This window comes from Diabrotica undecimpunctata, chromosome 11, assembly GCF_040954645.1.
Source record: "Diabrotica undecimpunctata isolate CICGRU chromosome 11, icDiaUnde3, whole genome shotgun sequence".
Lineage (NCBI taxonomy): Eukaryota > Metazoa > Arthropoda > Insecta > Coleoptera > Chrysomelidae > Diabrotica > Diabrotica undecimpunctata.
The window spans coordinates 13,871,251-13,943,339 of NC_092813.1; positions in this window are offsets into that span (position 1 = coordinate 13,871,251).

The following is a 72,089-nucleotide window of genomic DNA, read 5'->3' on the forward strand; positions in this document are numbered from 1 at the left end:
ACAAACCATAGTGTTTTGCCACGAAGTTGTTTTATTTCCTTTTGAATAAATCCATGTTTCATCCAAAAAACAAGTTCTCATGGATGCACACTTTCCAGGTTTTCAAAGTACTTACGAAAGAATTTTGCTCTTAAAGGACCCATATTGGTTCGTTCAAATAATGATCTTCGATTGTCATCCTTTTTATGTTTAAATCTTATATCTCTGACTATAATGCTCAAGGATGTTTTTCCCATAGTAACAACTTCTTTTTCCTCTAATTCACATTTCAAACTTTGTAGACTAACATGCTTTTCTAAAAAAAAAACTAGTAATAATAGTGAAACTTTATTTTAGAAGTATTAATTTTGATATGAAACATCTATTGGCTGTGGTATAAACCAGATCGTTTTTATTTTCTACAAAATCAACTTATACTTATTTTGAAGGTACATATTGTACTTAGTGTTTCGTATTGCCATTTTAGTTCCTTCAGGCAGATCAGTTGTCTTCCTTTTATGACGACGTCTACTTTTGCCTGAACTTGAAAGGACAGGATTGCTTTCTTTTCGTTTTTTAATTGTACATACTGTACGCCGTGATATTTTCAAGGCAGCAGCTACCCTCTTAAATTAAAAACAATTTTATGATAGGTAAATTATTAAACAACATACAATTCATTACAATACCTCTTGAACACAGGCCAAAGATGCCAATAAGGGTCCTCCGTTCCTTTTTTCTAACTCAAAATATTTATTTAAATTCAGCACGGGTTGCTGGGATTGAGAATTTAATGTATTTCGAGGCATATTCTAAAAATAAAAACCTTGAACAAATATTCTGTGTGATATTTGTTTGATATTTATGACAACTAATAATGTTTTATATCCATCCGTTAGACAGAGTTTTAGCCAGATTCAAAAATGATAGGTCAAATTAAAGGTAAGAAAATTTAACTGCAAAATTTATACTTACATCAAGGAATCCAACACTAAGTGAACAGTTAGTCGTTATAACAACTTTTTTGAGAAAATGTATAAACTCAAGGCACGAAAATGTAATGGAAAATTAAACAATATGAATATAATTTTTGTAAACACCACAACGCTGTGAAGTTGACAATAAGCAGGTTCAATGATGAGAATTTATCACGGACTGTTGTTATATACTGTCTTTGTCTGATGTATTATTAAATGTTCAACAAGTGGCTTAATCTCAATATTTTATATATTTTATTTTTATTTACAAAATTGCTTCAACCACTAGGGGTTATTAGCATGGTACAATAAATTACATAAATGTTAATATGTTACACTATATTTTGTGAAGTAGTCTTGCATTTTGTAAAAAGTTTATAGTTTTGTCATTATTGAAGCCGTTTAAGCACTCTTTAAATGAAGTGGGTAATCCAGATTGAAGTCGTTCTAGGGTGTACAAAGGGCAGTCCACTAGCACATGGTCCACTGAAGTTACACAATCACAACTGTAGCACATGGGAATTTGATCGTTACTTAGAAGGTAATCGTGTGTTAACTTCGTATGGCCTATACGTAATCTAGAGATGCATACTTGGTCTCGTCGCTTGAATGGGAGTTTGTATACAACTACCTCTTGCTTAATGTTTTTCATGGATGTCTCTGAATTGTTCCAGTGTAGTTGCCATTCCTCGCTTATTTTGTTTCTAAAATATTGCTTCAGGTCGCTATAAACGCATTTAGTGAATAATGTTGATTGTGGATTTTCTGCTGCTTCCCTGGCCAACTGATCAGATTTTTCGTTTCCAGTTATATCACAGTGTAAAGGAACCCAAAGGAATTTAACAAATCGGTCGTTTTCTTGATATTTCATTAGTTCTGACTTTATAAGCAATAGAATGGGATGGTTTGTGTATAACTGTTTCATAGAGCTGAGAGCACTTAAATAGTCAGTTATTATCAAAGAGTTTTGTATGTTTTAATTACTTAAAAATGTTATTGCTTGCAAAATAGCAAGAAGTTCTGCGGAAAATACGGTTGATCGTAGGGAAAGTGAAAAGGAGTAGTCTTGATATAACGTTGTAAAAGAAGCCCCTACCCCATTGTCAGATTTATACGCGTCTTTAAAAATGAGGGAATTATGAGAGCAGTTTAATTTCTCTGCTGCTTTCTTTTTAAATATACTACGTGGTGTGTCATATTTGTTATTGATAGTAAGACTTGTATCACAAATAGGCAGCTGTAATCTCCAAGGAGGTTGATAAATAAGGTTAGTTACATTGTATGTCTCAGGAAAATGTATGTTTAAACTATTTTGTAATTTTTAGATCCGGATATAAAACGGGGGACTTAATCTTTGTAAGGTGTTAAATGTCGATGTGAATCTGTCAGCAAACGTGTTTTTAAATGTCGGTATATGTGGATTGGCTGACAATTTAGCAGCATACACAAGGCTGAGGTAGTTTCTTCTTAGTTAAAGGGAAGGTTCACCTGATTCACAATATAAACTTTCAATTGGGCTAGTATGATGAGCTCCCAGTGCTATTCTTATTGCTGTATTGTGTATTGAGTCTAGTAATTTAAGTATTGATGCTTTGGCTGAATTATAAGCAACTGCGCCATAATCTAGTTTAGAACGAATTAGAGTTCTGTAGACAGTTATGAGTGTTTGGAAATCAGCTCCCCATTGCTTCTGAGATATGCTTTTCAATAAATTTAGACCATTTTAAGTTGTTTGTCGAAGACGAAAAATATGATCTTTCCAGATTAACCTCTGATCTAGTTTCAATCCTAGGAAGGTAGTTGATTCAACATAAGTAATAGGTAAGGAGTATAAGGTGAGATTAGGTGGTAGTATAATGTTTTTTGGGCTCTTGCTAAAGAAAATTGCTTTTGTTTTGTTTGGAGATATCTGTAGACCACATCTGTCTGACCAATTTTCTAGTTGATTGATAGCGGTTTGTATATATCTGGTAAGTGTTAGAACATTTTTCCCTTGAGAAAATATGACGAGATCATCAGAATATAAGCGTGCTTTTACTAATGAACTAAAGGATTTAGAGATATCATTAATCGCAATAAGGAACAATACTATGATTAGTGTAGATCCTTGTAGGATACCATTAATTTGTGTTGTTGGCTCTGAACAAATATTATCTACACGAACTTTAAACTCACGAAATATTAGAAAATTTTTTTATAAACTTAAGGATGTTACCTTTGATTGACCATCTGGATAAGTTTTGTAATATGTCGGATCTCCAAATTGTATCATACGCATGGGTTATGTCAAAGAAAACTGCTGAACACTCTTGATTGCATCCAAATGCTTCGTGAATTTCGGATTCTATATCAACTAGATTATCTAAAGTAGACCTTGATTTCCTGAAACCACTTTGAATAGGGGTAAGAAGTTTTTTGTCTTCTAGATAACACAGTAGTCTATTGCTTACTATTTTTTCCAGAATTTAACATATCTAACATGTTAGCGAGATCGGTCGATAAGACTCCTGGTCTGATTTTCTTCTTCCCTGCTTAAGGACTGGAATAATAATTGACTGGTGCCAACTATTAGGAAACACATTTTTTGTCCAGATAAAATTGTAAACTTTTAGAAGGTATTGTTTACCTTCTTCGGGTAATGATTTTAAAAAGGCAACTGGAATGTTATCAGGTCCAGGACTGGTATCTTTTGTACAATTTAATGAATATAGTAACTCATCCATTGAGAGTTCAACGTTAAGAGGAGAATTAGTATGATCTTCTAAATCTATATAAGTGTTCTCTAAATTTTGTTTGTGTATTATGGAATTTGTAGAGATAATGTCATTCCTGGAGTGTCTTTGATACGTATCAGCAAGTATAGCAGTTATTTGTTCTTTCCTCGAGCAAGTAAGATTGTTATGTTCTAGATAATGGATTGTATTGAATGATTTTTTTCCATTCATTTTATTAATCATTTGCCAAACTACGGAAATAGGATTAGATGAATGTAGGGACGAGACATACGCTTTCCATGCTTCTTTTCTGCTTTTCTTCAATATATATCTACAGTAGGCTCGCTTTTGCTTAAATTCGAGTTGGTTTTGGAATGTGGGGAATTTTTTAAATTTGTAAAAAGTTCTTTTTGACTCTCTGATTGCCATCTTACATTCCTGGTTCTACCAAGGGACTGGAGGATGTTTTTTTGGGAAATTTATAAAACCTACAGACAATTCTGCAGCTGTTGTTATAAGCTGAACAAAACTGGAAACTATAGAATTAATATTTGCACGGTCATCACTAGGAAGACTTAGCTCTGATATGGATCGAGATATTAAAGAAGAATATAAAGACCAGTCGGCATTCTTTAGATTCCATTTATTAGACGGAGCGGAAGAGGGAGCTGTATTGTTATTCGTTATTAATATTGGGAAGTGGTCACTTCCATGTAGATGAGATGTGACTTGCCAAGACAGCCCAGGTTGTAAAACTGGGTCACATAAAGTTAAATCAATTGCTGAACCTCCACCTGTACAGATTAAGTTTAGTTATAATTTAGTCACCTAAAATAATTCATGGTTAAGCAATTTGATTAAAAAGGTCTAATAGTTCGCGAGCTGAAGGATCAGTACCAGGAGAAATGTATATATTGCAGATGTTTATTTTTTGAGGTTCTTTCAAAGTTATTGCTGTAGCCTCTAATTGTGTATTTAAATCAATTATTTCTGAATCATATTGGTTATGTACATAAATAGCTGTCCCTCCACTAACCTGGTTTGCATTAAGTCTCTTTTTAATATATGATGTGCAGTTTTTTAGTTTGTAAAATTTCTGCTGTTTAAAGTGTGTCTCTTGTAGGCATATTATGGGCGGTATGAATTTGGACATTAGTAATTTTAATTCTTCTAGACGGGTGTAAAACCCGTTCAGATTCCACTGAATTATGGAGTTGAATTTTTAATTAATAGGTGTATCACTGCAATCTGTAGAGGAATAGTCATCCTGTAGTTTACCAAGTTTCTTCCTTAGTCTTGTACATCGTATTTTCAAGTATCTTTGTGATAGCACTGGGTGAAGTTTTTTTAGGAGATCTATTAACCCTTCGATATCTTCCGTATATGTTTTAGCAATACTAAGCGGATCTGCAGCTCCATGGGTGTTTTCAAGTAAATCTATTATCTCTTCTTGACTTAAACAGCTACTGTTTGACTTATTTTGGAAAAAATCAGCTGTACAGTTAGTAAGATCTTCAGATAAGTTATGGTGGGTTTGGATGTCTGTTTTTGTTCTTTTGTGTTTTTTATTGGGTTTTTTAAAAGGATTTCCACCCTCCGGTTCAGGAGAATTTGTTCTGAATATCACAAGCATTTCTTTTAGGTGTTTGAGCTTCTGTTTGAGTTTCATTTATAGTTTTATTTATTTTACCAGGTTCAGAAGCATTACTTTTAGACGTTTGTACTTTTGTTTGAGTTTCTATTTTAGTTTCATTTATTTTATCCGGTACCGTCTCCATTGTTTGGGACTTATCGAAAGAGGTAGAGTTTTTTGATGTGGGTGAAGCGACGGTTTCAGTAGGTTGTGGATTACTGATTTGTTTGGTAAGTACGGGAGAATGTACTGTAGTTTGAATTGTATTTTGTTGTGAAATAACAGTCTGGTCACATTGTGTTTGAGAAATGTGTGTTGTATTGTGATCGGTGGATTGATTATTATGATTTGGGCATCGAGATCCTAAATGATCAGTTTGTTTACAAATAAAGCATGTTTGTTTTTCTAGTGAGAGAAATATTCGATAGTTCGATTTATCATGGTTAATTAGTATTGAATGAGGGATATTTTCAAGATTTGTAGTGGCTATATATGTAAAACTTCGAAAACTAATGACATGTCTAAAACTAGGATTTGATGTTCCGATCCGTAAAAAATCTATTGGTGTTATTTGATAGATTCCTATCTTTTTGAGTTCATTTTCTATTTCGGTATGTGGTATAGAAGGAGATACATTAGAAATAATTAGTTTTTCGTTTGGAGTAATTAGTTTTCTAGATTGGATACGATGTTGGTTTACTATTATTATCCCATTGTCTGTTTCCAAAAATGTTTGAACAATATTTTCAGTTGAAGTAGATGCATATACGATCATTAACAATTCTGGATATTTCAAGTATATTTTTGGGGTCAAATAAGTTGGCTACAGCATTCAGGTAATCCTCGATTTTTAAATTTGGAACTGTATTTATTACAATTGCTTGTTTTTTGGAAGGAAATATGTTGGTAGGTTCATTTAAAACTGTTGAATATAACTGGTGCAGTAGTATCATTTTTGGGGGTTTCTTGTTGTGAAAAAACATTTGATGATGAAGCTTGGTTCATGTTGATCTACGGAACCTGAGTACGGTCCTCGCACCAATACGAAATCATTGATAATAACTCGATGAAATTAAATAAATTAAATTACTTACAGTTAATGACCAAAAGTATCAACAATAAATAATTATTTGTCAATAATTTACACTTTACTACACTTTTAGCTTTCAATGTTTTTAAACAAAACCACAAAAACTAGGTGCGACTAAGGTAAATAGGTGTTGCTTCGTTGAACACTCGAAGTCAAATCAACATTTTATATTCTGTGAGTAGAAATGAGACAAAATTTAAAAATACTTCCTGAATAATTTCATACATGCGCAAAGATACAGCGAACGAACTGTAACCATGTAACGACCATGCGATCCATATATATGGAATAAATTCATTTTTAGCGTTATTATGTACTATCTGAAAAAGCCTGAAACAGGTCGATTTTTATTCTTAAATTGACAATTTACAGTATGAAAATATCGTCCCCTTCCAGCACCTCCTCTGAATTATAAGCAACCCCTCGAAAATTTTAAATAAAAAAGGGGGTCATGTGGCGCCTTGTTAGAAAGGGATTTTAGTCCTCTGTTCAGCAATATAAAGTTTTTTGAGTTTGTACAATCATAACTGAGACAATTAATTTTTACAATTAAATTAAATGTTCAACTTGACCACCATTATTCACTTCTTGACAATAACCGAGGCGATTTTGGAATTCTCGTACAACATTTTGTATAACCTCGAGGGTTATTTTGTTAGTTTCTATCGTTATCCTAACTTTTAAATCATCAATATTACCGGGTCTATTAAAATATACTTTAGAAATAATCATGCATTTTCGTATCTGTTCTGCTAAATATTAGATAAAAAACTTTGAAGATAATAAAATATTAGTCAAAAAGCCAAATAAACAATTGATATGAATCTAGTAGGCTGCTGTCATTTAGGTATTTAAAGTTACTAAAAGACGTCAGTATAATATTTGTGCGCGTATTAAATTTAATTATGGCCCATTTATCCGAGACTCAAAGAATAGACATTTTAATTATGATTGGTTTTGGTAATAAAACAAGAACTCAAAAGGAGGTTTGTGAAATGTTTAATAATAAATATGGTAAACAAGTTTCGCAGTCTACAGTTAGGAAAATTGAAAAGAAGTTTCGTTATACTGGACAGTAAAAAATATTGAAAAACCAGGTAGAAATGTTAAATTTACTAATGAAAAAAGTTAGATGTACTTCTAGGGATTGAGAAAAATCCGCATAAGACAACTCGAAAGCTGGCCTCCGTCAATGATGTAAGTAAATCATCTATTTTGAGAGTTTTGCATAAAGAAAAATACCACCATTACAAAGTTCAGTTGGTTAAGGAGTTAAATAAAGATGATCCCGATAGAAGGCGTGAATTCTGTGAAATGATGATGGACAGACTGAACGCAGATTTGCAGTTCATAAACAAAATAATTTTTTCTGATGAAGCGACGTTTCATTTAAACGGAATGGTTAACAAACTCAGAGAAAATCCTCACTTGGTGTGTGAGACTCACGTAATATCCTAAAAAAAATTAACATTTGGGCTGGTATCATTAACAATAAAATTATTGGTCCTTATTTTTTTGAGGGCACAGTTGATGGTGAGGTTTATCTAGATTTTTTTATTAACTTTTTAGTGCCTGCATTACTAAGATTTTTTCCAATCACAAAAACGGACATTCACAGTTCCAGATGCTATGAACCTTGGACTGTGGAAGTTGAATCAATCTTCACCTGTTGGCTGGCTAACCAGTCACAATGAAGATATTATAATATATGATATTTTGGATTGACCTCGCTTGCTTTGTTCATTGGTTTTCTAAACCAATCTCTGGGGGGGAAATGGAGATCTTAACCACCTTTTTCTTTCATTTTTGACTTTTTAATAACAAGTTGTCACCCAAATTTATCATATTCTTCAAATGTACCGCTTTATTGCACTAGAGGTTGGTAGTCCATTGTCTTGTCACGTTGTTGGCGTGGGTGTTACACCTGTTATGCGTACATACATCGTACAGACAAACCGACGAATCCATAACCGTATTTACGAACATTCTATATCTGTCAAACATTTCGATACTACTTTAGCCCTAGCCCAACATCATATTCAAACAGGCCACAAAATAGATTTCGAAAAAGCAAAAACCATCGCTCCCATCTGCTCCTTAAAATCGAGAATCATTCGTGAAGCTATCGAAATCGAAAAACGGCCCAACAGCTTGAACACGCGCGATGACGCAAAACGATTGCCAGCAACATGGCGACCCCTGCTTCAGCGACCTCCGCCCACACCGCTCAGGTCACGTCAGTTCAGACCACGTCAGCGCATACCGTTCACGCGCATACAGCGAGTATAAAAGCAGCCACACAGGGTAAGACCGGTTGTCACTCGACACTGAGGAGTAGGCAGATTGAGACCTCAGTGCCGAGAGACAGTTCTTGCAATACAGAACACGATACTGGTACGTCTCGAGTGAGGGGAGTAGGCAGATTGAGACCTCGAACTCGAACCGAACCGTATCACTCTTGATAATGGCTCCAAAATGGGTGCTGAAACGTCGAGTAATAAATTCTCAACGCGGTTCATACCCGAACACTAAGTAATGTAAAAGATAAAATCTTTTAGCAAAAGCCACTATCGCTTTATTAAATTAAATGGCCAAATATATGGCCTAGGAGGACAAATTCGTTAAACTTCCCGTGCTCGAATCGGTATCAATAAAGTATTATGATCATTTCGGCCTATCCCAGCCTCATCAGACACTTGGGCTGATACAAATTCAAACTCGGAAAGTCCAAAGAATGTCTCCTAAAACTTTACTACAACAGTAGTTAGCTTACAAAGGCGCCACCTGCTTTGGCGGCCGTAAACGAAAACGATATAATAATATTGTTTGCTGTACTCTCTGCTATGCAAAATGTGTAAAAGATAAAATCTTTTAGCGAAAGCCGCTATCGCTTTATTAAATTAAATGGCCAAATATATGGCCTAGGAGGACCAATTATACAAATAGGAGGATAAAAGATTTTATCTTTTACACATTTCGCATAGCACAGAGGATACAGAAAACGATATTATCATATCGTTTTCGTTTACGGCCGCCAAAGCAGGTGGCGCCTTTGTAAGCTAACTACTGTTGTAGTAAAGTTTTAGGAGACATTCTTTGGACTTTCCGAGTTTGAATTTGTATCAGCCCAAGTGTCTGATGAGGCTGGGATGGGGCGAAATGATCATAACACTTTATTGATACCGATTCGAGCACGGGAAGTTTAACGAATTTGTCCTCCTAGGCCATACATTTGGCCATATATATATATATATATATATATATATATATATATATATATATATATATATATATATATATATATATATATATATATATATAGAACAAAAAAGTTAAGCGTAAATTTATGCCACACATGTAGCATATGTGGCGCCCTCTATTAGTTACATAAAAGTAAGTATAAAATTATAATTTATCCTATTTTCCATTTAACTGTAAATTTTTTTCCAAAAATAATTACAAACGTAAAAGTTATAGCGAAAAATAAAATTTTAAATTTCCACTTTAACACCCTGTATCTTTCTTAATATCAACATTTTATTAAAGCAATTTGGCTTTAATCGTAATATTTTAAAGTGTAGAATCTACTGTTTCTTTTTGTACAATAACTTAAGGACTACCCTATATATATATATATATATATATATATATATATATATATATATATATATATATATATATATATATATATATATATATGTATATATATATATGTATATATATATGTATATATATATCTATATATATATATATATATATATATATATATATATATATATATATATATATATATATATATGTATATATATATATGTATATATATATGTATATATATATCTATATATATATATATATATATATATATATATATATATATATATATATATATATATATATATATATATATATATATATATATATATATATTGTCATACTTTTTCTTTCCCAACCAAAGAAAAATAAATAAAATATCCATCGGAATAAAATTTTAAGAAATCATTATAAACAAAAATGTATATATTAATTTAAGATAAGATTTAGTGTAGATAAGAATAGAAATTTGTTTGGCAAACGACCTGTTTCCGTTGCAAACAAAATTATGAAAAAACCTTTGTTTAGAATTAGAAGACATTTTACCTGCAGGTTAATAATCTTTTCATTGTTTGTATAGTCGAGTATTAAATGACCATATTTTAATCTTTTGAAATATGTATAAATGATGTATTGAAAAAAACCAATTTTAAAGTAAGCTATTTAGTTTTCTCTGAATCCGAAATTAGGCTTTTCCAATATCATAGTAAACACAATTTAAGCTTTTTGATTGGACGGTCGTTTTTAAATGGGAATTTGGTGAGTCGATCATGAGAGAGGAGAAGTTAGTCATATTTTGGTCATCGAAAGGAAACAGTCGGGTGTCTCAAGATAAGGTGTGGTTCGTGAGTTTGGATACCGGCGTAACGAAAAGAAGTGAATAGTTTGAACGAGATACAAACAAGTATAAACAAGTAGATTAAAAGAGGTCCTTGTATCTACCGTGGGCATTTTATAAAGTATATGTGAAAGTATTCTTACGGCATCAAGTTGACAAAAGGAGGTCCTGGTGTCATAAATAAGTAGCGGAGTTTGGAGAAGTGAATCAGGTGTTTTTTGTGTAGTCTGAAGGAGGTTTGCAGAGACGTAAAGAAGGAGCCGAGGTGCCAAAGAGGGGAGATCACATCTTTGAGGAGACTGGACTTTCCTGGGTATGTTCCAACATACAACTCAAGAAGAAAATAAACTGTAAGTGTTTGTACAATTGAAATTTTATATCTGTGAAGGATCGTTTCGACATCAGGGCATTATCATTCAAATTTAAGAACTGAGGTTTTGTTGGGCTAATCAAAAGTTTAAAGTTTTGTGGTTTTCTTTTTTCAAGTAAAGAAAAATTTAAGTAAAATTGGTTTTTCACGTAATATAAATATATGTAGCTTTATAATCTTATTATCATAATAATTTGATTTATTTTCTTGTATGCTGATTGATAAGATAACGACAGAATTTAATAATTGTTTTATTCGTTCATATAAAATAAAGAAACGTAAATCTTTGTAATATAATATATTTGTATTATTATCCTTTTTTTCTCCTCCCCGATAAAAGACAACTAGAAAAACTTTTGAATCCATCGAACACAGGTAATATAAGGATTATTTTACTTTTGATAACAGATAAGTTATAATTTTTTTATTGGCTCAATAAACTAAGTTTGAACTCAAAATAAACAGTCATAATAAATGGCCCCCAACGTGTAAGGCGTAGAAAGTATTTCTAGTTAAAATTTAAACGGATAGAGAAAGAAAGCAGATTGATTGAAAATTTATTTGCCGATGGTTAAAGTTTATAATATTTGCTTTTATGACATTACATTTCAAATTTCTCTAGGTACAAATTTTTACATGATATAATTTATGATATTTGATTGATTTTTACAACTGACAAAAGTTTTAAAATTTTATTGCATTTATTTGAATTTATTGCATTTGGGATAAGAGGAAAAGTTTTCGTCTTTGCAACATTACTCGAATTTCATATTTGGCGGGGATATTATTGCACAAATTTCAAAGCTTCACATTTGGCGGGGATAAATAATCTAACGAACATGTCGACCACAAAGAGTCAAAGCAAAACGCAAGAAAGGAAAGAGGATAAGATAGAAGAGGAAACAAGTATTGATGAAGGATCGGATAATGAAGGAAATGCGACAATATTGGAGGAAAGAAAAGAAACAGGGATGCTGGAAAAATTATTAGCAATGATGCAAATACAGACACAAACAATGAATGAAACATCAAAGAAAATGGATAGAAATCAACAAGAAACATCACAAAAAATGGATGAAACAAAACAAACAATGGAAGAAAACCAACGGGAAACAAGGCTAGCAATAGAACTAAATAAAAGAAATATAGAGCAGCGTTTGGAAAACTATGAACAAAAATTAGAAGAAATTAATAGAAAAATGGAAAAGCGTTTGGACAAATATGAAAACGAGGTAAAAGTCTGTTTAGAAAAAGTCAGAGAAGAAACAGAGAGGAAACTGGAGATGCAGAGAGAAGAAATAGAAACTAAAATGAAAGATATTAAGACTGTACAGAAAAAGGAATTAGAACAGTTAGAAACAAAATTTGAAATGGCTTTACAAGAAGACAAGAAAGAAATAGAAAAACAAATTGAGGATATCAGAAAACAACGAGAGATGGGAGACAGGAGAGAAGTACTCATCCAAAGTCCGGGTGACATAAAAATACAGTTTGGCGGGGACGTAAAAAATTTACACCCAGTAATTTTCATTAACAATTTAAAAAAGAAAGTACGACATATCGGTAATTTCGAAACAGCAAAGGAAACGATAAGGAACCATCTTAAAGATGAGGCAAGTTTATTGTTTGATAGCAAAGAAGAAGAATTGCAAAATTGGCAAACATTTGAACAAAAATTTCTGAATTATTTCTGGGGGAAAATACAACAGATAGAGATAAACAAGGAATTACAAAATGGGAGATACCAGGATAGATAGGTATATCAGAAAAAGTATATGCCCTACAACTATACAACAATGCAAGACACTTACATTACAACTATTCGTCCGAACAGCTAGTGGAACTAATAGCCAGACATTTTGAAGATACCTTAGAAGATCACATAACTCTACAAAACTACAAAGACATTGACAGTTTATGTCAATTCTTACAAATACGAGAAGCAAAATTAAGAGAAAGAAAAATGAGGAGAACGCAAGAAAATTATAGACAACGAGAAAATCAAGACTATAGAGATAGAGGACAAAACTTTAGGAGAGAGTACACAAGAAGAGAATTTGTCCCGACGAGGGAAAACGAAAGTAGAGACAACGGAAGAGTAAATTATGAACAAAGAAATCGGCAATGGAACGAAAACAGATATCGGGAAAACCAGAATAGAAACAACAATCGCACATATCAGGAAAACCGAAATAATAATAGAACGAATGAACCGGAAAATCGCAGAAACCGATACGGGTCCGAGAGACCAAGAGAAAATAGAAGAGCGGTCAACAACACACACATAGAGGAATGTGAGGATGGGAGACAAAGCGACAGAAGTAGAAGCGAACAAGAACAGCAAGCGTCCTTTTCACGAAGGCGCTCACTAAAGACAAAGAAACAAACAGGAATTTTTTGTCACCCAAAGGAATTTATTAAATTGGCAGAAAATAAGGACAAAACAAGTGGAGCAAATCTGAAATTTATAGATGGTTTTATGGTGATGATGGTTTTAGACACCGATTAAAATTATGATTGATACTGGATCGGAAATGACACTGATCAACAGAAAACTAATAGAGGAAGTTAATTTAACGAATTTGATCTACAAAATACCACGGGTAAATTTGGTGGGTGCAAATAAACGGACATTGGCAACGATAAATGAGGGAATACGAGTAAAAGTACGATTGGATAAGAAAATTTATGCACTACAATGTGTTGTGATGCCAAACATGTCGCATGATATGATCGTAGGAGTGGATGAATTGACAGAAAAACATGTGGTGATAGATTTCAAAAATAAAACGATGAAAATCACAGAGGAAAAAGAAGAAGAACAGGACAGTCAGGAAAATGAACATGGGAAAAAGAAAAATGATTTAGACAAAGAACAAACAGTGGAAATGAATTTGGCAACGAAGCGAGGACAAAGAAGAAAAGGAAGAAAACTTAAGAAAAGGATAAAGGAAGTCACTACCGGAGATTCCTCAAAAGAAGGGATAAGCCCCGAAGAAGAAAAAGAAATAGTGTCAACAAAGGAAAATGAAAAGGATATGATTGAAACAGTGGTATTTAAGGAAGAGATTGATGAAAAAGAGGAGAAAAAATGTGCGATAAATATGTGTCAAGAATGTGAGGAAAAAGAAAGAAAATTGATATGTGGAGAAGAAAAAGAAAATGAGGTGAGTCTGATGTTAAAAGAACACGAAACTTTAATAAATGAGGAAAACAGAGTGGCAAAAAAGCACCAACATTCCTTTGAGGTTAAAAACTTGGGAAACTTTCAATCGAAGACGTACCCGATCCCATATAAATATCGACAACAGGAGGTGAAAGGAGAAATTAACAAAATGTTAGAAGATCAAATCATAGAGAGATGTGACTCGCCGTACATCAACCCAATCGTGATTGTGAAAAAAAGCAGTGGAGAATTGAGGCTCTGTTTGGATGCCCGGAATATAGATCAACACACGGTATCTCAATTTGAATCACCCCTCAACATCGAAGCTATTTTTGGGAGAATTACGGGAACACACATGTTTTCTAAAATAGATTTGAAACATAGTTTTTGGTTAATACCGTTAGCAGAAAGATGTAGAAATTACACCGCTTTCTCAATCGATGGTATTGTATACCGATTTAAAGTAGTACCGTTTGGATTACAAAGTGCGTGTGCAGCATTGGTAAGAGCTCTCCATACAATATTAAATAAATATGAAGATTTCATAGTGCACTACATCGACGACTTACTCATTTATTCACCAGATACATCAAGTCATTTGGAACACATAAAGATTATTTTGGGAGAATTGGACAAGGCCGGATTAAAACTGAATATTGAAAAATGTCAATTTTTTCAAAAAGAAGTGATATATTTGGGATTTAAATTGGACACACAAACAGTTAGTTTAGCCGAGGACCGGGTAAAACTCATAGATGAATACCCAAGACCAACGAATTTAAAAACATTGAGAGGTTTTCTCGGGACGATCAACTATTTTAAAAAACTAATTCCTGATTTAAGCCAGAAGGAAATTCCTCTGATCAAATTATTGAAGAAGGGTGTTAAATGGAATTGGAAAGAAGAACAAGAGAAAGCTTTTCAAATTTTAAAAGACGAATTCTCGAAAGGAACGAAAATATATCACCCCATGTACAATTTGCCTTTCATACTACGAACTGATGCATCCATACAAAAATTTGCGGGAGTTTTGTCGCAAATACAAAACAATCAAGAAGTGCCGATTTGTTTCATTTCCCGGGTGACAAAAACACACGAAAGAAAATACAGTGTGACTGAACTAGAGTTTGCTAGCGTACTTTTTTGTGTAAATAAGTTAAGATTTTATCTGTTGGGAGCAAAATTCACAATCGAAACTGATCATGCAGCTTTGGTACATATAATGAAAAATCGTCTGGTTAACAATCGTATACATAGAGGTATTTTGTTACTACAGGAGTATGACTTTGAGTTTCGATATATAAAAGGAAAAGACAACATTATAGCCGACGCTCTCACAAGGGATGAAGACTCGGGGAAAAAGGAAGCAATTGCTTTTCATGTAGGATTGAACATTTTGACACAAGAGGAAGGGGTATTTTCGTTAAACGAAATTAGAACAAATCAAGAAGACCTGGAAGAAAGAGAAAAAAGAAGAGCGGAGAGGGAAAACGGTATATTTTTCAAACGAATGGATGGAAAGGAACTATACGTGATAACACAGACATTGGCAGAAAGGATCATACAGAAATTACACGAAGACAATGGACATATCGGTAGCAGAAAAGTCTGGCTGGTTTTTCGAGAAAATTATATTTGCCGACAAGATTACCGCATCGCAAAAGAAATTACACAAAAGTGCCAGATCTGTCAAAAATATAAAATTAGAAATTTCAAAAATGAAAACGTTACAAAAAATATTATATCCCGGAACAAATTAGATATTGTAGCAATAGATATGTTAAGCGATCTAATTATGACGACGAAGAGGAATAAACATGTTTTAGTCATGGTAGATGTGTTTTCCAAATACGTAAAATTATACAGTTGCCGTACCACGAAAGGGGAAGAAATAATGAGAAAAATCGACAATTTTATAGCCACCGTAGGAACACCAAGAAGGATTCTTCTAGACAATGCAACATATTTTAGAAATGATCGTTTCAAGGGACAACTTCGAGAGCGGGGAATAGAGACAAATTTTGTTAGCATCAGACATCCACAGAGTAATCCTTCGGAACGTTTTATACAGGAAGTGACGAAGTTTCTACGGATTACAACAGAGGGTCAACATCGACGATGGGATAGGAAAGTCGCCGAAGTAGAAACGTATCTAAATACCATCCCGAGCACTGTAACGAAAGAGACCCCAGAATATATAATGAAGGGTATAATGCCACTAAGACCATGGGAAGAGAGAGAACAAAAGGAATACACACAGATAATGGAAAATGTGCAGAGTAGATTGCGGAGAGCAAACGAAAAATATATCCAGAGGCAAGACCAAAATAGAAAAAGAAGACCAGTTACTTTCAAAAAAGGTGAGAAGGTTATGGTGAGAGCATTGCGCGTGTCCAACATACCTAGCAACGTGTGCGGAAAGTTAATGCCTGTTTTTGAGGGTCCGTACATAGTAAACAATGAGAATGGGATAAATAGTTATGAGTTGAAGCACATAGAATCAGACAAGATTAGGGGAATTTATAATATCAACGATGTTTACAAATATTATGAATAAAATGCTGGTATTGTTTTTGCATAGAGAAAAATCCCTGCATAATTCAGTAATTTTTATCATATGCAAAGGCGGGGATTTGTCATACTTTTTTTTTCCCAACCAAAGAAAAATAAATAAAATATCCATCGGAATAAAATTTTAAGAAATCATTATAAACAAAAATGTATATATTAATTTAAGATAAGATTTAGTGTAGATAAGAATAGAAATTTGTTTGGCAAACGACCTGTTTCCGTTGCAAACAAAATTATCAAAAAACCTTTGTTTAGAATTAGAAGACATTTTACCTGCAAGTTAATAATCTTTTCATTGTTTGTATAGTCGAGTATTAAATGACCATATTTTAATCTTTTGAAATATGTATAAATGATGTATTGAAAAAAACCAATTTTAAAGTAAGCTATTTAATTTTCTCTGAAACCGAAATTAGGCTTTTCCAATATCATAGTAAACACAATTTAAGCTTTTTGATTGGACGGTCGTTTTTAAATGGGAATTTGGTGAGTCGATCATGAGAGAGGAGAAGTTAGTCATATTTTGGTCATCGAAAGGAAACAGTCGGGTGTCTCAAGATAAGGTGTGGTTCGTGAGTTTGGATACCGGCGTAACGAAAAGAAGTGAATAGTTTGAACGAGATACAAACAAGTATAAACAAGTAGATTAAAAGAGGTCCTTGTATCTACCGTGGGCATTTTATAAAGTATATGTGAAAGTATTCTTACGGCATCAAGTTGACAAAAGGAGGTCCTGGTGTCATAAATAAGTAGCGGAGTTTGGAGAAGTGAATCAGGTGTTTTTTGTGTAGTCTGAAGGAGGTTTGCAGAGACGTAAAGAAGGAGCCGAGGTGCCAAAGAGGGGAGATCACATCTTTGAGGAGACTGGACTTTTCTGGGTATGTTCCAACATACAACTCAAGAAGAAAATAAACTGTAAGTGTTTGTACAATTGAAATTTTATATCTCTGAAGGATCGTTTCGACATCAGGGCATTAGCATTCAAATTTAAGAACTGAGGTTTTGTTGGGCTAATCAAAAGTTTAAAGTTTTGTGGTTTTCTTTTTTCAAGTAAAGAAAAATTTAAGTAAAATTGGTTTTTCACGTAATATAAATATATGTAGCTTTAAAATCTTATTATCATAATAATTTGATTTATTTTCTTGTATGCTGATTGATAAGATAACGACAGAATTTAATAATTGTTTTATTCGTTCATATAAAATAAAGAAACGTAAATCTTTGTAATATAATATATTTGTATTATTATCCTTTTTTTCTCTATCCCGATAAAAGACAACTAGAAAAACTTTTGAATCCTTCGAACACAGGTAATATAAGGATTATTTTACTTTTGATAACAGATAAGTTATAATTTTTTTATTGGCTCAATAAACTAAGTTTGAACTCAAAATAAACAATCATAATAATATATATATATAGAAAAGAAATTTAATCTTTGCAGATAAGTTAAATAGTAAACTCTTAAATATTGGGGAAATCTGCAAGAAAGACTCTAATGAGTATCAATTGTTTCGCCGAACGCCTTCGCCAAAGAGAATTAATTTGGCTTCTTCAGGGCTGAAAGAAGATTATAATTAGCTACCTACCATATATTATCTATTAAAACATTATTGATCTTACCGTAACTTAGAATTGTACAGTTAGAATATTAAAAAACTTTGCTAGTAACATAGTGGTGTTTTTTGTTACTATGTAAAAAAAAAGTTTTTTATAAGGTTTGAAATGTATGGTAGCTTTGAACTTAACACACAAAGGTTTACCCAAGGTTAATCGAAAAACCCAATGTAACTACATTTAAAAGGAGGTAATTCTTTGAATTGTCGGCAATAACTAAATGTTTGATTTTTAGAAAGTTTAAAAGTGAGGTTCTGTTTTAGCCAGAACGCATGCGCTGACAAATTCAAGTAGTTCTTATGAATCTTTATGTCGTTAAGGTTCATTGGTAAAAACGAATGAAATTAAATCCCAGTATAGAGAAATATTATTTTGATTTTCTTTTTTTAATTATATTCTATTGTTCATGTATTATTATATCTTATTGAGATGTATCTAAGAAAAGCAAGGGAATGTTATCTTTTTTAGTTAAAGAAAATTAATTATAAAGGTAGGTTAGTTATTAATGAATATTACAATTTAAAGAATTACCTTCTTTTAAATGTAGTTATATTGGGTTTTTCGATTAACCTTGGGTAAACCTTTGCGTGTTAAGTTTAAAGCTACCATACATTTCAAACCTTAAAAAAACACTTTTTTTGCACATAGTAAGAAAAAACACCACTATGTTACTAGCAAAGTTTTTTAATATTCTGACCCTACAATTCTAAGTTACGGTAAGATCAATAATGTTTTAATAGATAATATATGGTAGCTAATTATAATTTATTCTCTTTCAGCCCTGAAGAAGCCAAATTAATTCTTTTTGGCGAAAACGTTCGGCGAAATAATTGATACTCATTAGAGTCTTTTTTGCAGATTTCCGCAATATTTAAGAGTTTACTATATATATATATATATATATATATATATATATATATATATATATATATATATATATATATATATATATATATATATATATATAGATATATGTATATATATATATATATATATATATATATATATATATATATATATATATATATATATATATATATACGGTGTATACGGTGGTGTATATACAGCGATACGTAGAATACTGTTGCCGAGAGGGGGCGTTTGGGCCTGCAGGACCCATCGCCGGCTCTGCGGACTTCTTCCTGTCCTCGGAATTAGACCGGGTGTTGACCATCTTTGCTTGTCACTGATAAAATGGTTTAATACTTCTACTGGTATAAAATAACGGTTACCGTGACAAGTATCTGTTATAGGTAACAGTTCCAAGGAGCAGTTACAAAATAACAGATCAAAAATAGAAAACAGAACAGGTAAAATAGTCTAAGTATACCTTGACTTACGGAAGGAATAACTTAGTAAACAAGAAAAATAAAATGGTATAAAAGTACAATGCAAAGAAAATGTTTCTAAGTGTTTCTTGACTTACGGAAGAAACAACTTAGAATGAAAAGTAAAATACACAAGATAAAAGAATAGAAAAATGCAGAAATATTCCTAAGTGTTTCTTGTCTTACGGAAGAAACAACTTAGGACAGAAATACAGATAAATGAAATATGTAAATATGAAACAAGGTATGGAAATATTTCTAAGTGTTTCTTGACTTACGGAAGAAACAACTTAGAGTGAAAACAAACAAGAGAATCAAATATGGAAAAATAAGAATACAAATACTTATAAGTGTTTCTTGACTTACGGAAGAAACGACTTACAAATACGAAAAATCAAATACAGAAAAGATGTGGAAATATTGCTAAGTGTTTCTTGACTTACGGAAGAAACAACTTAGCATAAAATAGAAAATGAAAGAGACAAATGTATTAAGTATTTTCTTAACTTAAGGAAGAAAATATCTTAGATAAAATATCGGAAATAATAATGCAACAATGATTATGAAAATATTTCTAAGTGTTCTTTTGACTTACCGGAGAAGAACTGCTTAGACGCACAATTAAAATAACAAGTCAAATATTCAGAGAAATATTTCTAAGAGTTCTTTGACTTACCGGAAAAAACTACTTAGACAAAGTACAAATCAAAATATAAAATAGAAAAAGCAAGATAAATATTTCTAAGTGTTCTTAACTTACGGAAGAACAACTTAGACACAAAATACAAGAAAAATAAACAATCAAAATAATCAAATAAAATATCAAACAATCAGTACATGAACAAATATAGATCAATGTATTATTCTAACCTGAAAAGGTCTAAATATACAATAATGCTAAAATAAAATGGTATATAAAAAAATCAGAAATAAAACAATAACTTAGTAGGAACAATAATAGCACCGACTAGGTCTACAGTAGAAGAGGCAAGCTCGACTGACCGATGAGAGAAAATCTACCTGCTTTTATGTAAAACAAATCCTTTGTTTTACGTAGCGAAAGTGGAATTTCCCTGCATCGAATCAATTAGAATTTGGATTTGGCCAACCTTGGAATTCCCAAGTATTTTAACCGATATCCAAATTCCTTGATGCGTCGAGGACATCCCCCCTCCTCTGAAAGACCTAACGGTGCTAAGAAAATTTATTAAAACAATAGAAAAATACAATTTAAGAATAAAAAAAAATACAATAATAAAATTTTTACCCTAAAAGAATATAATGTAAAAGACTTAGGATAAAAAAAAACTAAGATATTGTACTTAAGATATTTGAACTTAATTGTATATGGTCCAGTAGGCCCAGGTGGTCCAGGTGGTCCAGGTGTGCCGGGTGGCTCATCTGCTTCCGTCAGGGCTACTTTATTCACCCTGAGGAGGTCCTACGACGTCGTGAAGATATAAGGCTACTCAATTCACTTTGATATCTCCACGTGTCGTAATGGGACCTTATCCTTGTTCATCTTTGGCGGTCGGCTGCGCTGTGGTTCCTTCATCCCGTCCGTCCGGAGGGGTCAGGGTCCTATGGTCAGCATCGTCCACCATCGTGAACTCTTGGAGGAGATTCTCTTCAATCTCGCTCCTGGGTACGTCTTCGGAGGTTTGCTGCTCGCGTGTCCGAAGTCGTTTCTTTCTCTTGTGTGTCCGGTGACTTCTCCGGATTTCCTCTCGGAGTGGTATGTCGACCGGACCGTCGAGGATGGAGTCGGTGTCCTCCTCCTCGTCGCCGTGCTCCATTGTCTCTATCAATAGAAGGCATTCGGCGTCTGGCATGTCATCTGCTGTCAGGCTAGGTTCTTCCTCCTCGTCGACGTCCTCCATCGTCTCTAGTAATTGAACGCCGTAGGCTTCTTCTTCTTCTTCGGGTGTGCCTGTACTGATGTCCGCTGTTTCGGTTTCTTCAGTGGTCGGCTGACGTGGACGGTTGTCTAATATTTCATTGTCCTCTTGGGTTGACTGCTCTGCTTGTTAGGATGGGGTTTGATGGAATTCCAGCTGTTGTGGTTTGGCTTGCCTTTCTGCTGGGGTCACCCAGTAGATGGTGGTTCGGCAGGCAGTACCAGCGTGTAGACATTTTCGGGGTATGTCTACATTAGCCTCTTCCTGCTCCAACCAAGGCATCCCTAACACAACGTCGTGGTTCAAATCATCCATAACCATGCAGTTTACAGTCGTGTCCAGAGTGTCAATGTTCATATTGACTGCGGCAGTCCCTAGGGTGCGGGATGTGCTGCCCGTGCATGCCAGCTGAACCAGTCCTGGTCCTCGTTGCAGGTCCCGTCTCTGGATCAACCTCTGGTGAACGAAGTTCCCGGAGGCACCGGTGTCGACCAAAATCTTCACTTGCTGCCCGTTGATCCTTCCATAGAGTTGGGGGAGGCCTGCTGTCGAGGGTTGTACCTAAATAGGATTCAGTTGGGGCACCATCTTCACAACAGGGTGCAGTTGGCGCCCCGATTGGCGTTTTCCTGGTTCTGTGGGGTTGGAGGTGGTGGTTGGTCCATTGATGGCATCCTGTACTGTCCGCTGGGGTTCCTCCATTGGTCTATCGCCTCAGGGTGTCGTGGAGCGTTATCCTGACGTAGGCGACGGTACAGCTGTTGTTGCTGCTGCTGCTGCTGGGGTTTGCCGATCCGGCGGATGTCACATTCCATGCCCTGGGCGATTGTCAGAAGGTCTTCCTCGGTTCTGGGGATGTTCGCTCTCAGGCAGATCGCGATGTCGGGTCTCAGTAAGTTCGCTATCGTTATACACCTCTGGTCCTCGGGGGTATGTGGCATGAGACGTCTGAATAAGGCAGATTTCTGGTTAATGAACTCCTCCGTGGATTCGTCTCTACGTTGATATTCTCCATGAAGCTTCGACGTCAGGGTTGAAATTGCGGCAGGGTCATTGTATCTCCTTAGTAGACGGTCTCGAAATGTGGTGTATGGCAGGTCCGTGTATGAGAATTTCTGAGCCCATATCTTCGCATCGCCGTGGAGGGAATTGTCTATGAGGTAGTCGATCCATTGGTCCTCGTCTACCTTATGTTTGATTAAGAAATTCTCAGCTTTTGTCGAAAAGCTGAGCGGATTCTCGGTGTCCCGGCCTGAGAATTGAGGGGGTTTCGTGTAATTTATCCTGGACTTCGGTGTCCCAGGCTGAGGTATCTGGGGTGCAGTGCCTTGAGTTGTGGATAGGGCCGCCATCGCTTGCATCAAGGCAGAGATAAAGTCAGCTGTAGCAGGCTGGCTCGAAGACGGTCCTGGGGTCGTGAGTTCGGGTTTTGTTTGTTGGGTGCCATGTTGCCGAGAGGGGGCGTTTGGGCCTGCAGGACCCATCGCCGGCTCTGCGGACTTCTTCCTGTCCTCGGAATTAGACCGGGTGTTGACCATCTTTGCTTGTCACTGATAAAATGGTTTAATACTTCTACTGGTATAAAATAACGGTTACCGTGACAAGTATCTGTTATAGGTAACAGTTCCAAGGAGCAGTTACAAAATACCAGATCAAAAATAGAAAACAGAACAGGTAAAATAGTCTAAGTATACCTTGACTTACGGAAGGAATAACTTAGTAAACAAGAAAAATAAAATGGTATAAATGTACAATGCAAAGAAAATGTTTCTAAGTGTTTCTTGACTTACGGAAGAAACAACTTAGAATGAAAAGTAAAATACACAAGATAAAAGAATAGAAAAATGCAGAAATATTCCTAAGTGTTTCTTGTCTTACGGAAGAAACAACTTAGGACAGAAATACAGATAAATGAAATATGTAAATATGAAACAAGGTATGGAAATATTTCTAAGTGTTTCTTGACTTACGGAAGAAACAACTTAGAGTGAAAACAAACAAGAGAATCAAATATGGAAAAATAAGAATACAAATACTTATAAGTGTGTCTTGACTTACGGAAGAAACGACTTACAAATACGAAAAATCAAATACAGAAAAGATGTGAAAATATTCCTAAGTGTTTCTTGTCTTACGGAAGAAACAACTTAGGACAGAAATACAGATAAATGAAATATGTAAATATGAAACAAGGTATGGAAATATTTCTAAGTGTTTCTTGACTTACGGAAGAAACAACTTAGAGTGAAAACAAACAAGAGAATCAAATATGGAAAAATAAGAATACAAATACTTATAAGTGTTTCTTGACTTACGGAAGAAACGACTTACAAATACGAAAAATCAAATACAGAAAAGATGTGGAAATATTGCTAAGTGTTTCTTGACTTACGGAAGAAACAACTTAGCATAAAATAGAAAATGAAAGAGACAAATGTATTAAGTATTTTCTTAACTTAAGGAAGAAAATATCTTAGATAAAATATCGGAAATAATAATGCAACAATGATTATGAAAATATTTCTAAGTGTTCTTTTGACTTACCGGAGAAGAACGGCTTAGACGCACAATTAAAATAACAAGTCAAATATTCAGAGAAATATTTCTAAGAGTTCTTTGACTTACCGGAAAAAACTACTTAGACAAAGTACAAATCAAAATATAAAATAGAAAAAGCAAGATAAATATTTCTAAGTGTTCTTAACTTACGGAAGAACAACTTAGACACAAAATACAAGAAAAATAAACAATCAAAATAATCAAATAAAATATCAAACAATCAGTACATGAACAAATATAGATCAATGTATTATTCTAACCTGAAAAGGTCTAAATATACAATAATGCTAAAATAAAATGGTATATAAAAAAATCAGAAATAAAACAATAACTTAGTAGGAACAATAATAGCACCGACTAGGTCTACAGTAGAAGAGGCAAGCTCGACTGACCGATGAGAGAAAATCTACCTGCTTTTATGTAAAACAAATCCTTTGTTTTACGTAGCGAAAGTGGAATTTCCCTGCATCGAATCAATTAGAAATTTGGATTTGGCCAACCTTGGAATTCCCAAATATTTTAACCGATATCCAAATTCCTTGATGCGTCGAGGACAATACAAGTAGAAAAAGTTTACTCACAAATTTGTACCAGATCAGCTACCGTCAGACACAATTACTTCAATAACTCACAACTTATTCTTTATCACTTACTACCCTTGGATACCACCTCGAAAACCAACCATTCACTTTAAGAAACTGGAACTAACTCCTCTCTCATCTCCTCTATCCATTCATCTAACCTCTCATTATACGCACCCATCACCACTTTCCAAATTCTCGGCCAATCAGAAATTTGCATACCACTTCCACATAAAATCAGAAATACCTACAAACTTTCCTAATTCATATTATTTCTACAAGGACACTTAATTTCTACTGGGTATTTACATATTCCGAACAAACATTTATTTATTAACTATTTTTATTGTCGTTTTCATGGCACAAATCCGGCTTACGGAACACTTTATGGCTTATGGGGAAAAACCATCGTTAACTTCAATTCATTGTTATATTTGTACAAAAGATTATTTATGACTAAGATTACCTTTGGTTAATTCCAGGCAGCTCGGAGTATTTTTTTATTTTCTATAATCTCTGAAATATTGATTTCATCGTACATTTAATATTTTTACTCTTCAATTTTGAATACCACAACAACTCCCCGCCATTTGATTCGCCGAAAACTTCTTTATCATTTTTTTTTATAAAATGACAAAAGTTTTTCAAGGGTCAAATTATTACAATATGTCATTGAAATCTACTCATACCGATACTATTGATACTATTGATACCGATAAATGTGAATGTTACAAATCCTACCGCCAAATTCGCAACAACACTTTGATCCCATTTTAGGATCGTACAGCAAACTGATCTGATCTAAGTTCTCTTTAGTTTCATTCGCTACCGAATCCAGTTTAGCTGATCCTGAAAAAGCTTTCCTGTATGTTTTTTGTGAGTTTTTGTACCCGATATTTTTTTCGGTATGCACAGATGAAATAGGTATTTAAGATCCTTGTTTTTGCAAGTTTTCTACATCAAAGCTTGATCTTAAATTCGAAAAAATAAATTTACTGGCTATAACATAAGATTATAATTCCACAATTTTTCGTTTTTGTTCTCCCAAAAGTTTTAACAATCTGTCAACTTTCATGTTTAAACTTCCTTCTATAAATGTAAATTTATTTAGGCGATCCATAAGTCTTTTTTTGTCATCAGTTTTCATTTCCAGCAACATCTGCAAATTTGTCTTTTCCAATTTTACAGCTTCCAACTCGGAAATTAATTCCGTTTTCTCCATCTCGCATACTTCTTCTTCAAACACCTCCATTTCAATTATATCTTTTCCCTTTTCTTTTATCAAACCTGATGGCTGAGCTCATCTCTTCTTTTGCGGAATTCCCTATTCCTTTTTTTAATTTTGTTTTCTGCTTTTTCTTCTTTCTCTGTCCTTGCTTCGTTGTCAAATTTATTTCCACCGTTTGTTCTTTGTCTAAATCATCATTTTTCCGATTCTCATCTTCCTTGTCCTTTTCCATGTTTTCTCCACCTTTTATTTTTCTTTCATCCTCATTTTGTTCACATGTGTTCACGGTCCATAATATTTCTTCACAAAGTTCTGGATTTTCGTCCATAATGGCCATCTCTTCCCTGTCCTCCTCCTTTAGTTCTACTTCTGTTTCTTTTCTATTTTCCATTTCCATTTGGTATTCCGAGCACCACGTTTCTACTTTTTTCATTTCTCTTATAATAACTTCTTTTTCTTCCGGTTTCCTTTCTATTTTGTTGTCGCTTGCCAACAATTCTTCTGTACCTTTTCTTTTCTGGTTCTCTCTTGTCTCAACCTTTTTTTTTCTTCTTTCTTCTTGTTCTCCCTTTTTTTTCCTTTTCTTTTCCTCTTCTGATTGATTTATTACCTGTATTTCCAATTTGTTCTCTACGGTCGTATTGATTTCTTTATGGTTTCCCTGTTCATTTGTCCTTTCGACAATTTTCGTCATATCTGTTTCTTGTCCCTCTTCTTTGTGATCTGGTTCTGCTCTGATTTCCAATTTATTTTCAGAAAAATTAATCGTGATGTGTTTTTCGCTCAACTCATCTATTCCCGCTATCATATCATGATTTAAATCGTCGATCACCACACATTGCATAATATAGAAATTTTCTCCCACTCTGATCCGTACTCCCAAACCTTCGTTTACTGTCGTCAATTTTTTATTGTTCGCACCCACTAAAGCAACCCTAGGAATCTTATACACAAATATGTCCAAATTCAATTCTTTTACTAATTTTTTATTGATTAACGATATCTCCGATCCAGAATCAATCAAAATTTTAATCGCTTTATGTTTTATAAAGGCATCTAAAAATATTAGATTGGAATTAGAATTTTGTCTTTCGTTTACCGCCAACTGTATAAACTCTCTCGGGTAACAAAATATACCGGAGAGTTTTTTACTTTTGTTTAGTGGATGCTTTATTGAAAATCCTGTCTGGATTCATTGCATACATCTTCTTCCTCGTTTTCTATTCCTACATGATTCATCTCACTTCTATTTTGTCGTTGGAAGCTCTGATTATTTCTACCGTCCCTTTGTTAGTTCGTATTCCTATTCGGAGGATTTTGTGCAGCTCTGTTCCTGTTGTGATTTTCATATGTTCTATTTTGTGTGTCATTCTTGTTATCATAATTTTGTTGTCTAGTGTAATTGTGGTATTCTCTTGGCCTATATTCATTTGTTGATCGGGGATGTCGTTTTCTCTGGTCATAATTTGCTTGGTACCTTCTTTCCGGTCCATTGTATTGGTCATGTTGTCTTCTGTTTCTCATTTCTCTTCTTTTCGCTTCTTTTAATTGAAGGAGTTAGCACAAACTATCAATATCTTGATAGTTTCTCAAAATCACGTGATCCTCCAACGTTTCTTCGAAATGTCTGCTTATTATTTCTACCAGTTGTTCGGTAGAGTATTTGTAGTCTAGATATTTTGAATTGTTATATATATGCAAAGCATATCTTTCTTCAGATATTCCCATTTTCCCGTGATATTTTCCATTCTCTAGCTCTTGGTTGATTTCCCTCTGTTTATTTTCCCCCAGAAATAATTGAGAAATTTATTTTCGAAATCTGTTCAATTTTCAAACTCATCTTCTTTGCTTTCATACCATAACGCTGCTTTTTCTTTCAGATGGTTTCTAATTGTTTCTTTGCAATCGTCAAAAGATCTAACATGTTTCAATTTAGTTTTCAAATTAAAAAAAAACGGTACTGGGTGTGTTTTTCTAATATCCCCGCCAAATTGTATCGCTTGTTCCAAGGACGATAACTTCTTTTCTCTCTGCTCCTCTTAGTTAAATTTTTGCAATATGTTTTTCATTTTGCTTTAATCTCCTTTCTACTTCTTTCCTGTCTTCTTGTAGCGCCATTTCAAATTTTTTTTCTAACTGATCTAATTCCTTTTTCTGGACAATCTTGATTTCCTTCATCTTGTTTTCTACTTTCTTTTCTTGTTCTCCCATTTTATTTTTAATTTTATTAATCTCTTCTATTTGTTGTATCAGTGCTTTCTTTATCCCCTCAACACATCCTTTAATTTCCTGTTCATAGTTTTCCAGACGCTGCTCTATATTCCTGTTATTTAGTTCTATTGCTTGTCTTGTTTTCCGTTGGTTTTCTTCCATTGTTTGTTTTGTTTCTTGTTGATTCCTATCCATTTTCTTTGATGTTTCATTTTGGTTTTTCTCTATTGTTTGTTTTGTCTCTTCCATTTTTTGTGATGATTCTTGTATTTGTTGTGTCTGTATTTGCATCATTGCTAATAGTTTTTCTAACATCCCTGTTTCTTTTCTTTCCTCCATTATTGTAGAATTTCCTTCATTATCCGATCCTTCTTCAACAATTGTTTTCTCTTCTCTGTTATCCTTCTTTCTTTTTTGCATTTTGCTTTGACTTCTTGTGGTCGACATGTTGTTTCTTTTCGTTACTGCTTTTGTCCCCGCCAAATGTGAAATTTTACAACACTCTATATGTTGCAGAACACGACAAATATTTCTCCCCAAATTTAATAAATTTTCACGACAAATATCACATATGCAATCAGTAAAATTCAAATAATTCAAAACAAATATCCAATGTACGATTGGTAAAGAAAATAAAAAACAAATAATTCAATAGCAGTAAATATCAATATAACTACGATCAATCAATAAATAAAATTTTTATCCACTGGAAAAATTGTCAAAATACTTTTAAATTCAAATTCCCTCAATGTTATTTTTTATCTCGGGATCACCTGTACTTATTCCGGATCTCTTTCCCTACCATCATACGTAAAGCTGCGATATTTTCAAGCCCCACGTTTTGGAAGCCAGTTAATGTGATATTAAAAGTCAGAGGTGCGCCAAGCAATTAATTAGCTAATTAATTAATTAATTAAACTTATTTAAATGATACAATTATGATTTTATCACACTATTTAATTCTCTTATCTCAGGGTTATATTCGTTCTTCAATATCTATGATTTACATATGATAGGTAAGGTCTAAAGAATACCGGAATAATAAAAACATATATGATACAAAATTATATATTGAAATAAAATTCACACTCAAATATCTTCAACAAAAAATATCTTATATAATGATTATCAAAATTTTGTTCTACGTACGTGAACCTTCAAAAATTAATGTTATATACAATATAAATTAAAATTTCAAATCAAAATTGTTGTTCTATATCTCCTGATCAAAATAGTTCTATCTTTTCTGAAGCAATAAAATGCCCTAGGTAATCAGCAATCTTACAACAAATTATTGGGAGCCTCTCGTCTTTAATGATCTACTTCAAATGCACGATTTCTCCTCTCGATAAACTGAATCTCTCGTTCCGGCCTGAACAGTGACTCTTGGAATATATAAGTAGAAAAGTATAACTTACAATATTTTACTGGATCAGCTTCCGTCAGATACACTTACTCCAAGAAAACTCACAAACATTCACTTCTAATGCTTACTATCACTTGAGAACCACCAGAGAACAACGTCTGTTCGCCTTGCACCCTTGGAACACAAATTATCTTTTTTCCCTCAAAAATCTAGCTAAACTCTCATTCTTACATACCTCCTCCACTTTTTTCAATCTCCTCCAATCAAAGCTCATTATACGTATCCCCATCTCTTCATTTAGATAACAAACAACAATTTTACCTACAATTATAAATTTCCTAAAAACTATTAACATGCTAATCGGATTCTACAAATTCTTAAGAACTAACGGAGAAATATAATTTCTAAATATTCTATTCTATTGTCTTATTCACTTTACAAGTCCATTTGGAAAATCCGCTCGCATTGTTCATGATTTCACTTAAGCTCACTCACGTCACTCGAATATATTTTACAAAGAAAATAATTTATGCATATCTTAAATTTTGTTTACTACAGGTCACCAGAATAATCGACTTTCATTTCTTCGCCGTACTTTCTTTTATTGTACATTAGCCGTTGGACCCTATGCAGAATGTTGATGACTGATTGGAAGAACTGCAAACAATGCATCATCTGTTAGCTGTTGACTGACAAACGCATATAACCTACTCTCGAGCTATTCTTCATCTCAACGAAATGCAGGACGATTTTTCATTCAATATTGTGAGAGATGAGGCTCATTTCCGTCTTAGTGGTTACGTAAATAAACAAAATTATCATTTTTGGGGCACCAGAAATTCGTGTGTCACCCAAGAAGAGCCATTACATTGGCTAAAAGATACTGTGTGGTGGGCTGTTTACATTAGAGGAGTCATCGGGGCAATTTTCTTTGAGAACGCTGCAGACCAAAAAACGACTGTGGACGGCCCGCGCTACAAAGCCGTGGTTACCGATTTTTTTTTACCGTTTTTTCCTAAATTCGATAAATGGGAACGGGAGAACTTGTAATTGAAACCAGACGGTGCAATGATGCACGCTGCTCTACCCACAACTGATATTCTGAAGGAAGCATTTCCAGGTCGCTTTATCTCTCATATTGGGGATTTGTACTGGACAGTCAGACCACTCAATTTAACCGATCCAGTCTTCTTTTTATGGGTTTTTTTGAAGTCGCTGGTTTACGTCAATAAGTCTTAAATTCTTACCTTAAGAAAAATATTGGCCAGGAATGTGAAAAACCTGTCGTTCGAGGTTCTGGCAAGATTGTTAAAAAATACCATAAAACCAGACCGTATGGTCATCATCTCTGGCATTGGCTACTTGGTCGATATCATTTTCCCATTAACTTCTTAACACTACTTGCATGGGTGTCAAAAAAACTTTTAATCCACATAAAAGTAGTTGAGAGCAGCCTTTACAACATATGTGTACTTTTTTCATTGCAGATTGCCTTCCATCGCGTTCTGAAAAAGATTTATAACAAAGTGAGCATCTTCCTCTATTCCCTTTTTCTATAATGCCGTGTCGGACAAATTCTTTCTGTTGTGCTTCGGGAGCACCCCTAGTGTGTAGCAATGATAAAACTATTTTTCTCGGAAAGAAGTAATAGGTATTTTATTACCCGTAACATATTTTGTAAAGCACATGCGCATTGAAAACTGCCGTATTAGTCAAAAGTTCTATAGCGACTTTACGGTACCAGTTCATACTTCTACCTTTTACGAATGGGAGAACTGTATGCCGCGTTTTGGTACGAAACATCAATAAAAGCTTTTGCTGGATTGTATTCACAAACAGTCGATAGCTTAGTAACAGGCCTACGTTTAGTTGCTACTTTAATCATTGAAGGAGGATCCTTAGTGGTTAGAAAAAGAACGTCTCTCTTATTTTTTCACTTGCTGACAATAACTTTTGTGTTGCTATGTAAAAATTTAAATTCTCCTCATTTGAGCTTGACATTTATGACAGCTTTTGGATTGCGTTTTTTGTTGGGGCGTAATTTACCAACTAAGTGTGTGCTTTGTCTGTTTAAATCGTGTGCTAGATCAAAGCTTGTATAGAAATTATCCGTGAATAAGTTCCATAACTACCCTAAAATCTAAGGAGTTCTCTGATGGTATTTCTTTTCCCCCGTAAAGTGTCACCGCATATGTACAAATTTCAGATACATAAAGTTTAAACAGCTCGATCAAATATTTATGCCTTTTTGCAGTATGTTTAAAAAAATTTAACCTTCCACGAAAAGACACAATTGTCTCATAAATACACAGAGAATTGTTAGGCGTACAAATTTTTTAAAATTTACTATTCAGGATTGTTATAACAGCTGAGGTTATGTATAATCTGTTATTTAGTGGAAAACTTTCATTATCAGAAATGTGAAAACAATTTAAAAGGACCCCGAATCGGTTCCTGCTAAAACCGCAATTTTGAGAAATTTTTTTAAAGTGGATTGTTGCTCCAATAGTCTCTCAGCTCTGGTTTCTTGTCTAATCCCATCCACATTATAACGGTTAAAAAACGAAGTAATTCATCTCTATCTGGGTCTTACCATTTGCACAAAAGCGAATAATTTACGATGGTTTCATTTGTAATCCCTTCAACTACTTTCTGTTGAGCATATCTATTTGCTTCTGTGATTAACAAATCTTGAATTTCATTATCAACAAATACTAAGTAAAAATAAATCAGTTTATAATCACGTAGTTGCTCTTCGTCAATGTTGAATCCTCGACTATTAGTAAATTCAAATTTGTGTAGTTCTTCCGGGCTATCTATGATATTTCTTTCCACATTATTTTATCTGCTCTTAAATTAACATCGTCTATATTAATATTGTCAAAATAAAAAAATTGCAAATAACTATCATCGATATTAATTGAGTCCAGTAACTTCATCAACTCTCAAATAAAATTAATCACTGTCATCCTCTCGATAGGCAGGATCAGCATCAGAGTCATATTCTGATATATTATAATCACTGAAATAAGATTCGTCTAGTATTTGACGAAGTTCATCTTCTGATAATCCTATTTTTGTTCATTATACGAAGATATGAATACTTTTCTACTGCAAGGAATGAATACAATTGTCGCATACGATGATACCACAGTGAAATACAAAAATCCTAACCTACATAAATTGCAGGCAGGTTTTACCTGACCGGTTTTTCTATAGACCAGACCTTTTTAATTTATCATATAACAACACAGACAATGCGTCCCTCACGTGGTCACAGTCTCGTAACTACGATAACATACTGAGGCAAAATTGGTACACATGGTCTATGATAAAGACCTACAACAACTTTAGCGGTTATACACTCTTTTCAACAAAATCCTTAAATAATCTTTTTTGAAACTATTTCCAGAATTTAAATCAAAACGTGAAATCTTTTAGTTAAAAGTTTAATTTGTTGCTGTACAATTCAGTACTCTAATTATTATATTTATGCTGGCAACATGTTTTCTTTTATTGATGGCTGATGACTTACTTGTCACTTGTCACTGATCTCTGTGCACTTTACACTTGTACTTGTAAAACAATTATTTACAAGTACAAGTACAAGTTACAACAATAAGTTACAACAAACTTATTTCTTTTCTAATTAAATTTAATAATAGTGTTATTATTATTCAAAAGCGTAAACAGGTTATATGTCCAGCTGCAGAAATTTAGAAAAGTGTTTTTAAGTTTTTGTTTTAAACAAAGTAAAATTTATTCTGCTGAAAGTGTAGTTTGCATGAAAAATTGTGTTAAAAATTTTTGCACGTATGTCATTTAGTTATGGCTTCGTCCAATCATCAACTGTGTATAGAATCGGTTTTGATTCGTAGAAATTTTAATTGGAAAGACATAGTGTTCTTAATGTAATTTCTCAATAGAAACCTCCTAGCACTGACGATAAGTACAAAGACTTTTTTAAAAGTGATTATTTAGGGAAAATGTTTTAGAAATAACTAAATCCCAAGAAACTTTGATGGGAATGATGAAAGCTCTTAAAACTGTTTACGAAAATACAGGACTTCAGTCTCGAGTACAAATCCAGAAAAAGGTGCGCAACTTAGTACTTAAAGAAGACGGCAACTTGGGTGAGGTGTTGGTGGATTTTGATAAAACCTTAAGAGAATTAAATGATGCAGGAGGTAAAATAGATAATAGTAAAAGATCACCACACTTTTATCTGCAATGCCTGGCAGATTTAATTTAGTTCTAACATCCTTTGATATTTTATTTCGTTCTGATCTATCCAAAATAACTTTAGATTTTATGAAAATAAGTTTGATGGCAAAAGATGATCAATTAAAAACAAAGGGAGTTACTAGTGTACCTGTTCCTTCGCATGCATTTGTTGGTTAAGATAAATATAATGGTAAGAGCAAACATACTTTTAAAGTTCTTTGTTATCATTATTACGATCATTATTTTTATTTTTCTTTTGAAATCCGAGTTCTTTGCTTATCCGGCTTAGCCGTTTGGTAATGGTAATCATTTCGACTTCATTCGCTGCTTGTATAAGTGTGTCATCTGCGTATCGCAGGTGAGTGATTTTTCTGTCTCCTTTGTGATTTCTCCATCCCATTCGTCTACTACTTTTCTCATTATATATTCAGAATATATGTTATACAGGGTGGTCCTTAAGTAATTGTACAAAAAGAAGCCTTAGATTCTGCCCTTTAAAATATTACGATTTAAGTCAACTTGCTTTAATACAATGTTGATATTAAGAAATATACAGGGTATTAAAGTGGAAATTTAAAATTTTATTTTTCGCTATAACTTTCACGTTTGTAAATATTTATGGATAAAAATTTACAATTGGATTCGTTTGAGTAGGATAAATTAAAATTTTACACATACTTTGATCTAGCTTGTAGAGGGCGCCACATATGCTAAATATGTAGCATAAATTTGCGCTTAACTTTTTTACTCTGTAAGTTAGCTCCATTTTTGTTAAAAATATTAAAGACACATTATTTCTAAAAAGAAAAGTAATACTTGTTAATAACTTGAAAATTCAACCGTTTTCGAGATAATCGCATTTTATAAGTCAGCTGCATAATAATTCTTAGTTGTTATATTTGTGCGGTAAAGCAGTGAATACCTGTGGATAAGCATATTAATAGTTTTTTTCTTATTAAAACAACTCAAAGATGATACAAAGATGTAATGTTATATCACAAAATGCTTTGTTATGGCTGCTAAATGTCTTATTGAAGAGAAGCTTCATCTTCTTCTTTAGGTGCCGTGTTCGTATTCAGAAGTTGGCCGTCTTTATGTTTACAATTTCCTTTCTATATCGCTTCCATAAGTTTGTATACTGCCGTTGTATTAATTTTTCTTTATTGTAAAATCCTGAGACGAGCCTTACGGAAGAGACGGCGTCACGAGCAGCTTCACGATATAACGGGCTTCACATCGATGTACTACTCTTTATTAATTCGTTTCTAGTCATCATATATTTTTAATGTTACTTGTTAATAAATTCCTTTTAAACTGTAATCAAATTTTATTTTTAAAATCTTATTTATTTTTTATAATAATTAAATTTACTATCAAATTATTGATTGAATATTAAATTTATATTTTATTAATTTATTTTATTATTAACTTAATATTTAGTCTCACTTTGACGGGTCTGTATTTTGTTGATACGTTAGCGGGTGGCGCTACTAGCAAACATAATTTATTGAATTTTTTTAATATAATATAATTTGTTTAAAATATAAATAATAAATAAATAATAAAATAACTTTATTAAATGTTAAAAATATTATTTACAAATATAGAAAACATGGTTAGAAGTTTCGAGCTAGTCTACAGTGCCAGCTACTGTACCTACTACCTTTTTTGAAGGCAGTTTTGACGCCAGTAGGCAACCAAAATGCATTAGGGGAAATTTTAACATAGTAGGCTGATATCACGAATACTTTTGATAACTAAAAATAAGTCTTGTTTCGATTAATCAGTGATTTTTGTAACATCTAATTTATTTTAATTTATTAAAGAAAAACAGAAAATGCCCAGGGCATAATAATTTTTATAATATGGATATGCGAAGGAATATTTAAAAAAATACCCAAACAGGCTACAACCTAATCACCAAGCCTTTAAACATCTCTTTCGGAATTTAGGTGAAAGTGGTTCATTTCGTCCTAAACGTGACAACTTAGGCCGACCGAAAATCATTACGCCTGATCAGGAAGATGAAGTAATGGTTCGCGTTGACGACGCGTAAGCTTTTTCATCCTTCCCATTTTATACGTATGCAAAATCTATTTTCAGCAGAATTACCTTTAACATGTATATTTGCAAATGATATCCGAAACAAATAAAATCTTGACCACTCCTTCGTCGATAGAATATTTTTACGAACGAAGCTACATTTACTCATTACGATCTTTCTAATTTAAAGAAAAATCATTTCTGATATACTGAATGTCATCATATTAAGAGAAAAAGGCATTTTCAACCTGAATTTTAAATAGATGTTTGGTTTGATTAATCATTTTTTACAGACATGCGAATTACCTTGTAATTTCAATGGTAAGATTTATTTACATTTTTTATAAAATGATTTTATTTATTTATTGAAAGAATTGTTATCAAATTTAAGGAGAAATATGACGTTTATGCAAAATGGTACACTACCACATTATAGGGAGAGGGCAGTGAGAACATACTTAAATACAAACTTTCCTTAACGTTGGATTGCTCGTGGACTCGTGGTAGTCATATTCCTTGGTCATATGGTGAGATATTAATATAATTAAAATCCGAAAAGAGTACTTAATATTATACGTATAACACCTATAATAAATACTGCAGCAGTTGCTTTAGAATTAATGATGCTCTTTAATTTAAGATGATCTTTTATGCAATGTACTGACAAATGAATTAAAGAAAATGGTAAACATATCGAACACTTACTTTGACAAAAAGTTTAATGTTATTTAGTTTAACCATTTCTTAATTTGGTTTGTAAATAAAATGTTTTGATTATGACTTTAATGTAATATAAAACGTAAAATGTTTGATGTAAAATCCAATTATTCTGTTATTTTGTCAAATCCTTTTACAAATTACCCTGCTGATATATTTATTTTATTTAATATTTTGATAACTATTAACTTTATTAAAGGTATTGCATACCAAAATTTAGAAGTATTGATGTTTTTTCTTTCGTTGCCTGAAGTAATTGCATTACATCAGAATTATGCAGTTGACGATTATCTCGAAAACTGTTGAGTTTTGAAGTTATTAACAGGTATACCTTTTTTTGGTAAAATAATGTATCTTTAATATTTTTTGTCACAAATATCGATAACTTAAGGAGCAAAAAAGGTTAGGTGCAAATTTATGCTACATATGTAGCATATGTGTCCCCTCTATCAGCTATATCAAAGTATGCATAAAATTATAATTCCTTATATTCAATAGTACCTAGTTCTAAATTTTTATGCATAAATGTTCACAAACCTGAAAGCTCTAGCGAAAAATAAAATTTGTAATTTCCCCTTTAACACCACGTATCTTTCTTAATACCAACATTTCATTAAAGCAATTTGGCTTAAATCGTAATATTTTAAAGCGTAGAATTACGGTTTCTTTTTTAAAATTACTTAAGGACCACCCTGTATAATAATGGTTGTTACGAACATGCTTTTGGCATGGCTCATATAACGGTTACAACTCTAACAAGGCATCAAGAACATTCGCGATCCATCGAGTGAGAGACAGAACAACAGGTCACCTAGGCGAATTAGAGGTGGGACAACTCCCGAATGTTCTGGAACTTAATACTTTTGGTATATATATGACGCGATGTTAGAAGTAGAGTTTAGTTGATAAGAGAGTACCGAACTGTAAACTATAAATAAATATATTTATATAAATTCGAACCGCTCGTTTTATTTAATCTCGCTACACTTGGTGTCAGGTGTGGGGTTTGCAAATAAATTCAGCAGTGACTTTTGAAAAAGACTTTTGAACTTTTGAAAAGTATTGTTCGTCGGGAACATCGTACGTGTGTGCCTGACCAAAGATGCTGCTAGTACAACTTTCAGTAAAACAGTTGCGTGAGCAACTGGAAGAACGCGATGAAGACTGCAGCGGGTCCAAGAAGATACTCCAAGAACGATTGAAGACTGTTCTCAACAAGAATGAAGAAGATCCAGAGACATTCCAGTTCCAGTCAGCAGAAGAAGCAGTTTTAACGAAAATAAAAAATGTGTCGCAAATGATAATTGAAGAAACTTCTAAAAAAATTAAAGAAAATTCTAAAATTATTAAAGAAACTGCTAGACAAAACGACGAGAAATTCGAAAATATGTCTAGAAGATTCGTCGAAGTATGTAATCAAAACAATGAGAAATTTGAAGAAGTCTCAAGAACATTTGATATGATACAGAAAAATGTAAACGACAAGATAAAAAACGTAGAAGAGAAGATCAAACAAGTAGAGAGTATGATAACTAACACAAAAGTGCTACCACCAGTTAATACAATAGCCTTAGATCCGGTAGTGAAAGAAGAATCACCTAGAGACGAAACGACATATATTATGAGATTCAAATTGCCACCATTTGATGGAAAGTCCTCTTGGTCCATATACCTTGGACAATTTGAAGCTATTGCGACAGCCAATCATTGGACAGAACAAGAAAAGGCTGTTTTCTTGACTGCTGCTTTACGAGGTGATGCTGCAGATATACTAAGATCGATTCCTAAGCGTCAAGAAAAATGTTACCAGACCTTGTTCACTCGACTAGTCAAACGTTACGGAGATGCCCATCTCCAACAAGTCTACAAGGCGCAACTAAGAAGTAGAATTCAACGAGCAAGTGAAAATTGGCAAGAGTTTGAAGCAGATGTTGCTCGTATAGTGCGGTTGGCTTATCCGGAGGTACCAGACAACATTTTGGAAGAAATTGCTGTAGATACCTTCGTCAATGGGTTAAGAGAAAGTGAATTACAGAAAGCTTTACTACTAGCAAGATCGAAAGTTCTAGATGAAGCGCTCGCTATTGCCTTGGAACATGAAACAGCTAGTCAATCATCACGGAGCCATCGAGTAAGAACCATTGAAGAAGGCGACGAACCAAACGATGAACGTCTAGAAGAAATGGTACGAAAAGTAGTTCGTAACACGATGCCGAAGAGACGCGAGCCCAGATGTTGGAATTGTGGTGACGTAGGTCACATTCGCCGTAATTGAAAGAAAATGATAAAACAGTCGGAAAACTAGAACGGGTCGACACCAAGGGGCAACTGCCGACCTCGAGAAACACAGCCCCATAGTAACTGTGAATATTACGTCCTCAGGTGGAATTCATAGCTTGTACATCGAGGGTCGTATCAATAATAAATGTAGATCGTTTTTGGTAGATACAGGTGCAACGAGAACTATTGCACGGCCAGAAGTAGTACGAGGCAATCTTAAATTATCGCCTGCAACAGTAAAACTTAGAACAGCAACTGGTGAGATAATTAATACATATGGCGAGGCTAATATGTCAGTATCCATTGGCCAGACCACAGTGAAACATAGAGTATTAATTGCAGATATCTCCGACGAGTTCATATTGGGGATGGATTTACAAAGAAAAGTTGGGGCTGTATTGAATGTCAAAGATGGAGTTCTCGAGATCAGTGGTGAATAGTTGCCGTTTCATGAAGACAAAGAAGATGTTATCAACTTAATAACTACTTGTGACGTAACAATACCCGGTAATAGTGAGAAAATTTTGATGACCAGACCAGATGGTTACTGCCGAGAGGGAAGTTTAAGGATGGTCGAAGATGTGAATAATGCCGAGTTCCTAACGGCAAAAGCTTTGGTGAGAATTCGAGATGTCGTTCCTGTAAGAGTTATGAATTTAAAGGGAACTGCTATTAAGTTAATTAAAAGAACTTTGATCGGACAGTGTGTTCTCGTGGCTTCGATTTGTTCCATGAATACTAATGAGAAAACGTCGAAATCTAAGTATCCAAAGGAGCTTGTTGAGACGATGATTAAAACGTGCCAAGATTTTGATGATGAACGAACTAAAAAAGTGAAATCTATGCTGATAGAATTTCAAGATGTTTTTGCCTTGAATAAGAAGGATAATGGCAAAACAAGCATAGTAAAGCATAAAATTAATAAGGGAGACGCTCAGCCAATCAAACAACAACCTAGACGACTTCCATTTGCGAAAAGAGATGAAGCCGAAGACACCATCAAAGAATCTAACAGAAGTCTTTCAACGATTGCAGGCAGCGAATTTGAAGTTACGTCCAAAGAAATGTCACTTGTTTCGACGAGAAGTGAAGTACTTGGGACATATTGTAGCAAGTAATGGTGTAACAGCTGATCCTGAAAAACTTGCAGCAATTAAGGATTGGCCTGTACCAAGAGATAAACACGAAATTATAAATTTTCTTGGCCTATGTACATATTACCGACGTTTTGTCAAAGGATTTGCCAACATCTCCAAGCCATTAACAAAGTTGACAGAAGAAGGCAAAGAATCTACATGGAGCGAAGAGTGTCAAAGAGCTTTCGAACACTTACAAATGGCTCTGACCACGCACCGATTTTAAGCTACCCTAGGCAGGCAGGAAAATTTGTGTTGGATACCGATGCAAGCAACAGTGTAATAGGAGCTATTCTCTCCCAAATCCAATATGGACAGGAGAAAGTCATCGCTTACTTTAGCAAAGTCTTGTCGAAACCAGAAAGAAACTATTGCATTACGTTACTAGGAGAGAATTGTTAGGCGTAGTAAAGGCTTGCGAGCATTTCCATAAATACTCGTATGGCAGAAAGTTTCTTCTTCGCACGGATCACGCTGCTCTAAAATGGCTTCTACAATTCCGTAATCTAGACGGCCAGATGGCAAGATGGTTAGAACGATTACAAGAATATGATTACGAGATCGAACACAGGGCTGGCAGAGTTCATTCAAATGCTGATGCCCTTTCGAGACGGACGTGCAGTGCAAATTGTAATCACTGTCTTAAATTAGAAGAACGGCTTTGCCCCGTGAGACGAACCACCGTCATTAATGATCAATGGCAGCCTCAACAGCTACAAGACGCTCAAGCAGATGATCCATGTATAAAAAGAGTATTGGATTGGATGCGTCGAAGTGAAAGACCTTTTTGGCAAGACATTAGTGCATGTAGTCCAGAAGTCAAGTGTTACTGGAGCCAATGGAATTGCCTAGTGCTGAAAGATGATCTTCTGTATAGAACCTTTGAGAACGATGTTGGTAGGTACAGAAACTAAGCTTCAGTTGATTGTACCTAAAAGTAAAGTGTCAGAAGTATTGCGTCAGTTGCATGACGGTGCATCAGGTGGACACTTTGGTATCACAAAGACTCTGCAAAAGGTTCGAGAACGGTTCTATTGGGTGAACTGTAAAGATGATCTAAGAAGATGGTGCCGGAAATGTGAACTGTGTGCAACCAGTAATGGTCCAGCTGGTAAAAAGAGGGCACCCATGAGACAGTACAATGTTGGTAGTCCTATGGAAAGAGTAGCAATCGACATTGCAGGTCCACTTTTAGAGACAAATGCTGGAAATAAATATATCCTGGTAGCCATGGAATATTTTACGAAATGGACTGAGGCCTATGTGATACCAAATCAAGAAGCTGCTACCATTGCAGAAGTACTTGTTAAAGAATTCTTTAGCCGATTTGGTGTTCCCTTGGAGATCCACTCCGACCAAGGGCGGAACTTCGAGTCAATCCTTTTCCAAAACGTTTGTAAATTGATTGGTGTCAATAAGACCAGAACGACACCCCTGCATCCTCAATCAGATGGAATGGTCGAGGGAATGAACCGAACAATGGGTAAACACCTGTCCAAAGTTGTATCAGAACATCAAAGAGATTGGGACCAGCACATTTATTTATTCCTAATAGCATACCGCTCGGCCGTGAATGAAACTACAGGCCAGACTCCAACCTGCCTGATGTTAGGTCGTGAAGCTCGTTTGCCCTGCGACCTAGAGTTTGGCTGCAGACCTTCCGAAGAACATGTTGCAAGCGAAGATTATGTCGACCGCCTGAAGTTAAGAATGAACAACATTCATGAACTTGCCCGACAATACATCCAGTTAGCCAGTGACAGAATGAAAGATCAATTCGATTCTCGATGCAATAATGAAACCTAAGAAGTAGGTGATGAAATATATTTATATAAATTCGAACCGCTCGTTTTATTTAATCTCGCTACATGGTGATAGTATGCAGCCTTGTCTAGTGCCTTTCTTTGTTTTGCAAAGGCATTTGAATATTTTTTGAAATGGATTAATATTGAAATATGTATTTGAAAGGAAGGTTCTCAGAATGATATTTAGACCTCAAAGAGATGAATTGACAGGAGAATGGAGAAGGCGCCGCAATGCTGAATTGGTGACTCTATTCTATGTGAAGTTGTTATGTTCCCTGTACTTCAACTTTGGCTCAGTTATACACATTTATTTTCAGGTTAACTAGGTGGTAATGAATTTCCATATTTCCTATTATACTCCAGATGGGATCCCATTGTACTAAATCGAAAGACTTTGTGTAATCAACGAAACAGAACAGCATTGGAATATTTATTCTCGCGCTTTTCCTATTTTCTTGTCTGGTGTTATATATCTGCTCACGTGTTGATTTCCCTGGTGCGAATCTGTATAATTTTTCAATAAAAATTTCTCAATTTTTGTCAATAAAAAAACAAAAAATACTCAATACATAGAGTCAAACTTAAAAACTAGGACGCCAATTAGTCTAAATAATATCTTTTATAATTAGAAAAACTGTAAACCAGCAGTACAAAGATTAATTGCAAAACAATTACGTGGGTGACTATTAATCGAATAATGCTAATAATCTGTGAAATGAATGATTCACTTAAGCTTCGAAATTTAATAGCTGCTTAGTTACTGTTTGTCATTTGCTACTGTAGTTCAGTTGAATGCACACCAGAGAACACGTATATTGTATATTTTACTAGTGTTGAAAAATTTCGTCCAAAACATGATAGAAAAACGTGAAGAAAACGTTGACAGGTGCTTTTATCTTCAACGCAGCAACACGTTACGTTCGACTTGGGCACCAATTCGAACAAAGGAAGAGCCTCTTTACTGTGTAAGCGATAAATCGTTTAATTTACCATTCGATAAAAGTGCTTCTGTCGAAGAGCCACAAAGTATTTCAAATGGAAATTGGAAAAACTATTGTTACATTTTATCACTGCTGTTTGCCATAATAGTCGGAATAGCATTTGTCACTTTATGGCACCACAAGAACACAAGTGCTTTAAATACGGTAAAACTTAAAAAAATATATAATAATTTACTAAAAAATAAATGAAAATGTTTAATGTTGCTGCTATATTATTTTGCATATCTTAATAACTATATATTTTTTTATTTCTTTTGTTTTATAGAATCAACTTTAGTTTTATAGTTTTTTTTTTTTTTGTTTATTTAGAAAATCGCATCGACCAAAATATAGCCATTAGCGAAAAATTAATGGAATACATTAGGTACAATTACTGCCTTACAATTTGGTTTATTAAATACTGTGGTACTTATTAATGTCTTACAAGAAATTCAGAGTGTTGTTAAAGTTGTAGTCTGCACCTAGAGCTTATAGAAGTGCTCCTGGTATCTTGTTGTTACTTCGTTGTTGATTGTAGAGAGGACATTCACATAGTATGTGCATTATCGTTAGTGTCGTATTACACGTTTCACATCGCGGCGGTTCGCACTTTTTAATTAAGTAATCATGCGTTAACCTATTATGTCCAAGTCTGAGGCGCGTTATTATTATTTCTTGGCTTCTTGACGTAGGTAACACATTCCATGTCTCTATGCTGGGTTTCACTTGTCTTAATTTTGAATTCGACACATTCCATTTATTTTTCCATGCACTTAAGATTGATTTTTTTATGTAAGCTTTTATATCCGTTGATACGATTTCGGAAACGTCACTCACTATCGCGTTTTTCGCACTATGGTCAGCAGTTTCGTTGCCTTTTATTCCTATATGGGATGGGATCCAGATGAAATTTATCTCATTATGATTAATATAAGCCTGAAGAAGGCCAGTTTTAATTTTTATTAAAAGCGTTTATTTTTATTAATGAAAATTATTTTAATTTATATTTAAATGGGAATAAGCCACAATTAAAGGTTAAAATACGTTTATTGACGTTTCAATTTCCACTTCGGAAATCGTTCTCAAAATACAAACATTAGTAAATTAAACAAATTTTGTTTTTTGTTACTTAGTGAAAAATTCTTCTAATAATTTAATTTTATCTGACTCATCTATATTGTCAATTTAGACATACCTTATACATTTTAAAGTAGGCGACTTTAAAATGATATTGCCAATATTGTTGAGTTGCGTTCCTGGGACGACTTTACTTATAAGATAGTTCATTCGATTACATGAAATCAACTTTAACTTGAGAATATCCGTCAGAAAAGATCATAACATGTAATTCGTCTTTAAAAAGACAAATACATGCCATGATGACAGTAAAATTCTCCTGTTAGTGATTCCATAGTAAATTATGAGGGAAAAACCAGGAAAAAAACCTCATAATTCTATCCCGACATGGTAAGTATTTGATCGTGCATTTAGTTTACCTTCAATAAACACCAAATTCCGATTTTATATGTTTGTTATTTAAAAAACATAAATGATGTATTCTCTATATGTTACTGACTTACCAATACTGGTATTTTTCTTTTAATAACTTCCTCTTTCAATATGGGTAACCAGATCCTACTACATTCTGCCGAGGAATTCGCGACACAATTGGTCTCATTTAGCATAATTAGAGCCGCTTCTTTGATTTTTCTCTTTTTACCATCCGTTTCTTTTAGGACTATATTTGAATCATTCCATTGAACCCTATGTTCATTATCCCATGCGTGTGAACAGATTTGAGATCTATCAAATTGAACTTATTATTCCTAAACTTTTTTTGGCTTCCTTGTATCGAGTTCTTTTACTATTATTTATATTAAATCCCAGGTGTCACTAAGTAAAGTTATTTTTTTACTCAAATTTTTTTGATATTTATGTATATTTTAACAGAACTATATGCCCTTGGCGTCAATAGTCTTACTAGTTTTTCGTACTTTATACGTCCGTCCTTCATACGTTAAGTTCTCTCTGTTGTTCCTATTTCTTCTATTTCAGTCTGAACGGCATCAATCCACTTCCTTAGCCTCCCTACTGTTTTCTTCCCTTGTTCTCTGCTTGCAGAACTCTTACAACGTTGCTTTCTTTTGGCGCTTGTAAAACATGTCCCAATCTTCTACCTCTCTGTGCCCCAATTTTCTGTGTTATTTGGGGTCCCTTATAAATCTTTATTAGCTCCTAATTTGTTTTTCGAACCCATTCCTTTATCCTACCGTAAACTCTTCCCATGATTTTCCTTTCCCAAATCTCTAAATTTTCTTTTTTCACATGCATACAACCCTGTTCTCACTACTGTTTTATAATTTTGAATCTTGTCTCCCCTTTACACGTTTTTTGGCTTCAACAGTACGTTTAGTATAATTCTCGTTTTTTGCTACCTTTTAATTTTTAATAATTTTTTTTAGTGCTAGCTTAAATAAGTCTATTAACAGGGGGTCTCATTACTTTAATGATAAGTCTTCTTCCAGTCTTCCATCTCAGTTTAGGTCTGTCTTTGGTTTTTTTACCTAGTGGCATCCATTCCATTATATCTCTTATCAGATTGATCTTCGCTCTTCTCATTATGTGTCTATACCATCTAGTTCTCTGTGCTTTTATTATTCTATATTTTCTTGACTCATTCATTCTTGTATTTCGTGATTAATCCATTGTCTTGCATCCTCTTCGCTTTCACTCTTTGGTACTAGTATTTTTCTCATAATCTTCTACTTAAAAATTTTCAGTTGACCTTCTTCGTTTGCAGTTAATGTAAATGTCTTTGCAGCACATACCGCTTTTGGTCGTGTGGTCATTTTGGAGATTTTCATTTTTATGTTTTGGTTTATCTTCTCATCTCTAAATATTTTTTTATTTTTATAAGACTCTGTATTTCCCGCTTGAATTCTACTTTTCATATCTTTATTCTTTACACAGTTTACTTTCTTTATTCTTGACACTTTCATTTCTTTTGTTCTAGTACTCCCAAATATTTGACCGTTTCAACCTCTTCGAAATAGTGTGTGTCTATTGTCAGTCTTGTCATTTGTGTCTTTTTTTTTTTCTTGTTTAGGTTTATATATTTTGTTTCATTTTCACTGATTTCCAGTCCTTTCAGTTAGGCTTCGTTTTATATTTCTTGGAAGACTTTCTTCAATGCCCTGTTATGTTGTTAATATGGTTATATCATCCGCATATCCTATTATTTGTACGGCATTCTTCTTTATGGTTCATGCGTTTGACATTTATAGGACATTCCTTAAAAAAAATAAAAGGTAAAAATACGAGTACCTTTTCATCTATTCGTCATCTAGTAACCCCCACCTATATCTTAAAAGCTTTTTTTAACCAAACTGGGCTATATGTTAAGTACTTCTTTTGTGGAAAATTTTAAGTAATGAACAAATATTTAAATTTTTTTTTCTTTGACCTGGAAAATTGTGCTATGGATCCAAAACAGTACTTTTGAAGTAAATATATTAATCGTTTTTCGTCAATTTGGGCTATGGACGTTTTTCTATTAGTTATTATTAGTTATTTCTTAAGATCAATTTTTAGAATGTGTTGGTTCCTGCGTGCAGCATTTAAACTAAAGAAAAATTCGTTCCAGACAGAAATTCTACTCCAATTTCCAATCTTTTTCTATAAGCTAAGCAGTGTAATATCGTCTATAATCCGGTTGCTTTTGCATGCCTTGTAAAAAGCACTTTACATATTGCAAATCAAGGATTATTTGTCACCATAGCTTTAATAGTTAATTTGTGCACAACATATTCTGAAATTATTTTCTTATTGGCGTGAGAAACTTACAACACTATATTTATATGGTGTTCAGCTGTAATTTAGAAGCTCGTTGGTTATTCCGCCTGGTCCTGGTGACTTTTTATTTTTGTGTGAATTTACGGCTATTTTTTCTTCCTGAAAACTAATTTCTATTTCGTGTCTTAACCTATTTCAACTACAGTTGCGTCATCTCCCTTTGCAAGAAAATTGTCGGAAAAATTGCAACATTTATTGGTTTATTTATGCACCACGAAAGAAAAATCAATTGCATTGGTCTCTTTTGGCTACAAATATGGCAACATGAATAGATATGGAACCAAGTTAGAGCTGTGTTGCATGTAGGTGGCAATCCAATCATGTATTTGGTTGGGTTCCTCCATAGCAAGTAGTTTAGATGAATGAATATAGTTGTAGCTCTAATTGTTAAATTGTGGGTATTATTTTAAACCTGTTCCAATTTTTTTATAACTATTTGTAGTACTGTCGCCAATATATTTAAAATCTGATCCAAAACAGTATTTTTGAAGCAATTTTTTTTTCATCAGTATGAGCTAAGTTTTTCTTTTAGTTAATTCTCAAAATCAGTTTTCAGAATATGTTGCTGCACAATATTCATTTTATTTACTCATTTCCTAGTTTCAATTTTAGTTTTAGAGGATTTTAGAGTTTTTTTTTATATGGGGGAGACATACACAAACAGTAAGATAAATATTGTTAGATAAAAGAAAAATATTTTTTTTTTTACAATCTGACATATAGTTTAATCATTTTAAGATAACTTAATAAAGACTGTAAGTTTGGCGTTAGTACATTTTTTAAATTGTCACTAAGGCACACGCGATTCTTTCGTTCTGGTACACTGGACACTCGACAATTAAATGTTTCACTGACAACCGAGTGTTGCACTTGGTACTTATCGGAGCAGCCTCCTGGTTGAAGATATGCTTGTCGGTAAGAAAGTATGTCCTATTCGGAGTCGGTTGATGATGACTTGGTCTTTTCTATTACTTGGTAAAATCAGTTTGGTTCCTACTTGTCTTAGACATTCCTTGAGTTTGTTGGCAGAGTGATCCCAAGTAGTTTGCCATGCTCTGTATATGTGGGCTATGATATTTACTTTATGATTAGTCCAAGGCATTCGATTTATAATGGCAATACTTTGGTCGGTTGTTGCATTGCTTGCCAGAGAGTCCACTTCCTCATTGCCAATTATTTCCATATGGGAAGATACCCAGATGTAGGAAATATCTTTTTGTTGTCTGTAGATAAGATAACTCTTCTTTGATTTTAAGATGTATGGCGTGAGTTGTATATAGCTGTTTTATTCCAAGTAATGCGCTTATTGAATCGGTGATGATAACAAATTTGCTTTCATTGATAAAACCACATTTTTTCATGGCCTGGTGAATTGCCGTAAGTTCTCCGGTATATATACAACAATTTGTTGTGATTCGTACGGTAGACTTGACGTTTTCGTGGATGTAGGCTGCAGCATGTCTTTCATCACATTTAGAAGCATCAGTGAAGATTTGATGGGTTGTTGGTTATTTGGATATTACATTTTTATAAGCTTGCTGTATAAGGAAAGGATGTGTGGAATGTTTCGGCAGTTCTTTTAGAGACGTGTCTATGCTTGGAAATTTAATCATCCAGGGAAAAAATTTACATGAATAGGCATAGTGAGACTGAACTGTTCTAAATTAACAACAATACGTTTTATTTGCTCAGGAAATTGTAGTTTTTTTTTATTGCAATGTTTCTGTAAAGATCGGACGATATATTTGTTCTGCAAAGTAATGTTGAGTAGGTTACGTTGCTTTTGTTTGCTGATATTCTGTCAACGTAATTTAGTGATAGGAGTTGCCTTCATTATCTTAAGGGCAGTTCATTAGCCAGAGCTTGTTAGCTACTTACTGGTGTAGTTCTTGTGGCACCTAAAACTAATCTCAAGCATATAATTTGAATGTAGTCAAGTTTTTTTAAAGATGTTTTGTTAGCAGTATCCTAGCATAAACAGCCTTAGTCTAGTTTACTTCGTATTAGTGATCTGTATAGAGTAAGTAAGGTTGTTGTATCTGCCCCCCAAGAGGTATTTTACAGCATTTTTAGTAGATTAGTTCTGGATTGTCAAGAACATTGCAGATTGTTTATGTGGCTTTCCCAGTTTAAGTTACGTTCAAAAGAATCTCTTAAGAAATTTATTTCTTCTGCGTGTTTCAGGACAACTCCATTTAGTGTTAATTGAACATTAGGATAATATTTTCTTTTGTCAAAAATTAAATAACGTGTCTTTTCACTAGAGAATATAAAACACGTGTTTTGCGACCAGCTTTCAATTGTGTGTAGGGTAGTTTGCAGTATATGTGTTCCCAGAGTTACATTGTTTGTGTTTAGATAAATGACTAAGTCATCTGCTTATAGGCTAGCAAATACAGGTAATTTTATTTGATGTATACTAAGTGATATAGAAATCCGAACACCCAGTTTAAATGATTTTATTTTAATAAAATTTTGTATAAGTACTTAATGAAGCATAATAAGTAAATGATTCAAATTTCAAAATGATTGCATTGCTTTTAAAGCCCTTTTACCTTTAATATTGTGTGAATGCACCCCGATGTGTTACGCATTCTCTAACGCGCCTAGGCCTGCTTCTGATCAGTGGTCAATGTCCTCTTGTGGTATCTCATTCCAGGCAACCACCAACTCCTCTCGAAGTGCTTGTAGAGTCTGAGGACGACGTTGCAAATTGAACAATCTCCTACCCATGATATCCCACACGTGCTCAATTGGGGATAAGTCGGGAGATCTTGGTGGCCATGCTAACAATGTGACATCATTATGTTGAAAGAAGTCTATTGTGACTCTTGCAACATGTGGTCGGGCATTATCTTGTTGGAAAGTTGGATTTGCCAGGGTGTCAAGATAGGGTAAAAAGTGAGGTTCTAGAACTTTTTGGATATAACGCTGCACGTTCATGTTACCTCTGATGAAGATTAAAGGTGACCTGGAACCGTAAGCTATAGCACCCCAAACCATAACTCCAACAGTGTGATGAACATGTCTTTCAACAAAAAACTGTGGATTCCTCCTTTCACCACGTCATCTTCTAACCCTCGCTCGACCATCGTGCATGCCTAAACAAAATCGAAACTCTTCACTAAAGACAAAACTGTTCTATTCCTGATTCCAGAGTGACCGTTCTCTGCACCACTGAAGGCGATTACGGCGGTATTCTGGAGTTAAAGGAAGGACCCAGTGTGGTCGGTATGAAAACAGGCCAAAACTTCTCATTCGTCGGTAAACACTTCGCATGCCAATAGGTCTTTCGTGTTCTGCAAACCATTAATTTGCAATGGAGCTGGTAGTGGAGAAACGGTCTCTTAAGGCCAATAATCTTAGGCGGCGATCTTCACGGTCTGTTGTTCTACGTCGGCGTCCAGTGCCCCTTGCTCTTTGCGTACAGCCTTCTTGAAGCCATTCCTGACAACATCTAACCACGGTATCTACACTTCTTTGCACTCTAACTGCAACTTCCCGAAAAGAAAGTCTAGCTTCCCGAAGTCCCATTATACGGCCCCTATCAAACTCAATAAGTTGACGAAATCGTACAGGTCTCCGTATTCTAGGCATCGTAACCAATCGTAAAGAATGTCAAGAACCACAATCCGCCAAATTTGGATCTTTACTGCGGCTAAAATATTCATTTTTAGATTTTTAGTGAATTTAAAAACAAAAAGTATAAAAACCGGAATCTCCAGCTGATAAGGCTAAAAACTTTATCACCTGTTTTTTTTTCAGTAAGATAAATAAATTACACCAAATTTTATTGAAATAAAATCATTTAAACTGGGTGTTCGGATTTCTATGTCACTTAGTATATAATATTATTTATTGCAATTAGAAAGATAGTAGGATTTACAGTAGACCCTTGTGGAGTGCCGTTTTGAAGTACTCGTCAGGAAGATGTAAATCCATTGGTTCTAACTCGAAAAGTTCGTATTTCTAGAAAATTTTTAATAAAGGACAATATATACCCTTGAACATCCCATTCTTGAAGTTTTTTTAGTATAATATGTCTCTACATTGTGTCAAACGCTTTTCTTATGTCAAAAATAAGGCAATCAGTATTTGGTTGTACAGAAAGGATTCATGTATACTTGATTCAAGTGTTATTAGATTGTCTGTTGTGGATCTACCCGTATGAAATCCAATTTGTCTGATACTTATTAGGTTATTGTTTTCGAGGTGCCATTTAAGACGATAATTAAAGATTTCTTCTAAAAGTTTGCAGGTACAACACGTAAGTGATATTGGACGATAGGAATTTGGATCGTCTTTTGGTGTATTATATTTTTAAGGATTGAAATTATAGTTGCTTGCGACCATAGATCAGGAAAGTCATAGTAAATAATAATATTGTTAAAAATATCAACTAATATTAGTTTTGCATTCAGAGGAAGATTTCGTAAGAAAAGATGGTAAATCTCATCAGGCCCTGGACTCGAAGTTTTAGCACTTAAACAAAATTCTAATTTCTGAAGACATACTGGTTTGTTTAGTGGATAGCCGCTCTCTGTGATTTGTATATTCGAAAACTCAGTTAGTTTTTTGTGCTCTAGAAAGAATAGGCTGTAATTGGAATTAAGTGCTTATATATCTGCTAGTATTTCTGAAATATCTTCTTTGTTTGAATGCGTTTGGTTATTGTATGAAAAAGTATTGTTGCTGCAGAAATAATAATGTTGTTAAATATTTCAAGATTTTGGTTTGCATTATTGGTTAAATTAGATTTGTCTGTGTGTTCTTCTATCAGTGTTCGATATAAATCCCAGTCAGCTGACTTTATTTTTTATGTCTGGTGAATTGGAAAAGTTGATTTCTCATTAGTGTTTATGGTTATCGTGATAGGGAAATGATTACTATCACGAGTAAATACCCCAATGTGTTTCAGTATAATAAAGGAGCTAGCGACAGACTGCATAAAGAGAGATCTATGGCAGAAAATGTACCATTGTATGAATTGAAACTAGTAGATTTGCCAGTGTTTAGTTAAACTAAATTTAAATTATTATTGATATTATTTAAGAGATTGCCACATTTGTTGGTTTTGTTACTTCCCCAAGTATCTTCCCCCTGAGAATTTACGTACATTGGCTCAGAGGATCTGAAGCCGGACCTGGCCACTTAATAAAATTGTACTTCAGCCCAATTACTTGTTTAAAGCAAGAACCCGCAAAAAGTTGTTGTCGATAATCGATATAGTATATTTGAAGAATAAGCTGGAGTAAATTCTCAGAATACTAATCTTCGCACCTCGAAATACATAGGCGTGCACATCTTCTAACTAAAACGTAATCTTAAAAGAAAAGTTTGCGTTAAATTTATTTGGATATTTAGAATACATACACAAAAACTATAAGTTTTTATATATTCTTATTAATAAATAATAATATTCTTAATACTAATAATATTGGAAATAAGAATGAAAATTATATTAGCAATAAAAAATAAATAAAAAATAAACAATGAAGTTGTCGGCAATTAGTTCAAATGTAAAATAAACTTCTGAGCTACAGTTTAAAGTTAAGCTTCCTCATATTCTGTTTCAGACGAAGTGTTATCCGATCCGGGATGAATTATTATAGGTTCTATACTGCTATCTATTATATGATCAAGCTCCCACATATTTTTCTCAATATCCATAACGTGATTAATACATTTTTGCCAATGTTCAGTCGTTACTTCGGATATTGATTTATGAAAAAGAATAGTAACATCTGACAATTTAAAAATTGTATTATTTCGAGCAACGTTACTTTTAACTTCGGCCCATACTAATTCAATCGGATTTAGCTCGCAATGATACGGTGGTAGACGAAGTATTTCAATTCCTCGTTTTTTGCCTATTTCCTCAATGACATATTTTTTATAATTTTGTTTATTAATTTTAGCAAGCTCTAATAATTCTGCTTTTATCATTGTATCGTCAAAGATTAAATTCTTAGAAGTTAACCACATTGCAATTTCATCTTTTCTCCATTGAGTAGTTGGTAAACGTTTAACTAATCTAGAGTGGTAACTAGCATTGTCCATCACAATAACTGAATTTTTATGTATGAATTCAATCATCTGTTCGAAATATTCTTCAAACACGTCTCCGTTCATCTCTTCGTGATAATCACAGGTCTTTTTTGATTCAAACAAAAGTAAACCCTTCTTAAGAAATCCATTCATACTACCTATATGGGTAACAATTAATCGTCGACCTTTACCTGTTGGTTCCTTGAAACCAGGTGAATATCCTTCCAGAAATGCTTGTCGACATGTTTTTATAGTTTTGTCTTTCCAAACTCTCCCTACAGTATGCCCTTCATTAACCCACGTTTTATCTAAATAATAAATGTTCTTATTTTCTGTCCTCATTTTTTTTATTTTTCTGAGGTAGTCTCGTCTCCAACACACAATTTCTTCGGAATCGATAAGCATTGACTGTCTGCCCACTTTTTCATACTTTAAGTTTAACTTATGCAAAACTTTCCAAAGTTTGTCTCTACTTATTGTGGGTAAATCGGGATCGTCGGTAATGGCTTGTAAAACTTTATTTAAAGTTGGTATTTGTTTGTTAAAAAAAATGAGTGGACCATTCTACGAATTGCATTTTTGAAAAATTCATCCACATTCACTTTTGACAATTTTGGTCTTCCTGGTCTCGGTTTGGGTGGCGTTATACCAGCTGATTTTTCCTCTTTTAAAATGTTTTATACAATTGATTTTAAATATCCCATTACTTTAGACGAAATTTCAACTATACTATCAACAGTATTGGAAGGATTGTGTTGCTTAAAATAATTGTAGACGTTAAGAATAACACTCTTTTCGTTAAGTGATAAATGATTCAACTTTAATTTTTTAACTGGTGTATAAGCACACGTTAATTCCATATTCTATAAACTCACTATTCACTCTTGCAAAAAACAACTGTGTCAGATCTCTTCACTCGCTTATAATCGACTAAACAAAAATTTTCTGATATTAACGAATGACTATTTAAAGACCATTAACCATTTTATTAATCATTGGTTTTCCAAACAAAATCGAAATTTATACTATTTAAGATAGCGTTCACATTTATCAGAAACCATCTTTCGCTAATCGACTTTTTTTATCTAAACTATTAAAATACCATTAACTAAATACCTATGTATTTTAAGAGTTTCTTTATTTCTTGTTATTTAATGGGTCATTATTATAACGACAAAAATAACCATAAATAACGTTACTAAAATAAACAGATTTATATAAATATATGTAATATGCTTTGAAAATGGTTTAAATATCTAACAAACCGAAACAAATAATGTAATACCTAAAGTACGTCTATGACCAGCTGAAAAAACCCTAGCCTACACAGTTCTAACAATAGCAGGTATTTAAATTTTACGATAGTCCATGTGACATGGAAAAATTTCTATCTAAATAGTCAAACCCAACGTAAAATAAGCTAAAATATTGACGTTGTACGAAAAGCACACGTACTAAAATATGCTTAACAATTTAGTTTTTTTTCTGAGAATTTACTCCAGCTTATTCTTCAAATATACTATAGGTTAAATTGAAATCAATAAAATATTTTGCTTTTTAAACTTCTTATTTTAAGGTTATTAATAATGCAGTTTTGTACTCACAGAATTCTACGATTTTCAGTATACTGTCACATTTAACTTTAAGCTGCAAACAGTATAAAAATTAGATTATATTTTTAATTTTAACTACTAGTCAGTAACAATTTGTCAGAACCGATATAAAGCTGTATGATCAGCTGGATATCGGGGCCGGACTCTTCGGCTTCATTTTGTTACACATGTTTTCTCTCGATATTTGTTTCATCTTTGGCATTAACTTTGAGCTCTCTTTTGAGTTCTGTTTCTATTATTTATCTTAAAAGCTAGATAAAACAAACAGAAGTCTTACACTCGAAGTTTGATTTATATTTTTTAATAAAAAATCTATATAGAATAGAGTTTAACAGATAAAAATTTATTTATTTATATAATTTGTCTTTACAGTCTCTAATAACCGCTACTGTTGCCGAGAGGGGGCATTTGGGCCTGTAGGACCCATCGCCGGCTCTGCGGACTTCTTCCTGTCCTCGGAATTAGACCGGGTGTTGACCATCTTTGCTTGTCACTGATAAAATGGTTTAATACTTCTACTGGTATAAAATAACGGTTACCGTGACAAGTATCTGTTATAGGTAACAGTTCCAAGGAGCAGTTACAAAATAACAGATCAAAAATAGAAAACAGAACAGGTAAAATAGTCTAAGTATTCCTTGACTTACGGAAGGAATAACTTAGTAAACAAGAAAAATAAAATGGTATAAAAGTACAATGCAAAGAAAATGTTTCTAAGTGTTTCTTGACTTACGGAAGAAACAACTTAGAATGAAAAGTAAAATACACAAGATAAAAGAATAGAAAAGTGCAGAAATATTCCTAAGTGTTTCTTGTCTTACGGAAGAAACAACTTAGGACAGAAATACAGATAAATGAAATATGTAAATATGAAACAAGTTATGGAAATATTTCTAAGTGTTTCTTGACTTACGGAAGAAACAACTTAGAGTGAAAACAAACAAGAGAATCAAATATGGAAAAACAAGAATACAAATACTTATAAGTGTTTCTTGACTTACGGAAGAAACGACTTACAAATACGAAAAATCAAATACAGAAAAGATGTGGAAATATTGCTAAGTGTTTCTTGACTTACGGAAGAAACAACTTAGCATAAAATAGAAAATGAAAGAGACAAATGTATTAAGTATTTTCTTAACTTAAGGAAGAAAATATCTTAGATAAAATATCGGAAATAATAATGCAACAATGATTATGAAAATATTTCTAAGTGTTCTTTTGACTTACCGGAAAAGAACGGCTTAAACGCACAATTAAAATAACAAGTCAAATATTCAGAGAAATATTTCTAAGAGTTCTTTGACTTACCGGAAAGAACTACTTAGACAAAGTACAAATCAAAATATAAAATAGAAAAAGCAAGATAAATATTTCTAAGTGTTCTTAACTTACGGGAGAACAACTTAGACACAAAATACAAGAAAAATAAACAATCAAAACAAATATAGATCAATATATTATTCTAACCTGAAAAGGTCTGAATATACAATAATGCTAAAATAAAATGGTACATAAAAAAATCAGAAATAAAACAATAACTTAGTAGGAACAATAATAGCACCGACTAGGTCTACAGTAGAAGAGGCAAGCTCGACTGACTGATGAGAGAAAATCTACCTGCTTTTATGTAAAACAAATCCTTTGTTTTACGTAGCGAAAGTGGAATTTCCCTGCATCGAATCAATTAGAAATTTGGATTTGGCCAACCTTGGAATTCCCAAGTATTTTAACCGATATCCAAATTCCTTGATGCGTCGAGGACATCCCCCCTCCTCTGAAAGACCTAACGGTGCTAAGAAAATTTATTAAAACAATAGAAAAATACAATTTAAGAATCAAAAAAAAAAAAATACAATAATAAAATTTTTACCCTAAAAGAATATAATGTTAAAGACAAGATAAAAAAAACTAAGATATTGTACTTAAGATATTTGAACTTAATTGTATATGGTCCAGTAGGCCCAGGTGGTCCAGGTGGTCCAGGTGTGCCGGGTGGCTCGTCTGCTTCCGTCAGGGCTACTTTATTCACCCTGAGGAGGTCCTACGACGTCGTGAAGATATAAGGCTACGCAATTCACCTTGATATCTCCACGTGTCGTAATGGGACCTTATCCTTGTTCATCTCTGGTGGTCGGCTGCGCTGTGGTTCCTTCATCCCGTCCGTCCGGAGGGGTCAGGGTCCTATGGTCAGCATCGTCGACCATCGTGAACTCTTGGAGGAGATTCTCTTCAATCTCGCTCCTGGGTACGTCTTCTGAGGTTTGCTGCTCGCGTCTTCGAAGTCGTTTCTTTCTCTTGTGTGTCCGGTGACTTCTCCGGATTTCCTCTCGGAGTGGTATGTCGACCGGACCGTCGAGGATGGGGTCGGTGTCCTCCTCCTCGTCGCCGTGCTCCATTGTCTCTATCAGTACAAGGCATTCGGCGTCTGGCATGTCATCTGCTGTCAGGCTAGATTCTTCCTCCTCGTCGACGTCCTCCATCGTCTCTAGTAATGGAACGCCGTAGGCTTCTTCTTCTTCGGGTGTGCCTGTACTGATGTCCGCTGTTTCGGTTTCTTCAGTGGTCGGCTGACGTGAACGGTTGTCTAATATTTCATTGTCCTCTTGGGTTGACTGCTCTGCTTGTTGGGATGGGGTTTGATGGAATTCCAGCTGTTGTGGTTTGGCTTGCCTTTCTGCTGGGGTCGCCCAGTAGATGGTGGTTTGGCAGGCAGTACCAGCGTGTAGACATTTTCGGGGTATGTCTACATTGGCCTCTTCCTGCTCCAACCAAGGCATCCCTAACACAACGTCGTGGTTCAAATCCTCCATAACCATGCAGTTTACAGTCGTGTCCAGAGTGTCAATGTTCATATTGACTGCAGCAGTCCCTAGGGTGCGGGATGTGCTGCCCGTGCATGCCAGCTGAACCAGTCCTGGTCCTCGTTGCAGGTCCCGTCTCTGGATCAACCTCTGGTGAACGAAGTTCCCGGAGGCACCGGTGTCGACCAAAATCTTCACTTGCTGCCCGTTGATCCTTCCATAGAGTTGGGGGAGGCCTGCTGTCGAGGGTTGTACCTGAATAGGATTCAGTTGGGGCACCATCTCTACAACAGGGTTCAGTTGGCGCCCCGATTGGCGTTTCCCTGGTTCTGTGGGGTTGGAGGTGGTGGTTGGTCCATTGATGGCATCCTGTACTGTCCGCTGGGGTTCCTCCATTCGTCTATCGCCTCAGGGTGTCGTGGAGCGTTATCCTGACGTAGGGGACGGTACGGCTGTTGTTGCTGCTGCTGCTGCTGGGGTTTGCCGGTCCGGCGGATGTCAGATTCTATGCCCTGGGCGATTGTCAGAAGGTCTTCCTCGGTTCTGGGGATGTTCGCTCTCAGGCAGATCGCGATGTCGGGTCTCAGTAAGTTCGCTACCGTTATACACCTCTGGTCCTCGGGGGTATGTGGCACGAGACGTCTGAATAAGGCAGATTTCTGGTTAATGAACTCCTCCGTGGATTCGTCTCTACGTTGATGTTCTCCATGAAGCTTCGACGTCAGGGTTGAAATTGCGGCAGGGTCATTGTATCTCCTTAGGAGACGGTCTCGAAATGTGGTGTATGGCAGGTCCGTGTATGAGAATTTCTGAGCCCATTTCTTCGCATCGCCGTGGAGGGAGTTGTCTATGAGGTAGTCGATCCATTGGTCCTCGTCTACGTTATGTTTGATTAAGAAATTCTCAGCTTTTGTCGAAAAGCTGAGCGGATTCTCGGTGTCCCGGCCTGAGAATTGAGGGGGCTTCGTATAAGTAATCCTGGGCTTTGGTGGCTCAGGTTGAGGCATCTGGGGTGTAGTGCCTTGAGTAGTGGATAGGGCCGTCATCGCTTGCATTAGGGCAGAGATAAAGTCAGCTGTGGAAGGCTGGCTTGAAGACGGTCCTGGGGTCGTGGATTCGGATTTTGTGGGTTGGGCGCCATGTTGCCGAGAGGGGGCATTTGGGCCTGTAGGACCCATCGCCGGCTCTGCGGACTTCTTCCTGTCCTCGGAATTAGACCGGGTGTTGACCATCTTTGCTTGTCACTGATAAAATGGTTTAATACTTCTACTGGTATAAAATAACGGTTACCGTGACAAGTATCTGTTATAGGTAACAGTTTCAAGGAGCAGTTACAAAATAACAGATCAAAAATAGAAAACAGAACAGGTAAAATAGTCTAAGTATTCCTTGACTTACGGAAGGAATAACTTAGTAAACAAGAAAAATAAAATGGTATAAAAGTACAATGCAAAGAAAATGTTTCTAAGTGTTTCTTGACTTACGGAAGAAACAACTTAGAATGAAAAGTAAAATACACAAGATAAAAGAATAGAAAAGTGCAGAAATATTCCTAAGTGTTTCTTGTCTTACGGAAGAAACAACTTAGGACAGAAATACAGATAAATGAAATATGTAAATATGAAACAAGTTATGGAAATATTTCTAAGTGTTTCTTGACTTACGAAAGAAACAACTTAGAGTGAAAACAAACAAGAGAATCAAATATGGAAAAACAAGAATACAAATACTTATAAGTGTTTCTTGACTTACGGAAGAAACGACTTACAAATACGAAAAATCAAATACAGAAAAGATGTGGAAATATTGCTAAGTGTTTCTTGACTTACGGAAGAAACAACTTAGCATAAAATAGAAAATGAAAGAGACAAATGTATTAAGTATTTTCTTAACTTAAGGAAGAAAATATCTTAGATAAAATATCGGAAATAATAATGCAACAATGATTATGAAAATATTTCTAAGTGTTCTTTTGACTTACCGGAAAAGAACGGCTTAAACGCACAATTAAAATAACAAGTCAAATATTCAGAGAAATATTTCTAAGAGTTCTTTGACTTACCGGAAAGAACTACTTAGACAAAGTACAAATCAAAATATAAAATAGAAAAAGCAAGATAAATATTTCTAAGTGTTCTTAACTTACGGGAGAACAACTTAGACACAAAATACAAGAAAAATAAACAATCAAAACAAATATAGATCAATATATTATTCTAACCTGAAAAGGTCTGAATATACAATAATGCTAAAATAAAATGGTACATAAAAAAATCAGAAATAAAACAATAACTTAGTAGGAACAATAATAGCACCGACTAGGTCTACAGTAGAAGAGGCAAGCTCGACTGACTGATGAGAGAAAATCTACCTGCTTTTATGTAAAACAAATCCTTTGTTTTACGTAGCGAAAGTGGAATTTCCCTGCATCGAATCAATTAGAAATTTGGATTTGGCCAACCTTGGAATTCCCAAGTATTTTAACCGATATCCAAATTCCTTGATGCGTCGAGGACACTACTAAGGGCGTGACACAAAATACTCATGTAACTGAATTTAATAATTTTAACAGTAAATAGTAGCAGACTTTTGTGATGCATCTTCAGACATAACCTAAATTTTTAAAGCAATAGTTTGTGTCTTCTTTTTAAATATTATTTTGTGTATCATGTTCACAAATTCACAATATTTTTTTATTAAGTATAATCGGGCGCTTAACGATCCTTCCACTCTACTCAGGAATGTGCATCTTCTTTTGTTTTGTTTTCCTATTAAAGCCTCCGCGTCCTCTTCTTTACTTCTCTGCAAATATTATATAATGACTAGAAACTAATTGATCGAGAGTAGTCGATCTATATGAATTTCAATACGCTACTCGTGACAATCGTGTGGCACTAGTTTGGTGACGCCCACCTGAGTATTTTACTATAGGAAAAAAATGGAATACAACATCAGTACAGAAACTTCGCTTTAAAAATGTTTATACACATATATATATATATATATATATATATATATATATATATATATATATATATATATATATATATATATATATATATATATATATATGTATATATATATATATATATATATATATATATATATATAAATATATATATATATATATTGATACGATTAGGGTTTATAGAAAATAATTTATAAGACATATACTAGAGAATTTTATAAAAATATATTTATGTGAGGGCATTTTAAGAAATTAGCATATAATAATTGTAAAAAGTTGTATTTTAATGTTGTAAATAGATTTAAGTGAGCCATGTGCATAGGCAACCAAAAATACTCTCGAAGTGACAGATAGAAATTAAGAATTATAAGAAATATAAAGTGGGGTTATATTGTTTGAAATGTGGATTTTATTAATTTAGAGTGTTAGTTACTAATTTGAATGTTTATTCTGATCTGAAAAGCCTAAATGTCAACAAATTATTAATGGAACATTAACGAATTCTCCAGAGTGCAGAGTGTGACCATTGTTTACGGTCGAACATTCTGGAATAATGATTATGGCGGTGGATCGAACAGATATTTTTTTCGAGAACATCTATATAGAAGTTAATAGAACGAATGGAACATGATCTCTTACCAGATGATTCTAGAGGATCCAAAAAGATATAAATACCCGTGATTTGGATTCAAGACGGCAGTTTTTAGTCAGAAGTCAAGCAGTTTATTATGAAAGTTAGTAGATTAGTTAGTGAAGTCAATTGTTCACAGTTTTAGTAAGTCAGTCAAGCAGTTTAATAAGAAATATGAAAGTTAGTTGGAGATAGTCCAATTGTTTAATATAGTGAGTTAAATGAAGATTAAAAATTATGCATATATTTAATGCACATTTATAATTATACAAAAATAATTATTGAAGATTATAAAAGTATATTAGAAGAATATTGGATGGACATTGGAAGGAATTAAAATTATATTATGATTGGAGATTAGTATAAATCAACTTATAATAATTGGATATTGGTATATTGAAAAGAAGAATAAATATAAATGGTGTTTACTGGTTTGGTTGGTGGTGTATAAATGCTGGTGAAGAAAACTATATCTTAAATTGGTAGAAGCTGATAATTGGAAAAAATAATTTCACAAAAACAAGGATAACCGAAGTACGAAGACATTCAGTGGTGATTAGAATCTATATAGTGGAAAACAGTTCATTTAGGCATTCAGTGAAAGAAAGGTACAAAATTTTGTTAATATAATTTAGTTAATGTCATAACAATTTCAATTTTGAAGATAGTTTGTTTAAATTTTACATTGTCTATAGAATTTAATTAGTTTTATAAGAATATCAATTTAAAGATAGTTTATTTTAAATTTACATTGGCTAGGTTAGATATATATGTGTGTTTCATAATAGTTATAATAAAGATAATTTAAAAAAGTACTTACAAACTAATTCTTTGAGAACCGCGATAAAAACCCTATATATTATTAAAATTACTCATTGCTCATCATTCAAACAAAAAACACATCATAACAATATATATATATATATATATATATATATATATATATATATATATATATATATATATATATATATATATATATAATATATATATATATTTATATATTTATATATATATATTATATATATATATATATATATATATATAATATATATATATATATATTTATATATTTATATATATATATTATATATATATATATATATATATATATATATATATTATATATATATATATATATTTTAATATACAATACAATACAAAATAAACAATATATATATATATATATATATATATATATATATATATATATATATATATATATATATATATATAATAAACTAAGGTACACTCGAATAGTGGTGGGTTTTTCGGTCAAAGTGGAGAAATAAAAGACAAAGAAGGTATATATATATATATATATATATATATATATATATATATATATCTACAATAGCACTAAATGCCTTAGAGGCCCATGGCTTGAAGAGTTTGTGATTTTTCTCCATTCCTTCTTGTTATCCATTTTTCTTTTCTGACCTTCTAGTCCAATTTCTTCCATATCTTTTTCTACCTCTTGATTCCATTTATTTTTTGGCCTTCCTTTTCTCTTTTTTAAAGCTATAGTATAGTTAAGTACCATTTTTGGACTCCTCGTGTTCGGCATTCTTTCTAGGTAACCTCGCCATTTTAGTCTCTTTGCCTTTATGACTCCTATTATATTAGGTTGATTATATAATTTCTTTAACTCATCATTTGATCTTCTTATCCATAAACCATCCCTTATTATTCCTCCATATATCTTTCTCAGGATTTTACTTTCCCATATCTCCAGTAAATTTTGTTCATTTTTTGTCATTGTCTATATCTCACTGCAGTATGTTACTATTGGTTGTATAGTTGTTTTGTATAACTGTGTTTTTGCCTTTCTTGATAAAAACTTGCTTTTCAACATTCCACTAAGAACATGTACACTTCTATTGCCTGCCATTATTATAGCTTGTATTTCTTCTTTAATGTTGGGTTTACGTGATATTATTGCACCTAGGTATGTAAATCTATCTACCATTTCGAATTCGTATGATGATCCTTCTTCTACTTCTACTTTAAACTTTTGTCTATCCCTGAACTGATCATCTGTCCACTGCATACAGTTTCGTTTATGTAAAGTCCCATTTTCTTTGCTGCTTTTACTATTATCTGTACTATCTCCTGTAGCTCTTTTTTTTCTCTTGCCAGCAACACTACATCATCTGCAAATGTCAAAACTTGGTATCTATTATGATATAGGAGTCCTTCTCTATTGATTTTTGCTTCCCGCATTATTTTTTCTAGGCATAAATTGAAGAGTAATGATGACAAAGGATCGCCCTGCCTTAATCCTTCTTCTTCTCATTGCGCCGTCTCCTTTCGAAGGTTGGCGATCCAAATGGCAATTGTAGTTTTGGAAACTGCTGCGCGAAAGATCTCTGCGGATGAGCGGTCAAACCATCTCCTCAGGTCTTTCAGCCACGAGTTCTGGCGTCTTCCTACTGATCTTTTGCCCTGTACTTTTCCTTCCAGTATAACTTGAAGTAATTCATCCTTCGCCTTAATCCTTCGTTTACTATAAATTTGTCCGATGCATGATTGTTTACTTTGACTCTGTTTTCTGTATTCTGTAAAGTAAGATGTATCATGTTACGCAACTTTCTGCTAACTCCAAGTTCCTCAAGGGTTTCTTTTAATTCCTTTCTCTTCATTCTATCGTATGCTTGCTGGAAGTCGTTGAAAAGCGCTATCGTTGGTAAGTTGTGTTCATAGCTTTCTGCTTGTAGTTCTCTGATTATGAATACTTGGTCCGTTGTGCTTCTCTCTCATCTAAATCCGCACTGATATTCGCCTATTATATTTTCAACTTCTTTTTCTAGCTTATCTTTTATGGATTTTGATAGGATTTAATATACGGTATTTAGTAACGCTACTCCTCTGTAATTACTGCATTCTGGTTTGTCTATTTTTTTGTGTAATGGGCAAATAATGGCTTCGTTCCAATCTTCTGGTATTCGTTTTTTTATCCATATCACCTTTATGATCTTGTATATCCAATTATTTAGCAGTTTTCCACCATATTTCATCATCTCTGCTGTTATTTTATCGCTTCCAGGGGATTTGATGTTTTTCAGATTTTTTATGATTTCCTCGATTTGTTCTTTGCTGGGTGAATTATCTTCTATGTTTTCTAAGTGTTCGATTCTTGCTTCTGCTTCCATACATTATCTTTGGTTTGACTTATTATTGCCATTTAGTAATTCATCAAAATACTCTTTCCATCTTTCGACTATTTCTGCTTCACCGCTTATATTATTTCCTGCTTTGTTTTTAACCAATATGGGTTTTTGTTGGAAATCTTTTTTTTTTTTCATTTCTAGCACCTGAATATAGGTTTTTTATTTTTTTTATTTCTGTAATTCTCTTCTATTTCTTTTAGCTTATTTTCTATGTGTTTTCTCTTCTTTTTTCATAGCACCCTCTTTACTTTTTGTCTTTGCTCCATATATCTATTCTTTATCTCTGTTGTTTTTTCGTGATCATTTCCATCCTTAATGATTTTCTTAGTTCTATTTCTTCTTGGCACTCTATGTCGAACCCTTTCCTCTTTTTATTCTCTTGTTTATTACATTCTTTTGCTGCTTTGTTCATTATTTGCTTTATGTTTTCCCATTTGTTCTCAGTTTGCTGTTCTATTTGTATCTTTTTTAGTTCTCTTTCCATTGTTTCCTCGTATATTTCTTGCTCTTTCTTTGTTGCTAATCGAATTGGGTTATGTATACATTTCTTTTCTTTTATTTTGTTTTTGTTTTCTGGTATCAGTTGTTTAATTTGATGCCCAACATGTAATGATCTGAGTCAGCGTCTGGTCCTCTGTATGTTCTTATCTTCTTTATACATTGCTGTTCTTCTTTTTCGATGAGCACGTGGTCTATTTGGTTTTTAGTCTTTCTATCTGGCGATATCCATATTTCCTTGTGTATTCCTTGTCTTTTGAAATATGTGCTCATTATGATCATATTTTTTTCTCTTGCGAAATCTATCAGGAATTGTCCATTCTCGTTAGTTTCATTGTGTTTACTATATTTTTCTATTGTCGGTCTAAATACTTCTTCCTTCCCTATTTTGGCATTTGTGTCGCCTAAAATAATTTTCATATCATATCTGGGTATATTTTCGATTGTTCTATTTAATTCACTGTAATAAACAAAATATCAAGTTTTAAATTTTCAAGATTTTGGTTTTACGTGGTAGATCAACCTATTAGACGGTCGGTAAAGAATAAAGAAAAGATAATAGATTTACTTTACCGTTTAACTAAATGTAATCCTCTCCTACTATTCTTTTTAAAGGGCACATTGTCCAAACACTAAAACTAATGCTAATACTAATATAAAAATTGCCACTAATACGTTATGCACTATGGCGCACCCAGAGGGGGTTTTGGGGGTTAAAACCCCCATTCCCAGAGCATATAAAGTGAAAAATATATAAAGAATAGTAGGAAAATGTACCTTGTCTTTCACACACAATACAAAAAATCCAAAACGCTAATTGAATAATTAAATTACCACGATAAATATGTAGAACACACTAATTATTGTATAAATACAAAATAATTAATAATATTTTTCATTATATTTAGATATTCATACCTAATATTAAGCTTATGACAAAAGTAGACAGGTGGTAGACATTGTGGACTATTACGGGTTATGTTCCTCTGCATGTGCTAGCAGTAGAAAAGAGACATCTCTATGAGAGAAGAGAGCATGTGACAACAGCTATAAAAAAAAGAGGAAAGGGAAAAATTAATGGAAAGATAGCAAGAAGGGGAGAACAACAAGGAAAATGTTACCCAGTGGACCAAGATTCTGATCCCGAACCTAAGGGGACTGGTTAGATTGTCTGTTTTAGGGAGTATCTTAATAGGTTCAGAAAGACAGATACAGATAAATGCCCATATTGAGAATATTCCGACATTGTTACTCATAGAATTCTGGAGTGTAATAGATGTACAGTGGAGAGAAACAGAGTGTATAAAGAAATAGGTATGAACTCTGTAACTGTAAGAGAGATGATCGTAAAGATGACGGGAAGTACAGAGGGATGGAATAGTGTTCACAATTACATCCGAGCAGTCATTAAAAAGAAAGAAGAAGAAGAGAATCACCAACCGGGCCAACGACAATGGTAATAAGCCGCAATTGAAAGTTAAAATAAGTTTATTGACGTTTGAATCTTTGATATTTAATCTTGCACTGATAACTTGTTTATACTTAAACAATTAATAGAAAAAAGAATAGTAGTTGGTACCAAAGTACATCTAGCCTTCCTCGAACTAGAAAGGTCAATGATACAGTTTCAAGACTTAAATTTTGGCAAGCTTTACAACAAATCGACATTACTGCATACCTTTTAGGAATAATCACAGAAGTATACAGGGATAACACTACTTAGTACTTACCTAAAAATCGGAAATAGACTATCAGAGCCAATAAAAGTAACTAAATGACTAAAACAAGGGTGCAATATGTCACCCTTACTGTTTAATTTATATATTAAGGCAGCCCTCCAAAATTGGAAAAAGCACTGCCAGGGAATGGGAATTCCCATAGAAATAACGTACTGTTTCCAGATGACCAAGTCGTCCTAGCTCAAGATTCTTATGACCTAGAATTTATGATGAAGCGTCTATACAGAGAATATGTAAAATGAGGGCAACAAGTCAGCATGAAGAAAACATAATATTTAGTTATCAATTCAGATGCAAGGTTTGAAGTGTTGATCAAAGAGGACGTGGAAATCAAACAACTGGAAACATTTAAATATTTAAGTGCACTCATTGCTAAGAACGGCTTGGGACAAACCGAAATTAATCACCGAATTAATCAGGGACGTAAAATTGTAGGATGTCTGAACTCCTTATGGTAATATCGCAACTTTTCAAAAAGAAATAAAAAAGAATAGGACAAACCATGGTTGAATCAGTTCTTTGTTATTGCTCTGAAGTATGGACAATTAATGCAGACCTGAAGAGAAGATTGTTAGCAGTTTAAATGGATTATTTGAGAAGAAGTGCGCTAGAACATCAAGGCAGGAAAGAAAGACCAACGAATCTATAAGAAATAACATAAATGCTACAGAAACAGTCATTGGCAGAATACAAAGAAGAGGTTCAAAATGGTTTGAACACCTATTGAGAATGCCTGACGAACCCCAAAAACTTCACAAATGGAAGCCCCCTGGAAGAAGAAAAAGAGGTAGAACATGACGCTTATAGAATGAAGAAATTAGAAGAGCGATGGAATCGAAAGGTTTGGAGGAAGAGCATGCCTTAAACCGGCAGGATTAGCAGAGAAGAACCGGAATACGGCGATAGCAGTCTCCAAAATGTATTGTATTTACAAGTTGGATTAATGTCAAACGTCAATAAACTTATTTTAACATTCAATTGTGACTTATTCTCATTAAAATAGTAATTACTTTAAAATGCCACAAGAAAATAGCTTCAGAACAAAAGATAAGATTTTGATAAGAGAAGGGAGTGTTTCAAAAATGTCGTCAGCCTTACAGTGGCCACCCCACTTTCGAAGTATGGTACGTGCGACAGTCAAATGCACACAAGTAAGAGAGGGTGGTTTTAGTTGGTAGGCAGTATAATATTTACCTGAATCTTTGGCATTGCTATCTTTAGTACTTTAAATTAAACCCAAAATTTTAGGAACTCAAAATGGAGGTAGCATAAAAAAATTTCAACCCCCTGCCCTCAGACAAATTCTGGGCACGCCACTGGTTATGCAAGGAAGGTTTTTATTTATACTAAAATAATTAACTAAAAACGAATAAATAGGTTTTTAAAACTAAATAGGTTTTTTATAGATATATTACTTAGAGTGTAAATTTTATGATATAGTACTTTCAAAATAAAAGTTGCAGTATCTACTCTTCTGTATTTTAACTCTGTAAGTTTCAGCATGACCGGTACCTTCTCAAATTGTTTCAATTTTTTTTGAATTTTGAGTTTGTCTTTTGGAGTTGCAGATCAACCTTAATATTTGACATCGCTGTACTGGTTGTTGCTACCCACGACAAAATCGTTGAGTAAGCTTTGAAAAACTGCCAACATGAATCACTTGTGACCAAATCGTAAAAGAATTCAGTGATTATAAAATTACAATATAAATACTCTGATTGGAGTATGAATCCTAATTAGACATAATTGTATAGCGTTTAATAAATATTTTGCATCTTGGTCGTTCTGTTATTTCTGTATAAAACAGGTTGATTTTTATTCTTAAATTGACAATTTACAGTATGAAAATATTATACCCCTCCAGTACCCCCTTGAAAATTTTAAATAACAAAGGGGGTAGTATGACACATAGTTATAAAGGGATTTTAGTCCTTTGTTCATCAATATAAAGTATTTTAAGTTTGGTGCAATCATAACTGGGAAAATTGATTTTTAAGATGTAAAATTTTGATAATGTCTCTATCACAAACCTTTAGGTTCAATGAAGACAATAATGTCACATAATATTTAGAATGTATTTTTCAATGTACTTTACAATTAAATTAAATGTTAAAAATGACCACCATTCACTTAAATCAGCAATACTGTTTGGTTTATTTAAATATACTTTTGATTTTCAATAACCCCATAAGACGTAATTAAGAGGAGTCAAATCGGGGGATCTAGCCGGCCATTCGATCGTTCGAAGTCTTCCAATCCACCTATTGGGAAAAACCTCGTTTAAATAATTTCTAATTATACGTGGAAAATGCGTATTTTTGGTAGCAAATAGATCAATTTATCTCATTGGGATGATTACCATCAGGAAAAAATTTCGTAATGTAGACACTAAAAAGTTTATCAAAAAATCTAGATAAACCTCATCATTAACTGTCCTCCTTTAAAAAAAATAAGGACCAATAATTTTATTGTTAATGAGACCAGCCCAAACGTTAACTTTTTAAGCCCGTGTGAGTCTCACACACCCAGTGAGGATTTTCTCTGCTCCAATATCTATACTTCTGTTTGTTAACCGTTCCGTTTAAATAAAACGTCGCTTCATCGGAAAACACTATTTTGTTTACGAACTGCAAATTTGCGTTCATTCTGTCCATCATCATTTCACAGAATTCTTGCCTTCTATCAGGATCATCTTTATTTAACTTCTGAACCAACTGAACTTTGTAAGGGTGATATTTTTTTAATAAAAAACTCTGAAAATAGATAATTTACTTACATGATTGACGGCGGCATGTTCTCGAGTTGTCTTATGAGGATTATCCTCAATCTCTAGAAGTACATCTAACTTTTTTTCATTAGTAAATTTAAAATTTCTACCTGGTTTTTCAATATTTTTTACATGTCCGGTATAACAAAACTTCTTTTTAATTTTGCTAATAAACTGCGAAACTTGTTGACCATAGTATTGATTTTTAAACATTTCACAAAACTCCTTTTGAATTCTTGTTTTGCTACTGTTGTGAATTTATTAAAAGGTTCAATATTTATAACACTTACGGATTTAATTTATTTCTTTATTTATATTAACTTATCTGACAATAATTTATTATATCCGTACGTAACAAATTCGCGAGCGCGGGTCTTGAGAATTAACTGGCCCTCCATATAAAAATGTTGTATTTATATACGAAATCCTGATATACTAGAACAGCATCGAAAGATCGCATTGTCTTGCATCGAAAAATCGAGAAGCATCTAGTTGGATGATTCACCATAATTTGAATTTCGATCCTTCGCCAAAATTTCTACAATAAAACAGAATTATTAGTGAATAAAAACATGTTTTAAAGGTTAAAACTATGACTCATATTTTTACGTAACATTGCCCCCCTCTCAAAAGATGGTTCCTCCTGGAACCTTGTTGGGACTAGAACTGGAACGGTATGCTGGTATCGGCAACTGGACCCTCTTTTACAACTTCCAGTTGTATAAAAATGACAAGGGACGGTTTTCTCTCCGCACCAGTAACTATGCGGATTGCAACAGACTAACACCTGGACTTCGGTGTCTTTAAAGATCTCTTCCACCATATTTCGGATAACCCTCCAATCTAATTGGCGGCACTCCAACTTTTGCATGGCTAACTTTTGCACGTCGGACTCCAGTACGTGCTCTCTCAATTGAAGTAAGGCTTCCCATACATCTCGGTAGGTAGGTTGGTCACGGGCAGTGTCTTTTGTTACCAGGTAGAAAAGGTAACGTGATGCATCTTGGAGTTTCAAGGTTTTACCGGGAGCTGGCACTTGGCATTGAAGTTCTGCAACTCGACCAAACTTCCTTCGAAAGACGGATGCCAACCCTGGTGCGTCTTTAATACTGGCCGGGATGGTAAGGGCCAGCGAGTAGTCATCGGGGAGCGCGAGTAGATCTTGCTTTTCTTCAGTGGTAACACCATGTCTCGCTTTACCGGTACCTCCATAGGCACCCATGAATTCCTCAAACGTGAGGTCAGACACATCTTGTACTTGGTTTACTTCCACTTCTTCATCTACGTCGTGGTCACCTTCGAAAGACGCCAGCCGGTTATGGTGTACTATCATCGGCTTTCCCCTCGGAATCTTGCTTATTCGGTAGATGACATCGTTGATCTTCTCCATGATGAGGTATGGACCTTCCCAAAACTGCTGCAATTTGGGAGAACAACCTTTTCGCTTCTTGGGATTATACAGCCATACTTTGTCGTTCTTCTTAAAGCAACCCTTTTCGGCTTGTGTATCGTACCGTTTCTTCATTCGGTCGCTAGCGATCTGAAGGTGGGAACGGACCAACTCATGTACATCGTCCATTCTTCTTCGTAATTCGATCACATAATCCTCACCTGCTACATCTTCTCCAGGTCGACACCCAAACTCTAGATCACAAGGTAGTCGCATTTCGCGTCCGAATAGGACTTTGGCTGGTGTCTGGCCTGTTGATTCGTTAACAGCAGATCTGTAGGCCATTGTGAAGAACGGAAGGTATTGGTCCCAGTCTCGCTGATGATCGGACACCATCTTTGTCAAATATTTGCCAACTGTCCTATTCATCCGTTCTACCATACCATCAGATTGCGGATGATATGCTGTAGTTCTTGTTTTCTTCATGCCTAGTCTATCACATATTCCTTGGAATAGATCGCTTTCGAAGTTCCTGCCTTGGTCACTATGTATCTCCAAAGGCACTCCAAATCGGCTGATATATTCTTGGATCAACTTATCTGCAACGGTGGCGGCCTTCTGGTCGGGAAGTGCGTAAATCTCGACCCACTTAGTAAAGTAATCCATTACTACCAGCATGTACTTGCCTCCATTTTCACTTTCTGGAAATGGCCCAGCGATGTCCAAAGCTATTCTTTCAAACGGGCTTCCAACATTATATTGTCTCATAGGAGCTCTCCTTTTTCGGTAAGGCCCGTTACTCGTGGCACAAATAGTACATTTCTTACACCAGTCTTTTACATCGTCGGAACTGTTCATCCAATAAAACCGCTCCCGAATTCGCTGAAGGGTTTTCCTTACACCAAAATGCCCTCCCGATGGACTGTCGTGTAACTGACGAAGTACTTCGGCTATTCTGCTCTTTGGGATCACCAACTGTCTTCTCTTCTCTGAACCGTCATCATTTTCCAGGACTCGTTTGAGCAAGCCATCTTCGATGATAAATGAGTCCCACTGGGCCCAATACGTCTTAACTACTGAGCATAGGTTTGATATTTCCTGCCAAGGTGGTCGACGGTTTTCCTCTTTCCATTTTCGGATTTTCTGTATAACTGGATCTCTCTCTTGTTCTTCCCTTATCTTAGTAGGCGTCCAGTCGTCGTTGACAATCGTCGTTCTTAGCACTGCTGCTTCCTTGGATTCCGTTTTGTTGCAGTGGGAACACTCTGCTGGGCATGGCCTTCTGGAAAGAGAATCAGCGTTTCTGTGGCTAACTCCGGCTCGGTGCTCAATCTTAAAATCGTATTCTTGGAGTCGTTCGATCCACCTGGCTATCTGACCCTCTGGATTCTTAAACTGCATCAACCACTTAAGGGCGGCATGGTCGGTTCGGATTAGAAACTTTCTGCCATAGATGTATTGATAGAAGTGCTCTACTGATTTAACTACTGCTAGAAGTTCTCTTCTCGTGACGCAATAATTCCGCTCAGGTTTTGAAAGAACTTTACTAAAATATCCGAGGACTCGTTCCTGTCCTCCTTGAATCTGAGACAGCACTCCTCCAATTCCCACATTACTTGCATCCGTATCTAAGATGAACTCTCCTTCTGGCAGTGGATACCCCAAAATTGGTGCTGTTATTAAATGCTTTTTCAACGTTTCAAAGGC